Raw genomic sequence first — 64,311 nt, 5'->3', positions numbered from 1 at the left:
CCCGCTGCTCATGAGAGTATGTCTCATTGTACTTGATATGAGTGTATATCGCTCGATTGGGGGTTAGAATTTGAGACCTCTCAACTTAGTACTGATATTTCTCACCCACTAAATCCCTTTTTTATTAACTTCAGGGAAATTTAAATTTGAACCTGTTAAATATTGCAAGGTTGGTTGGCTACTTCAGCTTATATCAGGAAATTTCTGCTTGTATGGGTCATATTATGGTTGTATCATAGGACACAAATGTTAAATTTTGATCCTGACTTCAGAGAAATTTAAATTTGGACCAGCCAAAATATTAGAACGCTTAGCTTCTGGCTCCCTTAGCCTTTACCAGAAAGTTTTTCTGTGCTCTGTAATTAATTGGGTACTCGATGCCAAATTGAAAAGATGCTTGTCCTTTCAGAAACAATCCCTTCTGTTTTTTTGAGTGAAGGTACGGGAAATACCGCAGCATAAAAAAGCTAAACTGCTGATTTACCAAAGATACATCAAATTGATTGAAAATTTTGAAAATGATCATATTGCTTTTGTGAAGAAAAAATTTGCTTCAAGGAACACAAAATCAGTCATACCAAATTGATACCCCAACTGCCTCCTTGATAAATTTTTTTAAACCAATTTTATAGCCTACATCGTACCAAAGTATTCAAGCCAAATATATGTTTTCCTAACACTTTGGTTATTGGAAAATGAAATCATTTGCGTTAACAATTTTTTGGTTAATTCATCTTTATGTTATCGAGTCAACCTTTTCTATGTTTGAGTGTTTAAGCTAATGTTTGTTCAACTTTTGAGAATTGTTCTTTTTTGGAAATTATTATCCGATGCTTGTCCTTATGATGTACTGACCAGCTGAGAGCAGGACGAAAATTCACTTCATTTAATTTGACAAAATTTGAAAATCAAATAAAACAAATCATTTTGTCCTCTATGTACTACAGAATTAAAATTGTTAATTTTAAAAAGTTATTATTTTTGTAAATTTTTATTCAAGTATAATCCAATTTAGAATAATGTTTATTACTTCATGTTCAAAAAATCTTGATAAAATCAGTTTTCAATCAGTAATTCGTAGTTTATTTTTCCATCATATTGAAAATACACATTGTACATACAGAATGAGGTAAAAGGGAAAAGAATGGGCGCTCCCGAAGTATGCGAACCAAGATGGCGGACATCGGAACGTAACATGGGTAACAGGTTAGGGTTAGGCGATAATTTTTTTCCAATTTTCCTTATTTTAGTCCTATTATCAGTTCGAAGACTAGCCAAGAGCCTCCCGTAGTATTTATAGCTAAAATTATGGTCTAACCCTAACCTAGTACACATATTACATTCCGATGTCCGCCATCTTGGTTCGCATACTTCGGGAGCCCCAAAGAATGCATTTCATGTTGAAAGGGGACGCAATAAACCAGTATTGGTATTCAAGCAGCGACACCAGTGGTGGATTCAAATTTTTTTTTCAGCTGGTTCCATCACACAAATGTCATATTTTTAGTCGGTTCTGTAACAAAAAGTCATTTTATTTCAGTAATGCTAACCAGTTCGCTGATCTCATAAAATTCCGTGAGACGGTTCTATAGAACCGGTGCAAACCGGCTGAATCCCACTACTGAGCGACACCTATTGACCTCTGGAAACATATAGTTCAATCGTGGCCCATTTGCTTTGCACAAAAATTTTGTGGCCCACCAACTTTTTCGTGCTGGGGAAAAACTTCACGAAAAACATAGAATTCTTTCTACGAAAGACACTTTCACTATAATAATAATTAGATGAAAATTACGACCCCGTAACAAAAAACAGCATCGTCCATTGCTACTACCATCAAATTTAATTACCTTTATCAACAACTCTTAGCAATTTTAAATAAGTGTTTGGCCCAGCTGGAAATGCTCTTGTGGGCCATGGCCCATTGTTTGAAAACCAGTGGTCTAGTCCAATCTATCATTTTGTTTTAAATTTTTTATTCCCACTCTTGTAAAATATTCTGAATAAACCACTTTCTATGCTGTCATAAAAAATATTGTTTATTCTCTTATCGAACTGCCATTTTTGTTCTCCCCCCCTCCCACTTTTAAAAAATATTCTCTTTTCAAATTTTGATGAAATCAGCATCTTTGCTGGCTGTTTTAATTTTTAATCTGTATTGAGATTTTCTCGTTTTTTTTCCTATTTTATTCCTCTTAGTATTCTCAGTTTTATTTTTTTTAAATTGCTTTTTTTGAATTATCCTCAAGATAGTGTTTTCTTGATTTTTTTTGTGTTTTTGTCAAAAAAGTTGGCTTTTTTTTTTGAATACTTTTGCTGTGAATGAAAACAGTTCATTTAAAACAGCTAGGCTAACATTGATACAATAATAAGAAGCACAATGTAACAATCATTATAACGTTATTTTCATTGTTATTTCGAAGGAAAATATATATATATTCGTAAGAACGATAGTAAAATTTCAGTAGAAACCGGATCCTACCTGCAGGCCATTATTGCTCACCCTTGCTTTACAGCCTATTATAACACTACAATTTTTTGGTTCTCCCGTAAGTATTGAACCAAGACTGCGGACACCGGAATGAAGTATGTGTACCAGGTTAGGTCATAATTTTAGGATTAAATACTACGGGAGTCACTTGGCTAGTCCCCAAACTTGTAATAGAACTAAAATAAGGAAAATTGGAATAAAATTATGGCCTAACCTGCTGCACAAACTATGTTCCGGTGTTCTCCATCTTGGTTCACATACATCAAGAGTACCGATATTTGTCTCGGCAGATATATTTATGTGTGCAACTTTCCTCGAGAGGAATTATGTATCTGTCATTAAATCTGAGGTCTGTAAGACTTTGACTAAATAACGATCATGATTTATCTTTCAAATTCTTGCATTTTTGTTCAATTTTTTGGTTGAGAGAAAAGTGTTTATATTGCAGGTTAGTGATATAGCGATAATCCATACACAAGGATAAATTTATTAAATATGGGAAATTCCCCTTCTTTGAGGTTTAATATGACTTCACAATGTCCTACTACTACACTTTCATTATTATTATATTGTTTTTGGTATCATGGAAAATTCTTCCCCCCAGTGGAAATTCATTTCTTAAATTTTCAGATTTTTATTATTATAGTTTCAGTTTAGTAAAAGTGTTCATTGCAGGTTAGAGCCATAGGAATTTTCTATACACAATATTTTCACGGGGATTTCCCCTCCTTTCTACTCAGTGTTGTAGATTTGCTACTAGATTAATCATGATGAGTGGCGAATGAATTGCATTGTTTTTTCTGTGAATTTCTGCGTTTTTTTTAGGTATTTTCTTCATTTTTGCTTTGTATTTGGGAATAAAAATTGTACAAATGATAAATTTTAGAGGTGTGTTCTATAGGAAGGCGGGGAGGTCCTTAAACTTATGGAGTTACTAAATAGGTCGAATATATTTCACGGAGCCCCACAATAAATATCGATGATCTAGTACAGGGGTCGGGAACCCATGGGTCGCGAGCCATATATGGCTTTTTTGGTGACGCCATATGGCTCCCAGAAAAATCTGATATTTTAAGGCTAAGCTTACTATTATTACGAGATTTCAAGCTTTTATAGCCAAATTAGCCAATACGTTTTAAAATGCTAACGAGATGCCTGAAGGAAAGAAAGGTGATGAGTACCGTAGGTTTCAACTTGTGCTTTATGTGAGCGTGATGACCTGATTAAGTGAAGAAATTCTATATGGCCCGCTCAGAAATACAATTGAAAATATGTACATTTGATGGCTTTCTTGACCATAAAGTTCCCCAACCACTGATCTTGTAAGTTCCAATAGATAAAGCCATAATCCAATTACCTACAGCCTTGTTGCCATATTCAGACTCAACCCTTTTATTAATGCTGTTATTGCTTCTTTGGACAGTTACAAAATTCGCAAAGTTAGTATTTTAATAAGTAGCATAGCCCCATCGCATATTTAGGGCGATTGTCGAAAACGACATTCTAAAATTTGAATAATAAAATCAAAAATTTATCATACCTTCCACCATGGGGTTTCATGTAGTTTCAAAATTCCAAGTTTTAAGGCAAAGATTTCCCCCATGGTCAAACTCAACCTGTTATAATCGACCAATATTTGTCTCTGCATACATTCATTTATTCTAGGCGAGAGTGGTTCAAACCCTGGCACGTGGGAACTCGCGTCAAGCAACTTCTTATCTGGAGAGACGTTTTGTTCCACCATTTTAATAAAAACACACTTGCCCTTTTTAAGCGTGGGCCATGTGACAGCAGTGGCGAAACGCAGATCTGAAACAGCGACCAAAAGTAAAAAAAAATAAACTGTTTTGTTATTTTGTTTGTGTTCTATATATCTTTCTTAAAATAAAAAACATCCATGCAACGTATTAATAGGTTTAAGAAACTCTCATTATTATATCTAATAGATAAAGTAACTAATCTCGCAGTATTTTGATCACTTTTGGGTTTTCCCGACTGTGGCTCGCAAGCCCCCCCCCCCCCCCCGAAACATTTTGCGGCCCTTGAATGTCGCAACCTTGGACCACCCTGTATTGGGCAGTTAGCGCATCGTTTAAGCATCAGAAACACGCTCATCGCCGTAGGGTGGTTCACGTAGCCACTGGTTGGATACGGCTTCCTCCGCATCAAGTCTGTAAGGAATATTAGTAATTTGAACAAAATGATGATTCAGATAGATCTAAACTAGTCAAAAAACCTTTTTCTAATTCGAAAAAATCCATTACCTAAAGTGTTCGCACTAATTAGGCTAAAACTCAAATTGTCCCTTTAGCAAAAGTATAACTCATTTAATACATCACTGTGAATTTGTTTACGATAACTTCTAAATAAGTCGTACAGTATTGTAGCAGTGAGGAGTGAAGTGAAGAGGATATCTTATCCTTCACTGCTGGAGGCAGTGAAGTAGAGACGTTATCGTAATACATTATATCTTACAAGTCCATGCATCAGTTAAATAACTGGCCAACTATTCTCTGTCTGACATGGACCGGAAACCAGGTGAAAACCATGGTTCATTAGGCGATGTTATTGGCTTTCCTTTTCCCTCTTGAAATTAATCGAAATACTGCTCAAAACTATGAATACCAGCTTAAAACGCAGCATTTTTTTTGTAATTTTTCAAATAAAATTTCACACTTGTCCCTTTGATACGTAAACCCCAAGAAAATCTCATATCTGGCGATACAGAAAAACAGTCATCCTCACTCAGTAAGTTTTTAATGCAAAACACCACCAAGATAAAAAGACATGTAAAGAAAATTAGCCAGGTTCGTTGGTGTAATTAATAATAATTAATTCCAACCTCAAATTGGCAATAAATCGACAGTGACAATCTTTTTTTAGCATAAGGGCAGCATTTGATAAAAACATACAAAAAAAGTGAATTTGTTTTCTATTTGGCAGTTGACTTGAAAGAGTCTGGCAATCTCTACTACAGGGGTTCCCACCAAAAATTGGGTCGCCTGGGAGTTTTCTTGGGTCGCTTGGGAAAAGTTATTGCTTTTATTTTCTAGTTTATTTGAATTGAAGTGTAGCTTACTGGTAATTTTATATGTCGAAAGGGTGCTCCAGAAGTATGTGCACCAAGATGGCGCACAATCTGAAACATACGAGTATGTATGTGTACCGGGTAAGGTTTCAGGTATATGCGCCATCTTGGTGCACATACTTCGGAGCTTACATACTTCGGAGTATCACAGCGAAAAAGCTGCTGTTTTGCTTAAATTTATGTGAAAATGGTTATTTCACATTACTCGGTTAATTTTGTGACCATATAAGACATAAGCATTACATACCGCCTACTGCGCCTAGTATTTGAGCATATTCTTGGGTTGCGAGATTTTACAAAAAATTTTTTTCAGAAAATTTGGCTTACTTGAAAAAAAGGGGTGGAGCTCTGCTCTACTGCGTGCGAATTTAGATTTTAGAAAATGTCCAGTCTCTGGTGCACTGGATGGATATCCATGACTGCAAATGCTATTGACGATAACACTCAAAAATACAAAAAAAAATAATAAAAAATAAACACATTAATTAATACACATAATTATCGGCAGTTTTTGATCTATTTTCACCACTTATATTCGATACAGGGCAGTGAACACGATTTTTACTTCAGTCAAGAAAAGTTTACATTAAAAATAGGGCACTCCACGAGTGTATGTGCCAATATGGAGGTAACTAATTTTATTCGGCTACTTTACATCAAGTCGTGTAAAGCGACTGAAGTCTATGGGCAGGGGGTATATTCACCTGGCTAACACAGACAGTCCCCGAATTCGTAATAGAACTAAAATAAGGAAAATCGGAAAAAAATTATGGCCTAACCCTAACCTGGTACACATACTACGGGAGCACCCAATATGCATACTGATTGAGAAATAAAGAGGTCCCAATTAGGCAAAAAGAGGTATTTAACGAAATAGAGCCATGCTCTTTAGTAAGATTTGACTTTTTAACTAACAAGAAGTAAGGAATTGGCAGCATTGTAACTCTTGCATTAGGATAGGATTATCCTGACCAGATATGCCTCAATGATTCTATGAGAGGCAGAGTTGGAATTTTAATAACGCCGAAGAAACCTAAAATTGGTTCGGAAAGAAATATAAAATGATGTCAAAACAGCTACGAGGCAGTATCTTGGAAAGTAAAATTCTGAAATAACAAAGGATTTGAATATTTTTAGTGATTAGGCTTTAACAAAATCACCAACCATCTGCCAGAGGTAAGATTAAATGGAATTTTCAGCATTGCCAAATTTAGAGTGAGGTTGTTGGCATGAAGATTCAATACCTCGTTTGCACTCCTAAACATTAAGCCATCGTTGTGTGTTCAATTATAATGTAAACACATGGGCGCTCCAAAAGTATGTGCACCAAGATGGCAAACATCGGGGATGTAGTATGTGTACCAGGTTAAGGTTAGATTATAATTTTAATTTAATTTTTCCTTTTTTAGTTAAATTACGAGTTCGTTGACTAGCCAAGTGACTCCCGTAGTATTTGTATCTAAAATTATGGCCTAACCTTAACCTGGTACACATGCGACGTTTCGGTGTCTGCCATTTTGGCGCACATACTTCTGGAGTACCAACACATGCCATCATGCAAGAGAGTTCAAAAACCTTCCGTGCTCTAAACCACGGATCAATAAAACCTCCGAATCTAATATTTTCACATCTCTTTCCTTCAACATACTCGACTTTCGCCAATTTTTTTCACTCCCACATTCTGCACAGGATTTTGAGGGGTACATCTCCCATGTAATTGCCCTATGTCGACAATTCGAGCACTCGAAGAATTTCTTTTTCGCGTTTTTCCAGTTTAAATGATGTTTCAGCTCTTTACACCTCTCGTGTGGCCCCCAGAACGTATACGAACATTCAACACACGTCACGACTTTGGACGAAATCTCGTACGTTTCAGACATCTTTTTTTCCATCATTTCTTTCCGTATAAGGGGGGTAAAATATTTTTCCTCCTCCTCAAGCTGAGAGTTCTCAATTTCACGAGAAAACGACGATTTGCTGTTCAAAATTTTATTAAATTCTTCTTTACTCAAATTTCCATATTTTGAGTGTTTTGGGGACAATTTTTGAGGCTGATTTTCCTTTTTTTCACCCAGATTCAATTCCACTTTTTGCAAAATTTTATTTTTCATATTGTCACTGTTTTGTACGTTTTTAATCTGCTTTAAAACTCCTTTATTTGGGTCAGATTTTTGTATCGCCACATTCCCAGTATCATTCCGTAATTTTGCTATCGCTTTTTTCTTTGCTAAACTGGCATTATTTTTTGATGAACTCGAATTTTTGGGGCTTCCCCACTCCCCAAAAAGATCAATTTCACCATTACAAGACCCATCGCCTAATTTGGGGCCATTTGCCCCCAATTTTGGAGAGGAAATTTTCGCTAACTCCAATTTTTTCATGCGCACCATATCAGCTGTCATTTTTTTGATATCTGCTGGAGAGACAAAACTATTGTTGCCAGTTATTTTTGTTCTGGAATTCGCTGCGTTGCTTTTAAGCTGTGATAACAGTGATCCTGTTTTTTTCACCGGCTGTGTTGTAACGTTTAAAGTTGTCTTCGACTTTGATTTAATAAGATTTCCTCGTTCTTTAAGGAATTCGGCTGCAGTTTGGGGTTTCGATTCCGCTGCCTTTTTCTTGAATTCCTCTTCTTTCTTTAAATTGTTCAAATGATTCAAATATTGTCGAGATCCTGCCGCCATGTCACCTAGGAAATAAATAATGAGGCGTTTCAACTCAGAAGGTCATCGGAGAGGGGTGCAAAGTTTTAATCGTAGAATGTTTTAATAAACTAATTTGAAATAAATAACCATTATTAAGACAAATTGTCCACTAACGATCTAGGATACGATTATTCAAACTTTGCCATGGGCGCCATTTCACATAATTTCATATTTACTTTATTACATTGTGGTCGCTTGAAGCTTCTCTATCAGCATTCTTCTTACTTTTGACTTAAAAAACCAGGTAAATCTAAGCATGTCAGTGACAGCTTGTAATTCTTGTATTAGTACTTTTTCTAGTGTTGTTGAGAATTTGCATGTAACTCATCTCTCAGTAATTATTTAATTTATGTGAGTGCTCAGGACCTTGCTTTAATAATGTGCGATATAAGTATACCTGATGTTAGCATCTCCGCAAATGCTGGTGAGCATCCCGAGACTGAGTGATCTTCCTCGATTCCACTGAGTGCTTTCATAACCTTTGACCTCTCCATTAATTCTCTCTTTCCTTCGGCTGCAAGGTCAGCATGGTTGGACAAAAATTTTGTCAATTTCACTTTTGGTTCTTTCGGTTTTGTAGAATTTGCAACGGAATTCGGGGTAGCGCTGTACACTTTCCCTCCGTAAAAAAACTGATCATTTTTTACTTTATTCCACATGCTATCTTTAAATTTTTTCGCTACGGGGGCAGCAACGGAGCCTTGCAGTTCACTACGTCGTGCGCTTGATTTCTTATATTTGCTCTTCATGTGAAAAACACAGACGTCTGATACTTGTTTGTTAATGAACGCTAAACATTTTCCAGCGGGTTGTTTATTTCTCCATTTTGTTGCCATGCACCATCCCAAGTCAGACGCTAAACCAATATGCATTGTCCGATCTGCAACATCCACAGTCAAAGCAGGCGTATCGTCAAACGAATTTTTGGGGTCGTCTTTCTTAGGGGGCATAATCGTTGGGTTCAGAAGTCCAATCACACTCCCTACAGCCATCTGTTTCGTTAATTTTTCGTGTACGGCACCGAAAAGAAAAAATGAAACCGTTTTTGTGCAGTCATCTAAATCAGTTAAATTCCAGATACTAAATGGTTTTCCATTTTTCGCGGTCTGCCGCTCAAGTTGCTTAGCAACAACTCCAATCGTTACCCAATCAGTGTCCTCGGATAACTTCATGGTTGAACGGATAAGGCTCAATTTTAAATAACGTTTTCCCGTCATGCGTTGTTGCATTTCTACACCAGGAACGAAACATTTTTTCAATCGAATTCGAGAAAATCGTTCAATTTCAACAACAACTGGTTCTTTTGCAGCTGCAGGTTTTTGTTTCTGGGGAGGAGTCGATTTGGCCCCAAATTGTGGGCCCAAAAGGTTACCCAAGGGCCCCATCGGTGTTCTGGGGCTTGATACACTACCCCTCAAGCTTTCGGTGAAGGGGTGGCCCATTGGGCCAGGTGCTTGAGTGGTATTTGCGACTCGTCTTTTTTTCTGAGGGGGTAAATCAGTCTCAAACTGGTTATTTTCAACCTGACGTTTCGAGCTAGAACCGTAAAAAGATGACGTAACATTTTTAGTTTTTTCAGAATCAAGTTTTCTTGAAATATTAGAATTCAGAGATGCACTGGCTGTATTTGTAACACTGGCTGTATTTGCAAATGGTGCGTCCGCAAATGCAGCCAGGAACAATGATTTTGGCAGACTTTTTGAATCTGTTACATTTTCTTTATTATCTGGAGATGATTTTTGGCTAGTTTCGGTGAGTTCCTCAGGTGAACAATTCTCATTTTTCTTGCGTCCAGGTGAATTTCCTTTCTTTTGTTTCATCTTTTCCTTGATTTCTTTCATTTTCTTTTCCAGTTCCAAATATTCATCCTCAAGAGTGCTGAAAATATAAAAAATCTGCAGTTTGAATCCTGCTCAACAGACATATGAAGTGACATATCGATTAAAACTTAGTAGCTCTAAATCATAGATTCTACGTTCTCAGTAATTAATCTTCAGTGATTTCAGGATCGAATTGAATACTTTTTCGAAGCGAATTTCGAAAGATTGGTAATTTTAAGTGAATTTACTGCGTATTCACTATTCACACATGACGAGAAACATGTTTGATCAATAAATTGCATTATGCTCTAACAAAATAAATCTTTGGTGAATGAAAAAAAACAAGATAGCAGTGATTTAAAACCCAATCCTGACATGGACCGATAACCAGACAAGAGGATGTAGTTCGCCATATAATTACGCTGTCATATCGGTCCCCCCCCCCCCAGGATAAATATGCAAATCCCATCCCATTCTTTAGTTCAGCGTTTCCCAAACTGTGTTCTGCGGAACACTAGTGTTCCGCGAGCGTCTTCGAAGTGTTCCGTGAAAAAAGAATCAAAAATACGTCTAAAATGGTCGCCATGGCAATCTATGGAACGTGGAGTTGCACTGACCGGCGATATTGCGTCATCGTCCGCCTAAAGTGGACCAATTAGGTTGGGGTAGTAGAATTTTTGATAACCGTCGCTATTCTTCCTTCATCTTTGACTGGTTTTACTTTAAAATAATTTCTTATTTGGCCAAACTCTATTCAATAGATAAATGAACTGCAACAAGTACTTCTATCTCCATTAGAGGCAAACACTATGTAATGGAAAGTACACGACATAGAATGGTAAAATGAATGAATTGATTTATATACACAGTATTTAAATTAATCAACAATAAAACATTCATAATAATCAATATGCAAAATATTTAGTCATTTTTTAGGTATGTTTAACACAATTGTGTTAGTTCTCGCGGCGCATTTGGCAACTCGCCACTAGATTGAGTAGCGGTTACATTACACCGTTTATCTTTATCAATTTTATCCTTTCAACTTTTAGTGTTCCGCGAGGCGAGATGAAAAGTGCAAGTGTTCCGTGAACGAAAAAGTTTGGGAAACGCTGCTTTAGGTAACTGTATCCATCAACAGTAACCCAACAATACCTGGTCTCAGCTTCTTCATCTTCATCCATAAGAGCAAGTAAATCTCCAACGTCATCATCAATGTCTTCCATGATTTCATTAATTAGCTAATTAATCTGTGTAAAATTAGGAATTATAATTATTGAATTAGAGGTAAGATTGTATAAAACTAACAGTGCTTGAAAATCTTATTTTTAAGGCATACATCCACCTTTACCCTGGAATAAGACAATTCTATTTTTGCTTGATAATGTCGGAATTTAAAATTAAACCAAATAATCGGTGAATGCATTGATAAACATGAATCATCCCATAAACAAAATACTTTAAAAAATGAGTGTCAGTATTCATAACCCTAAAGACGAATGGGATTCATAAACAAATACTGGTGCTCCCGAAGTATGCAAACCAAGATGGCGGACATCGGAACGTAACATGGGTAACAGGTTAGGGTTAGGCGATAATTTTTTTCCAATTTCCTTATTTTAGTCCTATTATCAGTTTGAAGACTAGCTAAGAGCCTCCCGTAGTATTTAGACCGCCATCACATCGACTGTAACTACAATAGCACAGTATCCATTCTGCTCAGCTCTTTGAATTAAAGTTTTTACAACATCCCTATCATTCACAACATACAACTGAAACCATCTTAAACATTTCGGAACTTTTTCAGCAATTTGTTCAATCGTGCATGACGACCAAGTACCCATGACAAAACCGGTACCAACGCTTTCCGCGGCTCTTGCAGTGTCAATTTCGCCGTTTTTAGATGCCATTTTGTGAAGACCAAACGGGGCTATACACACAGGGAAAGCAATTTTACTTCCAAGTATAAAACTACTAGTATCAATTTGTGAAACATCCCTCAGAACTTTCGGTTGAAAACGCCATGATTTGAAAGCCAAACAATTCTCTTTTAAAGTTTGTTCATTAGTTGCACCAAAGCTAATAAATTCAGAAACTTTTTTTGATAATTTTTTTGCAGCCAGTCGTTCAAAATCTTCAACACAAATGCATTTATCTATATTCATGATTTATTTATTAATGCTTTTCGTTTTTGCAACGCCTATGCGATGTTACCAGTCGACTAAAATACAGAAAATCCTGCTAGACTGGGAAGTTTATATTTTCAATGGAAAACTTTAAAATTAAACTCTACAATAAATTTTGAAAATATTTTTTATTGCCATTACCGGTACTCAATTACTGTACTACTGAAGTCATAGATACCGGTAGATAAGATAAGTTTATTTCGACTCCATAATCAGCAAAGAGGCGATAAAACGGTTGATAAAAACAAATAAATAGAAAACTGATTATAAAATCAGGAGAGTAAACAAAACCTTGGATAAGGTTTAAAACGTACAGAATAGAGGATGGAAGGTATCGCCAAGAAGAAGTGGTACGTGTTCACTCACCTAAAACTATTGAATCAAATCATTCACACTCGCACACACACAACCATAGGGCATTAATAAACTCAGTAAAAAGAGAGAAGCTTTAGATAAATTATATGGTAACCAGAAAAAATAAATAAACACGTAAAAAAGAAATTAGAATAAAAGATAAGAAATATGATAAATAATAAGAATTGTTTGCCACACTATTTTAATAGAGAGAGAGAGAGAGAGAGATTTATTAATTTGTCAACCAAAAAAATTGCCGTCATCAATACAGTAAAAAAGTAGCAACAATAAAATTGTTTTGGTATGGACAGGAGGGAGCGATACGACCATGCGGTCATCGAGGTCAACTCCCACCTATTTCGCTTGTATGAATAAGATTCAAATTTTAAGATGACTTAATGAAAAAGTTAGACCAGTAATATTTTTACAAACTTTAGGAACAAAAAATAATATAAATGTAAACAAATTATACCTAATAATGAATTGGGACTCAAAATAAACACGATATAACCTGAACGGGTAAGAATAATAAGGTGAAGAATGAAGTCAACATGAGATATAGTTGGAAACTTAGTTGCACTAGTAATATCAGTCGGCTTTAAACTATAATAAATAATTCTTTATGTAAACATTTTAAATATATGTATAAAGAAAAAAATATATATACAGCGGATCAAGCGCTTCAAACAACATGGCGAAAATTTGCAACCAAGCTAAGAAGTTATTGAAACTTAGTAATATAACAACTTCTTTATCATTGGAATTAAAATAAAAATTTTGTAAAAAAAAATGCTAATCCTGTAATCAAGTTTATGCCTCTCAGCCTCTGGAAACAAAATAACTAATCCCATACCCGACATAAACTGGTAACCGGACGAGAGGCTGTAGTCTTACATATGAATAAATTCTACTATTGCCTTCCTTTTCCTGGAATAAATATAAAATCCTACCCAGTAATTAATTTTCCATGAATCCACAATCCCGCTGTCGAACTAGGAGGGGAATCACCTATTCTTCCCGCCCAATCATTCAAGCGTGCTAGTGTATGTTAGTCGTTGTGTATGGCTTATCACAGTTTGGTGCAGGAATCTTCTTCAGATACTGATAATCATTTCGTAGTACATGGAATATTGCAACGACACCGGTAAACAAATATATTGATAAAAAGTTCTGTTGGAATAATCAGATATACAATGAACGTTTCCGCGACCTTTGACCCTGTAAAAATTCTCCCCATAAGTTACTAAAGCAAATTTTTTATTCTTATTTTTTTTTATATTGTTTTGGAGAGTGGAAGTTTGTACCAATTGCCATTGTTACGTAATTGCTGACCTATTGCTGATTGGTCATTGTTACCGTAATAAACAAGGAAATCAATGCATAGGAGACATCCATATTTCCGCAATTGACGGGCTCTAAAGACTACCAAAGTCATCGTGTCAGTGATACTTTGTTTTATTTCATTTGGCTTTTAACCACACAAAGTTTCATTTAGATAAATTGACAAAATATTTGAAGTAGAAAACTCCCAATTATCTAAATGTTTGTCACTGACCAGTGATGCTAGTAATTGGTACAGCAACAAGAGAGCTACGCTCAAATATATGGACACGTCACAAGGTGCCGCTATTTTTATTCGGACACATAAAAAACGAATCTCTTGAAGTCCACAAAAATTTTTGAAATAAGTAAAAGTAATAACCTTCTGGCGAAAAAATCAATCTTTAACCACTGAAAATTTCAAAGCGATTTTATCATGACGAAGGAGAAGAATATTAATAAGAACAACAACATAATATTGAAACGATCGTTATGTCCACTGACGTGTCCAATAAACAAGGGAATCGATGCTCTGGGAAACATCCAAGACGACTTAATGATGCGTAATATGTAATTAGTCATTTGGCGAATGTGGAGCGTGTATTCTCTCAGATAATTATCATCTCCTGCGTTCTCAGCAATCGTACACGTTCAAGCGAATATGAAATCGGAGAATTCCACGAATTCATTTAAACCAGAGGTTCTCAACCTGTTACTGACCGTGTACCACTTTACTGTTTTTACTCTGGCCGCGTACCAGCGCCTCACACGCTATGGGAGTATTTTATAATGTGACATAACATCCTTTGGGGCGTAAAACGCAAACGGACGAGGGCGATTTCTAAAAAGGACTGGTAGACCTATGAATGGATCAGCGAACAATAGCATGCATAGCATAAGATTCTTCCTCATATGGCGGCTCATATTCTGACATCTGCATGTGCATGTTTTTTGTTGGGTTCCTGATATCCCACATGCATGATCTTTTTTCCTATTTGGGTGGTGTGATTCTTTGTGAGGGTTGTAGAAGCTATAATTTAACTCCTGTACCTATTATTGTAATTAGGTGACAAGTCAAGCTATATTTGGATTCTCTCCTCCATTTTAATTTGCTGTAGTAGCCTATTATATGCTGTGTCCTGCGTGTATACAACTATTTTATCCTTGGTCAAAGTTATGCTGTGGACACGCAAATGTGTGATGTTAACGGTTAATAGCCAACATGAATGGTTAGTGTGGTGTCTCAACCACAATCCCATCCTTCTCAGGTCTTTCAACTAGCAATCTAATGATAGTTGATTAATATTAATCGATATTTACAGAAATCAATAACTTCATCTGTAGCGTGGTTTTCTATTGTCTCCTTATTTGCAATCATTGAATATCGTACTCGCAGAAATATTTTTCGTTTATCAGCACCATCGTGATCAGCACCATCGTGATTGACACCATCGTGGTCAATTTGAAGACTAGCTAATTCAACATAAAAAGGGTATACATCAACAAAACTTGCCAACTGATGAATCATCCGTGATAAATCTGAACTGGCCCCAGTGATGAACAACCTCAATTAAATTTCCTTGGCTATAATCCCTGACTTTGAAAAACCTACTCGAACCTTTAATAACTAATATATTCCCGAAACCGATTTTCCTACCTTTCGGCCTGAATAATTAATCTTAACTCATTTTTCTTTCTTTTCATGTCTCGGTGATTGTGTGTGTGCGTGCGTGCCTTCATTAATTTGGGATAACCTTTAACGACCTTCGGAAATCGATGAAAGCGTAAAGTAAAAACAAGAGAGCTACGCCCAAATATATGGACACGTCTGTTCGCAGTACAGTACGGTTTACCGTACCGTCAGATCACAGTCTACAAATATATTCACACCAAGCGAAGCAGTACAGTCGGACACAAAATGACGTTCGATGTCCGCAAAACGATCAAACAAAACAAAATCTCACAAAGCTAACAGAAATATTTGAAAAAAACTTGAGCTACGCTCAAATATATGGACACGTCACAAGGTGCCGCTATTTTTTATTCTGACACATAAAAAACGAATCTCTTGAAGTCCACAAAAATTTTTGAAATAAGTAAAAGTAATAGCCTTCTGGAGAAAAATTTCATCTTTAACCACTAAATTTCAAAGCAATTGGTCCATTAATCAAAGAGAAAAGCTACTTTTTAGATTTTCCACTAGGTGTCCAAAAAGTGTAAAAGAACAACAACATAATATTGAAATGATCGCTGTGTCCACTACGTGTCCAAAAACGCTTCGCTTCGTTGATTGTACGTTTTTTTTTTAATCTTATCATACTTAATTTTTATTTAAGCGAGTACATATCATTTCTTCTTATCAGTTGTGTCTGTTTTACTAATTTAACCATTTCTTGAATATGCTGCCAAATTTCTGAATGTGGCATCGTATAAGATTTAAATGTGATGCCAACTTCAACGATGCCAATGGTATGAACTCCAATACTTCAATTCACTGTGAACGCGAAAATCTTACAATTGCAACTTTTCTTCAATTTTGAAACCTCATCTAGAAATTTGGCGATTTACCCAAAATTCTGTCATGTTTTTTTGCCTTCATTTGCGTACCATAACAGAAAAAAAATGAAATGGGGTATGTCAAACATTATATACAGTATTCTTATTTCCCCCAATTTTGCAGACCGAAGTGGCGTCCCTTTTAATATTCACACAAACCGCTCACGATCATGAATGCTCTAACCCTGACATGAGTAAACTATGGCCCGCGGGACAAACGGCCCATTGATTTCATATGGCCCGCCTGATGCTGCTATAAATTTCTGATTTTAACCAATTCTGCATGCACTACATAATTGTTGTTTTTGAAATCTCAATTTTTTTTCACAATTGATACAGCCAAACTAAAACTAAATTATTATTTTCCAACCAAAAAATAGCTCAAGGAATTTGTTGAGACTACGATTAAATTTAGCTTTGACACTTTTGCAACACAGTTCATAAAATCAATTTTTTACGTCACATTCACATGACCCGACAGTTCGGATGAGCAATATGTTTGGTACCTGGTCTGAAAGCCTTGCTCACCTCTGATCAACCTCTCCAAAAACAACCCGCTATTCTTTGTATGACGTGGCGTTTAAAATAAATTATATATCGTGCAGCTTTTTTGAAAAACCTTTTTAAATTCAAATTCTGTACGTTTTAAACGTCGCTTAAAATAATTAAGGTTTCGTTTGCTCTCCTGATTCTGTAAACAGTTCTATTTTATTTATTTATCAATTCTTTTATCGTCTGACTGATTATGGAGTCGAAATAACCTGAAGTTGTAGTAAGCTAACATGCTCTTACTTCGATCCTGCCCTTCAGCGAATATTTAATTAAGTTTACGCCGAAATCTCCTCGCACTTCTCTGCGGGAACAGATTGCATTTCCGTTCTTATCTCTTTGGTTGCAGTTTCGCCATCTGCTTACCGATACGGGAATGCGCTAATTATGTCTGAAGAAGTCTGACCTTGGTCAGACGAAACGTTACAGAAATATATTTGTGTTAGTGTGAAGTAAGACTCTTGAATCACTTAGGATAGTTATCTTTAATCTTGCTACAGCATCCTTGCACTATATTCATACGGATCCGCCGACACAAAAGCATAGAAGAAGGATAAGTAGTTAGTCTCGCAGAAACCAAATCATTAGCACAGAGAAATTCATGATTATAAAACAAAGTCAACACTAATCTAAGTATTCAAGAGTCTTGCTGTATACCATGTTTCCCGAAAATAAGACCTATCCTGAATTTCAAACATGATATTAATATAAGCACTCCCCCCAAAATAAGACCTAGTCGATTTTCATGTTTTGTATAATTGAAAAAAATCTTGTAATTCTCTATTTTGTAATTTTTTTTTTTTTAAATGAAAATAAAAGACATCGCACAAAAATATGCCCTAGTGCGGGGGTGGGCAACCTTTTTCGGCTCACGTGCCAAAATCGGCTAAATTAAACAACAAAATTCTTTCGCGTGCCGACCAAAATTAAAAACAATGCTTTGCTACTTTCAAAGCAAAAATAACATGTACAGACAAATTCACTATTTGGGAAAATATCAGTCAGCCAAAGAGACTTGGTTACTTTTTTTTATTCTATATCAGTGAGACTACTGCTGCTGCATTGCCGCTGATATAGATTTTATATATATTGGGTTTATGTTTTGTACCTTTCAATAAAATACACGAACTACTGGTTTCATCCTTCAGGCTACTTCTGTTACGAGACTTAATAAAGTTCATAACTGAGAACAGAGATGTACAAGCATATGTAGATGAAAACATAGAGAGTTTATACCAATGATGCGCCAGTCGCCTTCAAACTATCTATTCTTTTTAGTATACATGTGGTACACAATAAAATATGTGTTAGCGCAACATTTTTGAGTTTCCGATTTGCGTAAATAAATATGAAACATGCGCAGGATCAACCCAAGGGGGAATCTCATCAATAGTTCAATACCTCTTTTAAATTGAGTTTATTACGTGCAATTCTTTCTCTAAGAAGGGGCCAATGGAAGGCATGGAGCGGATGGAAGGCATATATATATATATATTATGTGTTTTTTGGGTTGGCGAAAAAAATAAATTCTCTCTCTTTATTTGGTTAATTCCCCTATCCTGTTCCTGATCGGATTATTTCTGTATGTAATGTATATAGTTTTATATAAATATATATATATACTGAGAGTTTATATTGTAGGGTGACCATACGTTCTCGTTTTGGAGGATTTGTCCTCCTTTTTCGTTAAAAAAATTTGCGTTTTCCGAGGACGCTCTAAATTGTCAAAATGTCCTCCTTTTTCACCGGATTAAATATTAAAAATTCTTTTATATTGGTTACAGTTGCTTTGTTAAGAAAATTTCAAAGTTAGTAGAGACTTGTAAGTATCATTATACATATAACAAGCAATGCATTGAGATGTGATAGCATGTACACGGGTTTACTTTAATTAATTCCCACTTCTTATGCTTCCTCGTTCATGAATTAAAATCGTTTTGTTCTGCAATGAGGTTTTAGGTCATTTCACCTCGTATTTCGCAATCTCTGAAAAGTATGTTTTTGGCAGAAAATTAAGCCAGTAGACCCAGTTTCACGATATTAAAAAAATAACGCAGCAAAGTTGACAATGATCAAAGGAACTGCCAACTACTCGTGGTCTAAGGACAAACAAATTGTAGTTGTTATTGGACACGTTTAGTGGCCATAACGATCGTTTCAAAATTTTGTTGTTATTGTTATTTGTCTCCGTCTCCATTTTTAAAAAATCGCTTTTCTCTTCGAATACTGGACCAATTGCTTTGATATTTTCAGTGGTTAAAGATAAAATTTTTCTCCAGAAGGCTATTACTTTTTTTTGCGCTATGACGTCATCAAAATTATTGTCACTGGGTGGCGCTACGTTTCCATATATTTGAGCATAGCTCTCTTGTTTTTTAATAAAGACGAAAATGCATCATTTCATTGTCGCCACTTTGTCTATTGTCACTTCTGTATTCAATACCAAAAAAATTTAGTAGATATATTATAATGTATATCTCATGCACAGATGAAATGTGATTCTACCAAATAATGTGTCCTCCTTTTAGGGTCTGGAAATATGGTCACCCCATTATATTGTAACAGAACCCGTCTCAATTTATTTATTTAAGTATTTGCCTTGTAACTGTTTCGGATGACCGTATATGGTCGTATCATAATCACCCAGTCATATATCAAAAAGTGCATTACTTGTTGGTATGGTCTTATTTGTTATTGTATCATTATGTTTTCTTGTTAACGAAAAAATAAATTATTTTTTTCTCTTTGTGTTGTTCAATGAGTTGTTGAAAAAACCCGCTAGTATCGCTGCGGAGTTGCCACAAAATATAATAAACAAACGAACAAAGTACTTTCGAAGAAAAAATAACAACAAACTAACTAGAAATCGATGTTCATATATAAAGCTAGTTTTCTTCAACGAAATATATCAGTATCGTAGGCTTTCGCCAGACTGGTCTCGCATTTTCGTCCGCTTCAGAGCAGATCTTGTTGTATGGTTATACTTATCCTGTGTGAAAGTAAGCCCATAAGGCAAATAAAATATTGGAGTATTGTCTATAACTGCAATAATGTTAACATGGTTTGAGAATATTTGAATAGATATTTGTTTAAATTGTTGAATTCGTAGTCTTAAGTGGCTGGAGAGGCCATGACCTTGTTATTGCGGTACCGGTAACGCGAACAAAACGGCGACGACGAAAGTTGTTAATTGTTACTGCTGACAACGGGTGTGTAACAACTTCACAGACTGATTTTTATATTTAGATTGGGTAAGGGAAAGTTGATATCAGTTATGATATGGGATTAATTATCAAGTTGGGGTTTTTCCAATGCATTGACTGGATACTGTTATAACAGTATAATGGGCCTAATAAGTAATATTTGTATAATTGGTAATATAGGTACCGGTACCGGTAATATTTGTATTGTACATATCGTCCTTGTGTCGTATTTCCTTGTCTGGTGTATTTTACTAGAGTTTTATTTGTATAGCCTATTTCATGTCTGTTGTCCTACAGTAGTCCTAAACTGCTGTTATAATTGTTAGTACTGTAGTAGGGCAGCAGTAGGGGTGCATGTCGCACATGTGTGTCTTAGGCAAGTAAGGTCTTGAACATGTATTCCCATCGCTGTTTTACTGTTTATTCATTATGCAGATACTGTTACATTTTTAAGGCAAATAAACATACATACATACATTTATTCATCACCATGTGATAATAAAAAACACATAGGCCTATACAAACAGAAGCAAGAGGTTATCTACCTGTGACATCCAATGACTTATTGCTGCTATTAAAAGATAACAATAAACAATAAGAACAATACAAAATTGCATTCAGGCATTATTCAATTGTTGAAAGGAGGGCATTGTCTTTATATTTTGAATGGTACAAGGCTGTCTGGCTGTTGTTCGAATTAAGCACAACTAGTGACAAAATTTATTATTATACGAGAGCAAGTTATCAAGAATTTGGGCAAAATAATTTTTTTTATTATTTTCAAGTCCTAAATTAGTAACACAGAATTTAAAATAGTATATTCAAAAATTTCTATTTCAAATAGGCCTAACTTCAACTGCTGGAACAATTGTGATATTGTTTCAATATCCTACATGTTTAATGTGTTACAGTGCTTCAAAAATGCTTGTAAAGTTGAAGGTTTTCGCTAGCTGGGATATTTGTATTCTAAATCTGATTTAGCATTTTCAAGTTTTCTCTAAATCAGGAGTGTGCAACCTGCAGCTCACGGGCCAAATACGGCCCACAAAGAAATTGTGCAGCCCACGGAGACGTACCAATTTTGGATGGGGTACGGCTCCCGAAACTAGTTTTCGTACTTGTGATTAATTCCAATCTCTTTGTGTTGCAAAGGCATGCACATCTTTGCTATAAATCAAATAAGCATTTTGACTTACATTTACGATTTTTTTATAGAGCATTGCTTTATATATATTAAAGTTTTAAAATAGACATAGAAATACGATATTCTGACGACATTTATCATCATACAATACAACAAAAACTAAGAAGTGAATAATCATCGGAGACTGCAGAGATGGGGACGTTAGTAAGTCGCCAACATGAAGATTTGAAGAAACCTCTTATGAAGCTGGGATTTGATATTCTGTTCTTTATTGCATGTAAGAATTTCGATTCTCAATTTTCTTTTTTGTATCAGCATACTTCTTTATTCTAGATACAATGTTTGGGGCTCCCGAAGTATGCGAACCAAGATGGCGGACATCGGAATGTAATATGTGTACTTGGTTAGGGTTAGGCCATAATTTTAGCTCTAAATACTACGGGAGGCTCTTGGCTAATCTTCGAACTGATAATAGGACTAAAATAATGAAAATTGGAAAAAAATTATCGCCTAACCCTAACCTGTTACTTCCGATGTCCGCCATCTTGGTTCGCATACTTCGGGAGCACCAAATTTTTATTCTTTTGTAACCTCTACTTTTGAACGTTTTTATTTGTTGAAGTTGAAAGTTACTGAAAAATGGAATGATGGGGGTTTTGAATCGGTACCGGGTTAGGGTTAGGCCATAGTTCTATTCTGATTTTCCTCATTTTAGTTCTATTATGAGTTTGGGGACTGTCTGTGTTAGCTAAGTAAATATACCCTCTGCCCATAGATTTCAGTCCCTTTACACAACTTGATGTAAAATAGGCGAACAAAATTAGTTACCTCCATATTGGTACACACACTTCTGAAGCGCCTCATATTCACTCAGCCAGAAAAGGCTTCAGTCTGGTTTGCTTTTTATTATGTTCATCTGCATAAATATAAAATCCACCAATCCTTTGTCTATTTTTATTTTTTTCCAGTGGTCATCCCGATTTCCATTTTCAACTTGACCGATCTAACGCCGCCGAATGTTCGGGGCTTTTTCTGTTCTGACAACAGCATCCGGTATCCGTTTAGAAAGAGCACCGTGCCCTCATTAACTCTATTTCTAATTGGAATTCCAGTTGTAATTGCCGTGGTAAGTCTGCATGTTTGTGTTTGTCAAGAATTTATAAAATAAATTTCAAACAAAAGGATGAATCAAACCGCTTAATTGTTCTTTTCTTGTCATTGTTGTAAACTGCTTGTCTGAGGAAGTCTGATTTTGGTCAGATGAAACGTTACAGAAATGCATTTGGGTTAGTGTGCAGCAAGACTCTTGAATTGCATAAAAAGATTAATGTTGAAATTAAAAAAAAAATTATTTGAATAAATTACAAGGAAATGGAGTGCTCTTTCCGCTATTTTTCTGATCAAATGTTTGAAACCATATTCATGAAAGTATTTTAATATAGAGTTGGAGAAGTGCATAAGTCAAAAATATATGTTTTCTTCATTTTCTCAAAACGGTATTTTTTCAAGTTTTTGTCCTTTTGGTAAAGTCCTCGAAGTAGTATGAATGTATATTTGTCTAGTAAACAAATATATAAGCAGGAAATGGCTATATAATAGTTTGGAGATAGGATGATAAGACCATGTCAGCCTAAAATACATGTCATTATGAACAGGTAGATATTGGTAATTGGTTAGTAAGTTTGAAGGCCTTCTGGGATAATGTTTGACCTCACTATGTTGATATCAAAAGTTAAAAAGATTTATATTCTAAAACTCTGGTCCATGATGTAGTAGATAGGATAGGTCAGGGCTACTCAACTGGCCGACTGTGGTCCGAACCTGGACTTCTCGAGTATCCGATTAAGACCGCATTTTATTTTGGAGCATTTGTCCAAGTTTGGATTTGATAGTTTTCATTAAAACAATTTTATTAAATTTGGAGGATTTTTTAATTCGCTCATATTTGAACTTGGTATAGGTTAGTAGCTCTGGGCTAGGCAATGCAGACCGACCTAAGCGATTCTGGTTTTCCAAAAAATAGAAACTTGTGTACCAGTGGCTTTTCCAGAGTCAGAAGCTCGTGATATTTAAACTGTGGCACCGTCATAGTCAGGTACTAATATTCACATTGTCAGTAGTGAATAACCAGTATTGAGAAATTACTTCTCTCAGGGACGAAGTTTTGTTTTCACTTGTGTCGTGGCACTTGTTAAGCGTTTCTAAGTCTTTGGTTAATTATTAATAAGTTCTTGAAGACTTATTGGGGTATTTCCGTATGTAATGTAGATTTAGGTTATTTTCGTGTATAACAGTGTTTTAATACTAAATTTAAATCTGATTATCATGCAGAATGTAACCGTAATCTATAGTGGCGTACACTACACAATCACGAATCTACTGGTATATTGCACTCCTTTGGTAGCACACAAGGCTATTCTTCTAAAAAGCAACGGAAAGTTATGTTTACCTGTTGAATATGCCTAAAATATATTGAATTTTCAAATCAAGGAATAACGTTTCAAGATATAGTTGTATCCAAATTATTGAATGATTTAGAATTAAAAAATATTTTGCTAATTCGGTGAAGCAGTTTGCGGTATACAGGATGTTAAAAAAGTTAGGCAAACTTTTTCGTTATGGCAACCATGGCGTCAGTCGTGCAATGTTTAAATGACATTTCATTGTAATTCAATACTGTTAAAAGGTGTCAGTTGTTGGATGTTTTAAGTATCATTTCATCTTAACTTCTGTTAATTTTACGTTACTTTTTCAACACCCTATATTTAGTAAATTTTATGCAAAGAAATGCGTAATTCATTTCAGGTCATTCTTGTATGTTTTACTTAATCGCCTCCTGAATAATGTCCAAGGGTCATCTATATATAGCGTAACTTTTCGTGTGAAAGATATGTATCGTGTTCGGCTCATTGACAACACTTGACGTTATATTTCATTAATTACGATGATATGTAGATGAATTTAAATTCAAATTATTGCTTCAAAATGTATTTGAAAGGGTAGATTCTCGATTTAGGAATAATTAAAATTAAGAACGGATATTTAGATTACGGTAGTTACCGGTATATTAGATACAATAAATCCTTGATTGAATTCTTTGCCGTCTTAGAGTAGTTCAAGTTATCGCTCATCGGTAATAGCTTACTCCACCATTAAGTTCGTGCATCTGTAAACATATCATTAACTAATCTCATACCCAACATGGACTTGTAACCGGACGAGAGGCCGTAGTTCACTATATGATTAGGCCGTCTTATCACCTTTCATCTCCACCAAAAAATATACATGGCCATAGTATTCATTTTTTCAATATTGGATTATTCTGCTTTTGTCATTTCCGTCTGCGTCTGCAAATACTGTCTAAGGTTCATCTATATATAGCGTATTTTTACGTGTAAAAGCGTTGTTCTACGTCTGCTTGTTGGCAACAATGGCCGTGATAATTTATTAAGTACATTAGGAAGTAGTCTTGTGTTTCTTTCCAGTTAATGATCAATTTATCTTCTGTAAATTCAAGTTATAAATAGGGAGTGGCCGTGTCATTGTCACAAAATTTAACAAGTTGCAAATAAAATGTAATAAATTAAGTTGACACTACCAAATCAGTTCTAGTAGCCTACTTCTCAAATTTTTTTTTAGTAAAGTTAAAATAGTAATGGCCATTGGGAATTATTAGTATCACAAAGTTTTCTGCTATAAATTATAAACTGTTATAAATTATTTGTGATTTCGGGTAATCCGAATAAAGTTGTGTTATACCTCAAATTTTAAATGGACCTCATTTGCAAAAAATTGCAATATATTGTTCTAGGTAAGGTGTTTTAAGCAATTAGTTTAAAAATTTTGGAACAGGTAATTAGAGGTCATCACCCCCACGGTAATGTAATTAAAACATTACAATAATGGCTGTTTCCGGAAAGTACCGTAATCTTTCTTGGCGTACTTCCCAACGCCTATGTTTCATGTTTTTTAAACCTCATTTTGGCAACTTTCCATTACCCATTATATTATTATCATATTGATATTAACAAGCTTGAGTTTTTTGACCTATTGAACACAAAGTGGAAATATTCATTGTTATGTCATTACCGGTATGTTGTTGTTATTATTCTTTTTCTTATTACCTTGTAAAAAAATCGTTTTTGTCATTCCCTAATGAACCAATTGCTTTGAAATTTTCGCCAGAAGGCGTTTCTCATTTTCTGTGAAATCGGATATTCCATTTAAATTGTGCTGTTTAACTTTAAATTATGGGAACACGTATATATGATATTGTGAATTGTGATGGCTGTCTTCCATGTTTTCTATGACATCGTGACGACTGGTACTGTCAGTCTACTGTGACAGATTGCAAAACCGTACTGCGTCATTTTTCCTAAATTTTCTAAATGACAAATATCAAATTTAATCAATTTTACATGAAAAGTAGCCTACCCAGTTTTACTTTGCGAAAATATCTGGTAAAAGAATTCTTGGAATGTTATAAACGTGATGCACACCTCCAGACTTAAAAACAATTAAGCGACGTTATTTTAACAATAATTATAAAATAACAATTGGGTGATTAGAGTGTCTGTTTGGCATTCACTGTACGTTTCCTGTACGTCCCATAATTAAAGTTGTTAAGAAACACTGAATGTCAAAATAAATAAAAGACTTTAATAACTTTAAATTTAAAAAAGGTTCACATTAAGATGAACAGTGGGGAATTCTTTTTTGTTCAGATAAAAATAAATATGCTTGCCTGTTATATCAACGTAACAATTGGCGGTATGTAGAACACAAAACAAAAAAAAACAAATTAATAAACTATTTTACTAAGTTCGGCGGACCATATTGATTGCGGTCGCAATTACCGGTAGTCTGTGGGCTGTATTTTGAGAACCGCTGCTTTGAGTGGTTTTCCATATTTTTGATTCCACGGATAAATGAAATAATGTATTTTCTCGTCAACTGATATAAAATGCTCATAATTTCGCGTTTCAAATGAATATTATACTGAATTCTTCCCGAAATTTTATACCCGAAATATCTAAATAAAATTTGGGCACTGTGTTGTGCTGTTTGTATGTATACAGTATATAGCATTTGAATAATTGATTTTCATTGCGCACTACAGTGTCACAATTGACATGTTCATATACACGCTTATTTCATAATCCTCTCTTACATAGTCTACCACAGTGGTTCCCAAACTTTTTAGAGTTGGGACCCACTATTTTTTACCACAGCTTATGGTGGCCCATTTAACTTTAATAAATTAAGAAAACATTGATGGAGGAAACGAAATGTATTTTTTCAAATTAAATTTTCAGCGAAGCTAGTAAGAAGGATGAGCTTGTTTCTTGCTACTTTCCATAATAGACTTGACATTTCTTTCAATTTCAAATAGTTTTAGAATAGGAACGTTTATTTCGAAAATTGTTTTTAAATTTGATTTGCCACCGATCCTAATAACTAGTATAATTAATCAAAGCTTTCTACATCTTTCCACCATCCACTAAGATTCCTTTTGCGACCCACAGTTTGGGAACCGCTGGTCTACCACATAGGATTCACATATACCGACCCCAAAAAACGGGCCCAAAGTGGTGAATTTTTAAAAATTTGCATGTAAGTCGACCGTACAAATTGATAATCTATGATAACCAAGCACTGACATCCTTGTCATAGCATACCAATCGCTACCGAAATTTTAGTTAAATCAGAGTTATGCGCATGCAAGCTGAAATGTAAGTGCGATCAGAGTTTTGCGTGTATAAGCCGACACCCGAGTTTAGCAACACTTTGTTTTAAATTCAAACTTGTCTTATATGAGAGGATATACGTTGTGTGGTTCCATTACATTTGAACCCACGTACATTTGAACCCATGACAATTGCACCTGGATGCTATTGCACCTATGGAATTTTTTTTGTTTCACGGATAGTTAAACCCATACTAACCGTAACCCATGGGTTTTAGCACCCGCATATAGATTGAACCTGTGGATATACGCATTGGGCAAATGTACATGGGTTCAAATGTACGGTCACCACGTTGTGTACTCATACATCGGCATTTCTATGGTATACATGCCGGCAGGCCGGCTCAAAATTTAAAAGTTGTTTTTTTACTGAATATAATGATCAGTCAGTTGATAGTTAATTCCCATGGGAGGTGTTCTTAGTCACAAAGTGGTTGTTGGCACAAATTAATGAAGTCCAAATATGATGGCTCCCTGGGGGTTGGACATGTGAGACGTCTTTCCGCACTTTTTGGACAGGAAGGAATGTGGCTTTTGATCCGTCAATTAACTCAGAAATGGATTGAGTGTCTGGTGCTCAGTGCCATCAAATGTGGATACTTTTATATATCCTAAATATTTACAATAATTGATCGATTCATTTTAAACATTTCAAACCGAGTTCGCTACTATTTCTGAATATCTTTTTGAATAGTTTTTTTGATAAACAATATCTGATATTTTCGTAATTCAACACATAACACAAAAACTCAATTTAGTGATACATATTGTTTGAAATAAACATTAATTTGATTAATATGAGTAACATAATGTTCTTATTTATCTTCATAATACCATCTCGTTCAAGCATCCTTGTGGCAACTGACACATATGGATCAGCAATAGAAAGTAAAACAAGGTGAAAGGACTTGCAGTTCAGTATACAATACCCTAGTATGCTACACCCCAATTTTGATTAATAGTCTGTTTTCTATAGTTTGAAATATAAATACAAGTGTTTTATGTCTGACCATCAGTTTTTGAATGGTTTGAAGTTGGAATATATTCAAATTATCAACTTTATCAAAGTATGCACTTTTAAATAGCACTGATATTGAAAAGTGAGTTTTTCAATGAATTTCAATGATGATTGGCTCTCTAGAGATACTTGTGAATGCCACATCTTTTCGCACTGTGAGACAGAACGAGTATACAGTGTTTGATCTCATATAACAATTAATGATGATTGTGTCAAAATCATCATTTTCCCTTCAACTCCTCAACACATACTATTTCTATTTTGGCAGAGTTTATGGGACAGTACTTTAAGTTTACAGAAAAAATAATTCCATTTATTGTACTTGACTCCATAAGATGTTAATATTTTGGATAGCAATATTTTTGTGAAAGGCAATTCTTTAAATGAATGAATGAAATCCAAGAATGATTGTGTCTCTAGAGACTTGTGAATGCCACATGCCACATCTTTTCACACTGTAGGACAGGACTAGAATATGGCGGTTGATCGGTCAATTACCGTTGAAATTGATATGGCGTTCAATCAATGTGCTTGAATTAAATGTGTGTTCAGTGATGCATTGGTAGTTTATTGATACGTAGCAGAATTCAAGAAATAATGTTGTTAACGAAATATCTTATCACATTTTATTCATGCTACATGTCTTTTTTACTACTAGTTGGATAGCCTATCTACACTTCAAGATTTACGCAACTTTTCGTAACTTTTATAAAATGATTTTGCCAAATGATCAAAATTTAATTTGATTTGTCTTGACTTTTGAGCATATATAGTAATATTGAGCAATTTAGTATATTGAATATAATTATGGTAATTTTGAATATATTCCAATAACATTTTCTTTTGTACGTCCATGATCGATATCTAGTGGATGCAACTGGTATTACCGCAACTCTTTGGAACTACCGGTGGCACTTTCCTGTCATTGTTTTTTGCAATTTGACGTCAAATCATTATAAATGTCATCTGGCACGTCAGTTAGAAGAAACTTGGTTTTTAATTACTTCCTGAGCGTCAATGTTATACTTGATTCTAGTTTGGGCCATAGATAATGGAAACTGGATTTTTGTTGTGTGAGAATTTTTTATCTTGTGATATTTTCATGACCATATTGACTCAAACCGTCTTGAACTCTGTGGGCGTGATTGCATATTTAATTGTGGGAGTGATAATTAAATAAGTTTACATCATAATAAAAGATCTTTGTTACGTAAATCCCTCAATTATAAGTAAAGGAGACTCATCTTTGAGCAAAGTTATGAGCACTTACTCAGAAGTAAAAGAGACTTGTCTGAGCAAAGTTACGGTTACTCATTCAGAAGTACAAAATACTGATTTCTGATCAAAGTTACAGGCAGGCACTCACGCAGAAATAAAAGAAACGAATCTCTGAAATAATGCCTCGATCTACTGATATCTTATAGAATTAGAAAGTGGTTAAATTTTATTTTACAGTCATCCTATGATTAATTACTTTTATGTACGCTCGTTGCATCATAAGACGTGCATCATATCTTCACGAGTCGTTGTGTTGCAAAATATGATGAGTCATGATATCACAAATAGATTTAAATAATCACAAGTTCTATGATGACACAATCGGCTTTTTTTAATCGTTTATTCTGATTAATTGCCATCAATGCAACCATATTTGCAAAACTATTTATAGGTAAAATTATCCCAACACCACACATTATACTATACAACATTTTTCTTATTTTTATGTAAGTTTGCTCAAAACAAAATTGTAAGGTCTAAATGAAACTGGGAATTGTACTCATAGATGGATCTGTAAATAATGAAATAAAATAAAATCTAACAAGTATTTTTATTTGTGATTAGTTTCACTCCCCATCAAAAAAGTGCTCCCTTGTTGGTCTCGCCTGCCCCCCCCCCCCATTTGAGAGCTAAAGTATCGAACCCAATTTGTTACACCATGGGTAACCATTTATTATTTTTCTTTTCAGACCTGCTTCATAGAATGCATTTATTACAAGCGAAGTCAGATTATAAAACGAGGGCTTTTCCATCCTCTGGTAATTGCACTGTATAGAGTATTCGGTAAGTTGCTAGGATTTAATTATTTATCCCTATTTGTGTAGTAATCACATGGCGAACTACAGGTCCCTGTTTATTTACTGGTACATAATAGGAAATAACTTATTTAGGGTTCTCAGACTTTTATTCCCTCATTACTTATCGATCTTTAGATCGGTAAGTATGTTAATAGGTATTTGTCTGTTTGTCTGTTAGACGCACGCGATATCTCACGAACGCGTGGTTGATTCTGCATTCACCATATCTCGGACCAGAAGCCTATGGATTTTGGATAAATTATATCGTATAACTAGCGAGTTATTAATTAATTAGTGATGGGGCATGCGGTGTCACTATGCGGTCATGAATCGAAACTGCAGTTTCGATCGATAAGTCTTCGGTCTCCGACCGATATTCTCGTTTACATCTTATCAAATTTCAAAAGCAAATGCGAATATCAATATGGTTAATTATTTTTTTTAGCAACAAAATCATGACTTTAACAATATTTTAAAAGAATTTGGACACAGAATAACAAATTCTACATGAAAGCAAGCAGCCTATAAAAAAATCTTTCTTTAAATTCAGGTTATTTCATCGTCGGCGCCACAATCAACCAGATTCTAACTGACACCACAAAAATTACTGTCGGGAGATTGCGACCCATGTTTCTTGATGTCTGTCTGCCCAGTGTAGCATGTAATTCCTCCATAGAACACATGTATATCTTGGACTACGAATGCACGAGGACTTCGTACCCAGGGCACAGCGCGAAAGAATTAGAAGAAATGAAATCTGATATCAGGTACGGAGGGTTCTAGTACGGGAGGAGAGACGAAGAAGTTATTTTTGCGAGGGCAACATTGACACAGTTACTTTCCAATTTGTTATGCTACTGTCAATTTTAATGGTGGCCGATATCGTAAAAACGGAAATGAAAATATAACATTAAAATTATTTTAACAATTCATAAGAGTGTAAGATAAATCCAAATTTTTCATGCAGTTACAAAAATTTTCATGACTATTTTCAAGAGCTGAGCACAAATATACTTTGACGGGACATAGCTTGGCTATCTTTGAGCTAAGATATTTGTACTGAATGAACTGCAAGCCCTTTATCTTGTTTTCTTCCTACTTTGGATCAATGCCCTTGACACAATTATGCTTGGAAGAGATATTATCATAAAGATAATTTGGACCTCCTGAAGTATGCGCACCAAGATGGCGCACAACCTGAACTCAGGTTGTGTACCAGGTTAGGGTTCAGGTTATGCGACATCTTGGTGTGCATACTTCAGGAGTACCGATAATTTAGAATAAAACTGATTATATTTGTTAGTTATCGGTAGGTAGTATGCTCAAAGCATGATCCTGAGTTAGCAATGTTGGAGAGATTGTCATTAAATTCTTGTTGAGACATAACTCTGTATTTTTTCAGAAAATCATTCCCATCTGGTCACGCATCATTCGCCATGTATTGTGCTGTTTTTGCAGTGGTGAGTATGATCTTATATACATTCTGTTCTTTTTCTTACATATTAATGAGTCTTATTGGACAAGCTTAAAAACTTAAGTTAAAGTCATAAAACTTGTGAATTATTTCTAAAATAAAGAATTTTGAATAAGGAAACCATAAAATCTCAATTCTTTCTTGCTAGTGGGAATGTTTAAAACTGAGTTCACTATTCTGAATGTATTCAAAATCAATGTTTCTAAATTTGGAATATATATATTGAGTTATGCTTAACAGGGAAAACAAAGCAGTCAATGTATATTTAATCAGTGTTTGGATATTAATAGGAACAGTTTTTGATTGGCTTCATAATCTTTACAATTTCAAGAAACTAAGTTAAGTTTATTACTTATCGATTTTAATCGGTGAGTATGTTGATAGGTATTTGTCTGTTTGTCTGTCTGTTAGATGCACGCGATATCTCACGAAAGCGAGATTGGATCTGCTGCAGATTTCACATGTGCCTTCATCATTTCTCCTACCAGAAGCCTATTGATTTTGGGCGAATTATGTCGTATAATTAGCGAGTTATAAGTTAATTAGTGATAGGACACAAGGTGTCACTATGGAGTAAGAGCGCTGTTTTGGAGATCCCCTAACTCTCGATCGATAAGTCTACGGTCTCTGACGGATATTCTCGTATCAGTATTAGGAAGGGTATTTTATTCAATTAGCGCTGGACTAGAAGGTGGTTTTCAACCTTTTTCTTTCATGGCCCATTTTCGTTGCATAAAATTTTGGTGGCCCATTAACTTTTTCATGCAAGGTAAAAACTACATAAAAAACTTATTTTTAAAATAAATACTTTTACCTCAATAATTAGAATGAAAAACAGTGTCATCATTCATTGCTACTACAATATAAAATTAACCATAGTGACACAAATAAAACTAAATTTTTGAATAGCATAGCAATTTTTATTGGCTTGAGGCCCACCTGAAAATATCTTTGTGGCCCAGTAGTGGGCCATGGCCCACTGGTTGAGAACCGCTTCTAGCCCTCGAAGTGAATTTCCAACAATTTTCTTTCAGTTTCACAAGAATGAGACGAAATACAAACAGTCCCTTACTTGACAAACAATTTTTGGACCTCCTGAAGTATGCGCACCAAGATGGCGCACAACCTGAACTCAGGTTGTGTACCAGGTTAGGGTTCAGGTTATGCGACATCTTGGTGTGCATACTTCAGGAGAACCAAATTTTTAATGTTTGACTGAAGTTCTCAAGATATATATTAAAGGTCTTATTTTATTTCACAGTTTTACCTTGAATTACGGATGAAATACAAGATCTTACGAATGTTCAAGATTGGTCTCCAAGCTTTTGCTTTAGCCGGTGCAATTTATACATGCTGTACCAGATTCCTCGACAACAAACATCATGCAACGGACATCGTGTTTGGAGCAATCTATGGGACAACGATGGGACTTTTTGCTGTAAGTAATGAATTTCAATTTTCATTTTCGGGTGACGTGGTAGACTCGTGGTTGAAGCGTTGGAGTTACAGCATTGGCATCACAGATTACAGGTTTCTGGTTGAAATCTTTTCTTATCCAGGATTCAATCAAATCATTAATTAAAATTAGAAGCGGGAGATTGTTCATAGTAACGGTGGAAGCCCTGATAGGGCCGGTAACGGTGCGAAATTAAGATACCGGTATAATGGAATTGTTACGAATATACATGTGCTTGAACTGGGATAATGAACAATTGGCGGTATCTAAAACAAAAACAGGTAAAAACATTAAATGTTTAACTATTTCACTAAAGTTTAGCGGGTCTCATTAAATTGTTATGGGCCGCAGATTGGGAACCACTGTTCTAAAGTTCACATTAATTCTTTTGGTGCTCTCGAAGTATGCGAACCAAGATGACGGACATCGGAACGTAACATGGGTAACAGGTTAGGGTTAGAGATAATTTTTTTCCAATTTTCCTTATTTTAGTCATATTATCAGTTCGAAGACTAGCCAAGAGCCTCCCGTAGTATTTATACCCAAAATTATGGCCTAACCCTAACCTAGTACACATATTACATTCCGATGTCCGCCATCTTGGTTCGCATACTTCGGGAGCCCCATTCTTTTTCATTAATCTGTAGGCAATGCTGAACCTGAAAGATTCTTTTAATTAAAGATAGCTTCTTCTTATAATTAGATATCAGTGGCTCATTGTATATCGACTGTAATGGATACTCCTGTAGTATTTAAACCAAAATGGCGGACATCGGATCGTAGTATGTTCACCAGGTTAGGTTTAGGCCATAATTTCAGGTACAAATACTACGGGAGTCACTTGCCTAGTCCCTGAATACGCAATAGAACTAATTGGAATAAAATTATGGCCTAATTTTAACCTGATACACAAATCACGTTCCAGTGTCTGCCATCTTGGTTCACATGCTTCAGGAATGCCCTGAAATGTTCTCATTTTGGACATACCAGTGTGGAGTGAAATATATATTAATTTGATAAATTATTGTTGAATAAATAGAAACTACAAATATCAACCAATTCTGCTGATGACCTCTTTCTTTTGTAATCATGTGACCTATAACCTTCACTATTACATCATAAACAAATTTATTTTAATGAAAACAAACAATTTGACCTTCATCTTGATGATATGACCTTCAAATGTTGGAGGTCAATCATGTAACATTGATTTGTTTTCTCAATAATATAAAATCTTAAATTTTTTTGTGTCTTTTCTAAAATTTCTGCCGATTACTTTCGAATTTCTTTGCTGAACATGGTTTGACCTAGGATGTAACCCAGAGGTGGTCACGGTTTTTAGATCAGACCAAAAATTTTGCCCACCTAGATTAGCGGGTCATGTAAGTGTGACGTAAAAAATAAATTACGTTTATGAACAATATTTACAGTGTTACAAAAGCAAAAGTGGAAAACAATAAGCCTTGCGTCGAAACAAAAATTAATCGCAATCTCAACAAATTTCTTGAACTATTTTGAACTATGGCATCTAAACTTGGTTTTAGTTTGGTTGTGGCAGCATCAGGCGGGCCAGATTGAATTCCCGACGGGCTGGAGTTTGCCAATGTCAGATATAACCAGTATTTGAAAATATGCTCTTCAGGGCGTTGCCGAGGCATTTCTGAAATTTCTAATTCTCTTATTTTCTAATTAAGTTCATAGTTCATAGTTATTTTCTAATTAAGACCATAACATATCAGGTCATGAAAACGTGTCTTTCCAAAAACTTTTAAAATCCAAAAATTGTTTCAGGCTACGAAAAATGTATGTGACAGTGTTGAAATAGGTTTTTAAAATAGAATCGAAGAATATAAACGCCTATATTGAGTTGTTTTGAAAGTCTTGTATTAGACTTTCACAAATTGTAATCAGTAATCTTCCATCTGATCATAGTCAGACATCTGAAGCACGACCTTTGACATTTTAAAATATTATCTGCCTTTTTGAAGTCAATTCAGTAAGGTTAATAATGTTAAATGAGTTGAAAAAGTTTTGATATCCAATAAATAGCGCCATTTTGTACAATACATGGTCTGCATGTACTTTTGTCATGTCACAATATTTCCTGTATCTGATATTGTGACTCCATAAGGATTTTTATTTGGCAGACAACATAGGTATTGTCAGATGTTTCTGAAATAATATTTTTTATAACATCATTGAATAATTTTTTTAAATCAGAGTTGAAAGAAAATTCCTAATTTATTCAAAAATTGAATTTACTGTTTAGCATGAGTACCATAGTTAAAGAGTCTTGTCGCATATTGACACAAAAATATATTTCGGACCTCCTGAAGTATGCGCACCAAGATGGCGCACAACCTGAACTCAGGTTGTGTACCAGGGTTGCGTTCAGGTTGTGCGACATCCTGGTGCACATACTTCAGGAGCATTCGCATGATCTAAGTCAGACTTATTAAGACGAACAAAGATATATTTAAATTAATCCCAGTGAATGGGCATCTGACCATAATATGTGAATGAAGTTTAATATTATATATCTTCTAAGCTCTTTGCACTAAAAAATGAAAATTTATCGAACGCGAGAGTCGTGGGACATAATAATATTATCTACTTACAGTAATGACATAGTACATTTGTATCAAAATGTCATAATTGACTCGACCTGAGGTCCAGAGACGTATAAATTTTTATCTGCTTATTGTGATGCCATAATAGATTTTTGGGGTGATGATTGTGACCTCAAAATGACGTCAATACAATCGTGTCTCCCCTAATACAACTCACTAATAGATTGCTTCACGGGTCAATGACTTCCCATTGCCAGTTTTAAAAAGGTCGCTATAAATAACTCTGGGGTTTAGTCAGTCAGATTTTGATTGAAATTTTCTTTTTATTTAAAGTTCAAAATTCTTGCCTTGCCATTCTGTGTAGTTCGTACGAATGAGGTTTTATTTTTGTATGTTTTAAACCAGTGGTTTTTAGTTAAATTCTTCCCTTCGTTCATTTTATACCTCTTTATTCCCCCGTTATCGTTACTAAGTATAAAAAGTACTTTATTCATTACTTATCGATGTCTATAAGTATGTTGATAGGTATTTGTCTGTTAGATGCACGCGATATCTCACGAAGGCGAGGTTGAATCTGCTCCAAATTTTGCATGTGCATTTATCATATCTCGGACCAGAAGCCTATTGGTTTTGAATGAATTATATCGTATAATTAGCGAGTTATTAATTAATTAGTGATGGGTCACACAGTGTCACTATGGAGTAAGGGCGGATGACTCGAAACCGCAGTTTCTGTTTTGGGGGATCCCCTAACTTTCGATCGAGTTAGTCTTCGGTCTCCAACTGATATTCTCTTTCTGTCTTTAATGGATCCTCATCTACTGGTATGTTAAAGTTGCCCTCCGCTTTTGCACAATAAGTCGTTTCTAATAAGTGTGTAATTAAGTATCAGAGCCCAAGAATATTGGTAATACCACAGCAAAATTAAAGCAAAATTTCTCATTATGACAAGATATCTTCCTGGGGTGAATATCTCCATGTTTGGAAAACAGTTTGTACCATCTTTCTGTCTTTCCTTTCCCCCCAGTTAAATGTGAAATTTGTGATCGAACCCTTAATTGATATCTTTGAATATAAGACGCTCTTGAATTTACTCAGTCAAATTTTGATTAAAATTTTCTTGTTAAAGTTCAAAGTATAAATTTCTGCGTGAAGAGTTTGAAAATTAGGCCAATGACCTGACGTTTTTAAATCGTGTTTCTGACTTTTCTCTCCTGAGCTGAAAGTGATATCTTTGAATATTAGACATTTTAATGTTTACTTGGCCATGTTTTGATCAAAATTTTCTTTTTGAGTCCAAAATTCTCCTTTTTTGTGGAGTTATTTAAAAACGGAAAATTCCAATCCGTCAAAAAATATGGTACATACAAAGGCATGGAAACGTATAATTTGCGCCTCATTCAAAGCGAGAAATATATTCTCAAATTACTTGCACGAAACTTTATATCCAAAATGAATTCAGTTGTGAAATCGGGCGGGAATTTGTTGTTTTTTGTCTCACTTCGATTTTAAAACATGGAGGTCAACTATATTTAGAATATGCTCAATTTTAAATCCGACATTTCATTTTAGACATCTGTGATTTTAACCTATTGTTATTACTTCAAGCATGGATTTGTTGTATTTTGTCTCACTGTGATTTCAAAGTTCCCTATTCAGGGTCAATGCATCACTAACTTTCTAGAACAGTCACATTTTATTTGTCCATACAGTGTGTAATAAATTAAGTTCACAAAATACCAAGATATATTCTATGAAAATATTGGTTGTTTATGCGGAATTGAACACTTTGTTTTTTTTCTAGTTTGTCCCTAGCTCCATGGAATTGCGGAAGTGGGTTCTACGCTGTTATATTCTCATGGCAGTGACGGCGTAACAGTACCATGTTAGAAAAAAAACAATGAGATTGCTTTCTTGTGAACTTAGGCCTCATTTCATTTCGATTTCACAGCATGAAAATAACTTCCCATTGTGTGGGATTTAGTCAAGGTAGCCTCAATAAACATGGGGGTTTCGGAATTAGAAAAAAATTGTAAACAAAAGAATGAAAATGCAAACATTTGCAAGACTGAAAAGGAAACCGTACCCAGGGTATAATAAATAGGTGAACAGGAAATATGGGGCATTGGGGCGTAGCCATTAGGTCAAGGGTCAGAACCCCCTTTTAAAATATTTTTTTTATCTTAATTATATATAGCAATTTTCGTAGCTTGAAACGCATCATAGACTCTGTAGACTTTTGAAAATCCGCATTTTCCGTTTTATGGTCTAACCTGGCAAGTAGATATTTCAGAACCCCCCCCCCCCCCCTTGAAAATTCATGGCTTCACCCGTGATCAAAAGTATAATTGCTTGAGAATTCTCGCTTGAATCCTTCAATATCCACTGACCTATTTTTACCTGGCGGAATAAATTGATCTGATACCATTCAATTTTATATTTTTATTTGAAATATGATGCCGTAAATTATATGGTCAATTTAACTCAGCTCCCGTCACCTGGCCTATCGGGTATCATAATTATTTGTCCAGCTTAAATTTTCTAACGACATTTTAGCGTCGTTGCGGTAAAATATAGCAAGAAAGAATTTTGATATTAGAATGGTTTTGGTGCTGTTTATATTCAATATAAATTCAATTAAATTTGGAATACTTTCATTTTTAATCTCAGTGTGACCAAATTTCCTTCATTTAATTTCTAAAAACTGTAAAAAGTGAAAAAAAAAACTTATTTGTTCAGTCATTGTTTATAAATTAGGCCTCTGATTTGAAGTCCAACATGTTAATGATTACGTCATGACAACTAAATTTGAATTTTCCATCATTTTTTTAATGGCTCTAGTAATTGACAGATATCTTGGCGCCAAAAATGATTTTCTCCGAGCGTCATCAGTCTTGGAGTTGTTGACCCCACTCGACCTTTGCCAATATGGCAATAGGATTTTATGAATTTAATTGGCCGTTACAAACATGAACTCTGACGAACTTATTCTCCAGTAATTTATAAGCAGCGAGTGAGGCAAATTGTTGAACATTTGTTTCTGCATAAAAATTCTGGTATGTGTGTGTGTGGGGGGGGGGTTCTTTTTGAAAACTAACCATATGAATATGAAACTCAACTCAATTTTGAATTGAAAGTGTTAAATATTTGTTTCTAAATGGAAGTTGAAAGTTATGCTGATTGAGTTACCAGAGTTGTTGATAAATTTACTTTCACTATAATTAATTTTGATTGTAGTAAATATTAATAATTAATAATTATTAAAATAAAAGTGTCTATTTTTGCGGGAAGAATTTTTTTGTAGTTTTTCCCTTACATGAAAAAGTTAATGTGCCGCAGAATATTTGACAACGAAGATCGGACACAAAAGAAAAAGGTTGAGAACCACTGCTCTAATTTAATGCTACATGATTGACTCTTTCCCAAAGCTGGGGGTACAGCCACTCACAAGAGGGTTGTTCACAGATTTTACCTCCCAAAATATCTGATCTCATTGCAATTTATATTTAAAACACCAAAATCCTAATCATTCTGCTTCAACAATTTTTGATATTTTGAGTTCGTGTCACACGCAGATTACCTCCATCACAAATATCATGGCTTCTTTCACCTCAGCTTCAAGTCAATAGAGCAGTATCTCAGGAATATCTGAAACAAAAAAAAATTTGAAGGATTGGAGTTGATCAGACATACATGAGACCCAACTTTGAGTAATGTTACGGCCGACCACTCAAATACCAGTTGACGCGATACTAAGTGGAGTTCAAGTCGACAGAAAAACAAATTATAACTTATTGCAATTTATATTTAAAGCCACAAAATCGCTTTTATTCTGCGTCACTAATTTTTGATATTTTGGGTTCGAGTTACGCCCTATTTAATTATGTCTTGCTTTCAACACTGGAATGCAGAATCTTTCCTAAAAAGGAATCTTTCCTATGATTGCCGAAAGTTTATTTAGATGCATTCAGAGTTTTTTCAAAATCGATACAGTAAATTCTCGATTGAAAGGATAATTTGGGACTTTTCTTTGTTTGGGAAATTAGCAATTTTTTTTTTATTTGAGGACAGTCCGTCTTCCTCCATGGATATGATAGGGAAACCCCAAAGAATGCCGAATCAACCCTCAGCAAAGATTTATGCCCCCAAGTCTCCCGACCCCCGGTCTTGAAAAAAAAAAATTCTGAAAATTGTACTTTTTACGTTTTTAACCAGGGTGTACAAAATGTATTTATTATTCAAAATCAGTTAGATTCGATATAGTAGATTGTTCTAGAATAGAGGTATCTTCCCGTGGATATCAAAAATGAATTGAATATTTGAATACATTAGATATTTTTTAAAATTCGATTTAGCAAATGCTAAATTTTGTTTGAAAATTATTATTTTGGGCGATTATTACCTCACAGTACAACTTGTAACGTCCCGATTCCATTCTGAAGTCGAATTCATTGAATATACAGGGTGTCCAAAAAATTTTGCCCGATTATATATAGTATTAACGATTGAAAATTCCAATGTCTTTGGTTAATATTAGTTCCTTTTGTGGTGTAGTTCTCATAAAATGAAATTTATTTAAACTTACAATTTTTATTACTATAAAATCCGGCGAATTTTTTTAATTGTTATTGCTGTTTAGAAAATTTTTGGAATCCCGTGTATTGATAGATAATTTGGTTATGACTATTTTCGCTTCTGATTTTCAAATATTCCTTTAATACGTCATCACACGCCTTAAATCCCATCAATCCCAGTAAATATCACACCACAGACAAACTTCCCCGCATAATTAACCTAACCCATAGTCTGACATAACACGCCTAGTTTACTATCAACATGAAAAGATATTTTTGAACCATAGAAATGTCAGGTGTAGTTGTTCTCAACGAGTTCGGTTCCGTATGAATTATTTAGTCTTATTGTGGTTTCAGTGATGTGTTTTCGGTTCAAATTCAAATTTTTGAAGCTTGAAAAGGTAACATATCACTTAGTCTTGCAACTAACGTGCCAATGGATGTTTCCCCGACCCTTGACCCCAGGAAAATTTGCAACATTTTGGATGCTTATGTTTTGGAGAGTTGCTTTTACCTTTACTTTTAATAAAAAATATTCCATCATGTGCCACTTACGGGTACTAATAGATAATTTCAGCCAAGTCTATCGCAGATTTTCCGGGACTGAGTTTTGATTATTGCAACTAAACTAAAGCTCTTCGGAAGACTAATTTTCGGAAACGCTACTAAAAACTGACAAAAAATACGCAAAACCACGAAAACGATGGCAATGTTTACAACCATGCTTGAATATCCATATTAGTGCATGAAGTGTTTATTGTTATGTCATCGTTTACTTTTTTCTGATTGGTCATTGTTACAGAAATAAACAAGGAAATCGATGCTTGGGAAAAACATCCATCACATTATTAATCACAATTTGACCATATTCAGGTCATGTTACAAAACTTTTAGTCTCGGATTCAAATTTTTAGTTCTTGGAAATGTAAGATGTCGCTAGTCTTGTTGTGAAATTATTACTGGGGATATTGCAGCGAAAAATACATTTTTCTGCAATTGACGGGCCAATCACAATTTTGCCATATTCAAGTAATGTTACAAAATTATTTAGTCAATCTTAACTTTTCTGTGTCGATGGCCATAAGATTGTCTCTTCTCTGTAAATTTTCAACTGGATAAAAAAAATAAAAATTTTCACAAAAATTGTATTTTAAAAATAATCAAAGCCCAGTTATGACTGATAAAATCTTCAAAACATGATATGCCATGTAATAGCTTTTTAACGACCACCAATTTTCCACCTCATTCATAACCACAAATTAGTGTCAATTTTATTGTTTTTTTACGCAAAGATCTGATAAGCGTCATCGATTGCAAATTAATGGAATACAGAAGTAAAGATTAAATAAAGAATTTAACATTTGACTAAATATTTTATATAGCTCTTAGATGAGTCTTCTTTACTCCTGAGTGAGTGACTGTAACTTTGCTCAGAGATGAGTCTTCTTTTCTTCTGAGTGAGTGTCCGTAATTTTGCTCAGAGATGAGTCCTAATTAGTTGTAGGGGGGGCCACCATGCCAGGCGCGACACTGATTTTACTTTTCCCTCGACGAGAAAATTTCCTGTTCTTCCTAGTTTCTTTGCTTGATAAGGTTATTTCACAGAGTGTTTTCACGTTATTGTGCATGAATTGTTCAAACATCATGAAATTTGGGTTCTACCAATCAAAATAACGCAATAAATACCACTGGATTGGTAAACAGGGGGGCGATGAGTGCTAAAAGTCTCTGTAAGGGGGCCGCAAGCCAGAAAAGGTTGGGAACCACTGCTCTAGGCAATCTAATTTGAATCAATTCAAGTTATTTTTGTGTTTACCCAGGACGTCAGCTGTTGTAAACAGCAAACATACTTAAGTTGCATATCCAACCACTTACATACAGAACCACTTACAGCTTTTCTTGAAATCTTTCAAACCCCCGTTATCAGACACTTACCAACACTTGAATATATAAATGAGTGTCTGGCATTTATTGATTGACATCTGCTTATTGGTGCGCTGTGTAGAAAGAGCAACAGGGAAAATTTTTAAATGTGGTCGAGTCCAACAAAGAACACATAGGAGCCCATTCACTCAAAAAGTCATTTTCCAATTGAAATTATTATATTTATTCATAAATTCAAGAATTAAAATATTGAATGCTGTTTGAAAACGATCTAAATTTCCATCCGATCTAGACATTCCTGTGGTTATGGAATCTTAAGTGCCAATTGTGAAATGGTGAATTTACAAGAGATAGGATCTATTTCTGGTTTGCATCACTTCCTTCAAAAAAAAAATTGTTTTTTAAAACAATAACAGCAATTATTTCACAGAAAACATGAACAAATAAATTTACAATTTCCTTAAATAACTTGCAAGTTGTCTGTATAGGTGACCGTACATTTGAACCCATGCGTATATCCACGGGTTCAATCTATATGCGGGTGCTAAAACCCATGGGTTAGGGTTAGTATGGGTTTAACTATCCGTGAAACAAAAAAAATTCCAAAGGTGCAATAGCATGCAGGTGCAATCGTCATGGGTTCAAATGTACGTGGGTTCAAATGTAATGGAACCGTCTGTATACAACACATAAAAATCAATGAAATTTTGTTATCAGACATTTTCCAATCAATATCCAGTTTTACAGATGGTTACAGATTGTAAAAAGGGAATGAAATAAGAAAATAAACGTTCAATTTGAAGTAATGTATGGACTAGGTACTTCTATGTAGAGCAGGGGTGGGCACGGTTTTTAAACCAGGGGGCCTAAAATTCTGCCCACTTAGACTGGTGGGCCATGAAGTGTGTAAAAGTTTCATTTTGTGGATAATATTTACAGTGTTACAAAGCAAAACGGGAAACGATATGTCTTGTGCCAAAACTAAATTTAACCACATCTCAACAAATTCCTTAAGCTATTTTAGCTGAAACATAAAAATTTGATTTCAGTTCGGTTGGCAAGCCAGATTGAATTTCCCAACGGGTCAGATTTGGCCCGCGGGATGTGCTTTGCCCATGTCTGATGCAGAGATTAGTTTTGGAATGACAAAAATTTTTCTTGTTCTTTTATTGTATTGAAAATTTAATTTTGCGACCTGTGCCGTATAGTATTCAAGCACATTCTTGGATCACAAGATTTTACAAACTTTTTTTTTTTCAATTTTGGCCCCGCGGGCCATGCTTTGCCCATGTCTGATGTAGAGGTTAGTTTTGGAATAACCAAAATTTTTCTTGTTCTTTTATTGTATTGAAAATTTAATTTTGCGACCTGTGCCGTTTAGTATTCAAGCACATTCTTGGATCACAAGATTTTAAAAACTTTTTTTTTTCAATTTTGATCGCTTAAAAAAAGGTTAGATACCGCTGCTCCCAACTATTAAACACCATGTCTACAAAAATTTATTTAATGATTATTTTGGAGACACTGGCTTTTGTGAACATAATTTAATTTGTTTTGTCTGACGAAAGCCAGACAATTGTCAAGTGTTTTATCAGCGGCTGGAACCGTGGGAAAATCAGAATTCAGTTTTGTTTGCATTTCCTGTCAGATAATGGCTGTCATTGTTTTAATTGGCATACTTTATTTTGAAAACTCTGCGATATATAATATGGAATAGTGAATGTAAGATAAAAACAAATCGGTCATTGAAATTAAATTTTGAGAAATCATACCAGGGATGGTAAAAGCGAATAATTTATTATTCTCACCTGAGATGGCAAAAAATAAACGAGAATATCGGTCGGAGACCGAAGACTTATTGATCGAAAATGCGGTTTCGATTCATGACTCTATAGTGACACCACGTGTCCCATCACTAATTAATTAATAACTCGCTATTTATACGACATAATTCATTCAAAATCAATAGGCTTCTGGTCCGAGATATTATGAATGCACATGCAAAATTTGGAGCAGATTCAACCTCGCCTTCGTGAGATATCGCGTTCATCTAACAGACAAATACCTATCAACATACTGATCTTAAGTTCGATAAATAATAATTCACTTTTCTGAATACACTCTAATTAATTGTTTCAATATTGATTTTATTCTAAATCAGACCATGTTCAACCAATATTACAATGCCATTTTTACTTTTTTTCATGTATTGTGTGTATAAAGCAGGGATGGGCAATATTTTTAGACCAGGGGCCAAAATTTTGCTCATATAGACTGACGGGCCATGTGAGTGTGAAGTAAAAAGTTTTATGAACAATATTTACAGTGTTACAAAAGGAAATAGGCCCCGTGCCAAAACTAAATTTAATTGCAATCACAACAAATTACTTGAGAAATTTTTCACCTAAACGATCAAAGTTTGGTTTTAGTTTGGTTATGGCAGCATCGGGTGGGCCAGATTAGAGTAAAAACGAGTCGGATTTGGCCCGCGTGTCGTAATTGGCCCATGACAGATATAAAGTGTATATATATTTTTTTTTTTTACTTTTGGGTGAGCGAACCATACTACTTCTTTTATCAATACCTTTCCATCTAAAATCTGTACGTTTCAAACCTTACTCTAGGTTTTGTTCGCTTTCCCGATTCTATAATCAGTTACTTTTACTTTTATTTTTATCTATTATTATTGTCGTCTATTGCTGATTATGGAGTCGAAATAAACTTATATTCCCAGTCTGGTGAAAAATAACAGAATGCTCCACACAGCCGAGCCAAAAATGTCAGGATAAACAGTTAATAGGGGGTGATTATGAACCATTTTGAGTCTATTTGTTTAGATTCAACCTAATCTTGTAGTTCTGGGGATTGATTTCAAATAAGCACAAGAAAAGCTTTTTCGTTATTATTATCTTAACTTTTAACCTTGTAATTTGCACTTAATGGGTTTCTGATACTTATATTTATCCATTGTTTTGAATATCAACGCAGAAAAATGTTATTTTAAAGCAAGGTCACTTCTCAAGGTCATTCCTCGCTCGAAAAGAAAGTCTCAAATTACTGGCGACATACGTTTTTCTTCACAATTCACGGAAAATATTAAATTTCATGATTTCGAAATAATTATTTTCAGAAGTTTTCTATGATTTGGACAAGATGACACAAACCTTGCCGAATTTAGGTCAACTTTTTAATTTGATTTATTTCACAGCATTTTCTCTTCATCCTCTACTGTTATGCAGGGTATCCATAAAGTCCCCAAATTCAAATTGCAAAGGGAATTTATCGATATCATATATTGTATTGTTCTTGCTCTCACAGATGTAATAAATGAGGCAAAAACACTTTAACAATTACTGATTAAAAACAATAAACCTGGTTAAGATATATTGAGAATTGACTTCATAACAAAATTGTAAAGGGGCTTTATGGACAGACACCCTGTATAGAGAGCATTTGTTATTGGTAAAACCAGAATCTTTCGAGTTTAGCATCGCCTATCTAATTTATTACACCATGGGTGAGGTTTGGATCCAGAGATGTTTAATCTGCGATGCCAATGTTCGCTTTCCTGATTCTGTAATTAGTTTTATTCAATTTGTTTTTATATTTGTTTTATCGTCTTTCATGCTGATTATGGAGCGAAAATATTTATACCTATAGTTAGCCAACGCTCTAACCCCAAAGCCAGTCGTTTTTGAGTGTTCTCAATTTTTGATAATTACTTTGAGCAATCACTCCTAAGCACAAGAAATATTGTAGCAAGATAATTACCCCGATCCTAAAACCTTCTTCCTTAGATTTACCACTTTTCAAAGTCTTTGAAACCCCTACATAAAAAACGAAATTGTGGACAGTCTGATGGCAAGGAAAGTTCAAGTAATGGTGAAACAGACAGACTCCGCCCTTTATCAGCACCTAGTGATGAATCTGACCCCGATAATTCAGCCACCAGGTGCCGCTATTACTCTATTTGCATGTGGTGATTGTGGTAGCACAGTAGTGGTGGCGACTTGTTCTTCATGCTGTCTTGTCCTATAATTATGCACTTTTCACACTCATTGTTACGGTTGGTTGCACTTGTCACAGTTTGTTGCACTTGTCATGGATGATTACACTTGCTTTGCTTGGTTGCACTTGAAAAATAATGTGCATAAATTCCTATGCACTCACAATATTAAAACTACTGTTGTCTACTGCAGACACCGCTTATACTCAAACTCTTTCCTTATTGAAAAGCAGTGAACCATGACTAGACAGAATATTTTAATTTTAATCTGGGTTAGTGAATTGCTGCCAGGACACAAACTCATGAGGTGGAATTACATCATCGCACACCTTTTTATCAATCTACATATCACAATGCACTAATTTTCTTTCTGATGTTCTGAATGATAGGACATGGTCTGGCACATGATTAGCCGTCTTCTCATATTTCCTCTCTCTCTGGATATTTTGAAAATCCTATCGTAACATACCTTGAGTGGAATAACACAAATTTACACTTGAATGGTTTTTGAATTCTGGTTTAACCGTGTGTGAAGAGTTTTTTTAGCAATCTAGTTAAACTAATTATTAACAAGAGAGCAATGCTCAAATATATGGACACCAGCTTGTCCTGATGCTTTCTTCTTGTTATCTTTGTGTCAGGCGTGTTTATATAGAGGCGGTATATATTATTCAGCAGCATTTATTGAGTTTGACTTCCTGATCAACTTAAAAAGCCAGATTAAAACACAAATTTAACAGCTTAGCACAAAAGAAGAATACCCGTCATAGCATGTCCACACAGAATATATCCTCAAGGTCATCTCAGTGACCTTCGGCCCAACATGATCACTTACCATGACCCTTCGTCTGCAAAAACTTCAATATTCAGCCTCGAGCTGTGTCGCTATACCCAGGATGCACATTCTTCCTAAATAATGTAGATAACTTTCCAATCAGCTTCAAGAATTGCAATAATTTTCATGCAAAATTATTGTATGGTGTGCATTACCTAATTATGTAGCATCGTTAAAAAACATAGATTTTCAATTGTTCATATTTATACCCATATTCATAAAGCTCGTTTGCATCTATGGCTAACGCTAGAGAATTAAAAAATTCAGGATTAAACTCATTTCTTGAGAAAATATTGTATGGTGTACATTAGCTAAGTTCATGGCATCTTTTCAAAAATAATAATGTGTTCACAATGAAAAATTCACATTCGCGTTTATTTATTGAGGTATGTTTAAATTTTTGGCATATTCGATAGATATATACAATCTTCATTGACTGCAATTGTAATAATTTCTCATGAAATTATTGCATGGTGTGCATAGGCTAAGTTCATGGCATCTTTTTTTTTAAATAAAAGTTCATTCACATTTACAGCCATATTTATTAGTAGTTTCCTTTCGTAGAAAATGCTTCTCATTAAAAATTAAGAATTTTGATCAGCTGTTTTAAAATTATTTTTCGGTGTGCTATGAGTAGCCAACTAATGATTAGGCTTTGACTAGCATAGGGGTGTGCAACAGGCAGCCCACTGGCCACCATCCATCTTGCCAAGCTATTTAGTGTGGCCTTGGTTAACACACAGACTTTTCCCTTCAGATATAAAATCCTTACCCGACTGTTTATGTTTAAAAAGGCGCTCACGCGGGTAAAAATACATATTGTTGTTTTGCTCTTGTCGCTGTGTTAAATTTTTGGCCATTTTGCCGAGTGCATTTAATTACAGTGAATCTGCGCAATTGCCTTTTCCATTGTGCAAATTTTTTAATTCTCCGTTTACATGGAAAAACTATCTTTTTGTATGGTCCAGCTAGGTGTCTGAAGTTAGTTTCGTGTATGGCCCACCAACTAAAAATGTTGCACACCCCTCGACTAGTATGTTCTAAGGTTCGTGTCCAAATACTTTATCGAATTTAATTTTTGAATTGAGGATTTGTCATAGAAAAAAAATGAAAAAAAAATTAGTTGTAATGCAGTAACAGAACAGGAAAGGGGTAGGACAAAGACTTAAGTAAATAGGTGATGCATTAATTACTTAACATGATAGTGCTAAATCATAACTTATGACAAATTTCAAATTCAAATCTTTTACTTCCTTGTGTATTACCTGTGACCTTATTATTTCTACAGATTTATCTCTACTACAGAAGCTTGACTTATCCAGAACGTAAATGTTGTCGTCATTCTAGCAACTCGACATCGCCAACTAGTGTTGGTAGCAATTCAGTGATGCAAAGCCCTCATATTAAGCAACCAGAAAGCAACGGGACCGCAGCCAATGATATCACCTTGAAAATGGAAGATGACACTTCTCCACTATGACAATGATGTAACAGAAGGAAGATGACGTGACCATGGTGTTGTCATAAACAGACGGTCACTCCTTATAGCAGTGCATAATCTGATTCCTCTAATGTCCATTAAGCCCTCTTTTCAAGAAATTTCTGTACTATTCCGCAATTTTTCCATCTTTAATTCTGTTAATCTTAGGTTAAGGATTGTATTTTTATAACGATGGTTTTCAACCAGGATTCCGCCAGTACAGTCCGAACTTCGAGTCTATATTATTATAGGCCTGTTATTTGAACATAATCGGAGCTCCAGAAGTATGTGCACCAAGATGGCGCACAACCTGAACATAGTATGTGTACCAGGTTAGGGTTCAGGTTGTGCGCCATCTTGGTGCACATACTTCGGGAGCGCCACATAATAGAATACATATTAGGTTTGCCACTATTATTAAATTTACTACCCTTTAAAAATCATTTTATTTTGTCAGTACGAGGTTTGCTTTTACTTATATAGTCAATACAATACTGCTTATTGCAGCATTGCACAGGAATTCTTCTCGACAAACAGGTTGAAAACCACTGTTCTGCCACCTAACCTGATCAGAATAGTATGAAATCTGATTTTTCCGTGTTATTCAATGATATCAAATAATAATGCTTAGACGATTCTGATAAGTTTATGTATTACATGGCGACACGCTCCAGTAAATGCCGCGGTAAGCCATCTAATCCGATAATTTAGCCATCTTTCACAATCAACCTAACATACTTGCTATTAAAGAAGCTTCCTGTTTGAGCTTTAACCCCCCAAATGTTTTATTTTTTATATTCAATTATTTTTTATGTTGTGCGGCAGATTTTAATTATGTATATTTAAATTTTGACTCTGAGCACTACCTAGTTTATCTATGAAATTGTAAAATGAGCTAGAAACAGCCATCAGTTACATAAACCACCCTACGATAATGAGGAGTTTTTACAATCCTTCGTGCACATAATTCCCCCCCCCCCCCACAGGATTCTAATTTGCAAACCCATTTAGGGTGATCATTAATTAGATGGCGAGTGTATTCCAACACTTCGCACAATGTTATTGTGTTGCGTACTCTCCAATTTTCTATCAGTTCCATTTCTAGTCGAGTCCTCACTTTAGTAGCCCGACATAGAAAGTATCCCAGCGCCCGCCCCTCTTATTTTTCATACAATATATTGTTATCAACTACTTTTATATTTTTAATTTTAGAACTATTTTTCTGTAGTTTAGAACGTACATAGTTTCAGTATTACAGTAGAATTTTAGAGTTCAACTTTTTTCAACTAATTTTAAGTACTTTTACGTTGTGTTATTAATTATAAGTTATTGCAACCTTTTTGTGATGAACAAGATTCAAAGCAACAAATACTTATTTACTTATTATACTTGTATTTTCGACAAATTGCAATGAACAAAATATAGTAAATGCGATCAATAGAAATCAAGTAATGTTAGTTTATCGCTACCACTCCTACCATGTTTTTCACAATACAACAATATATTTACACATTTCGATATTTTTTTTTGCGTTGCATTTTTCTTTTTGAGTCAAATCATGTTTAATATTAAATTTCCATCATAACTTTAGTAATAGCTAAAATGGACAATTTGGTTACTACGGTAGTGTTTCTACACAAGGTTAGGGTTGGACCATAATTTTTTTCTGATTTTCCATATTTTAGTTCTATTACGAGTTCGGGGATTGTCTGTGTAATCCAAATCAATATACCATACCCCCTGCCTAATAGGCTTCAGTCCCTTCACAGAACTTGATGTGAAGTAGGTGAACGAAATTAGTTACCTCCATATTGGTACACATACTTCTGGAGCGCCCAATTTTGTGCTCCATGCTACTCCTTAGTACTCCAAAAACTCCTGTTTTAAAATTGCAGGTAAAAATTATGGTCCATAACTACTCCCCAGGGCTTTTAGAAACCTAAATTTTAAAATATCAGTTCTGAAAAAAACGAATTATGGGTCCTTCATAGCCTAATTTGTAGCTTTTAGCTTCTTATATAGCTTAGTTTCTATTGTGTTCATTTGTACAAAAAAGTCATATGTTTTATAATAAAAAAAAAATAGTGTACTTTCGAAATTTTTTAGCGGGTTGGTTGTTCCCAAACTGTGGTTGATTAACCTGAAAAAAGAAAAAATTTGACAATTTTTTGGGGGGGGAATCTCTGTTATTGAACGGTACGTGGGAACTGTGGGTAGGCATGCATGCCACTGATCAAAGAAGACATGATTAGTAAAACAATATGGCTAAGGAAGTGGAAACTGTTAGATTAAGAAACGATAGGAAATGGAATGTTAAAATTGCGGGAAAATCAGTCTTGAAAAAAGATATTGGATCATTTTTGGTTTGCCTGCGAAGGCATTAGCATTTTTGATGCAATGACAGCTGTGAAGTAGAATTCTCTATAATACTTAGTTGGAACAAAATATCAATACACGCTTATGATGGTTTGGGATGCCGTTTGTTCTCGACTTTGCCTGGTTTCAATATTGCCGAGGAAGAGAATGGATATTTTATATTTATAAAATAGGTGATTGGGCTTTTATCAATTCCATTTAGGGCAATGGAGAAAAAGTACTAAGTGCTATTGAACTCCTGCGTTATGATCAGCGACTAACATACCGGTTATGTTCGCCGTTATGACGAATAGGCTCAATGAAACAGCCAGCCCGGGGTTCAAAATGGGCGTAGGGCATCTTAACAAATTGGTTTACGTATCAATAGGAGTTGAAACTTACAAAATAAATGGGTCGGCGATCAATGCCTTGCATTTAGCAGTTGAAATATATTTGGCGAACTGACAGGAAGGTTGGCGAGGAATGCAAATGAATACTAAATCTATAAGCAATTATGTGGGTGCGTTTTGTGCAAGTAAACACCAATCAAGTCTGCGCTTACGAAAACAAATAACTGGTTAACTTATATCCATCTACTTATGAATAACACGTTTTTATTTAAAAAAAAATTCATCCTCTGTAATGTCTTGCAAGTCATTAGATTCATGAATTTTAATATAACTGAATTGTTTATCTTGCAAATTTCGTGCCGTCGACTTGGTCTTACTTAAGGGGGGGCTTATATTAGAATCATTTGTAAAATTCAGGCTCGGCCCTATTTCCAGGCTATGGTCTTATTTTCGAGAAAACAAAATAGTTGCATTTTCTGTCCCAAAATTTCTTAGCCACTACTTACATCCCAATTAAGAAAAAACGACAAAACCTGCTGCCAAATTTTATTTCAATATTAATTGAGCAGTATACCTCAAATGGAGATGATCACAGCATAGAAATCAGCAGTCTATGATGATGAGCTTCAGCTCCCAACTCTAGGTTGAAAAATTTCGACTCTTTTAACTTCATTGGAAACATGCAAAACTCCACGGCCTCAGAACACAAACAACAGGAAATAAGCAATTAAGGCCTATACAGACACTTCGTTATGACAATGAATAAAAATAGTCGAAGTTTAACACGGGGCCGTATAGTAGGAAAGCTGAGATTGACTGAAATCTTCATAATATTTTGCGATCGACTGATTGTTTATAAGTTCACCTAAAAAAAGTACGAGAACTAGATTTAAGTATTCGTTGGAGATACATACAGCCCAGCGGCTGATAATACCTAAAATAAACTAGTCGCTGAAAAATGCAATTTGACGCACTAAAACACATTTCTCATAAGACCAAATTTTAGGAATTCTTTGCTTATTTTTTATTATTATCTCTTGGATTTCAAATAATCATTTGAAAGTGAAAGATAAATTCTCTACAAATGGAATTTTCTTCTGCTGGTGTCCATCTCCTTGCGTTTATGAATCCATTCGTATTCGCCAAATTTAGAATCGAAAGTCCCAACTTGCAGAGAACGTAGTTTCAATGTAAAACGAGGCCCGAGCTCCTGAAGGCCGACACGCTTTTCGTTCCGGAAAATGTAACGATGTTGCCGTACAAATACATAGTCTCTTTGATTGTGAAAGGTCACGACCCTACGACCTTTAAACTCAGGGTCATGAGGAAATAATGCAGCAAACATACGACCCACACGATGTCCCAAACGAGTTCCGAAGTTGTTTAGAATAATTTCAGGTTTGTGTGATGACGGCGCATCACTTCGTCGAATCTCATCCCGCAATTTTACGTTTGAAACTTTGAAATGAGCAGTCGGTCCGTCAGGAAGGTGACACAAGACTAGTCCGTTCGGAGTTTTCCTGTCCTCATTAACGACGATTAAATCTGTGAAATCTTTAGCAATGCATTGCGGAATGATTTTCTTCAGAGCTAGTCTCTTCCTGTGAATGGAATTGATTGATTGATTTAATTTCAAAATATAAGTTATTGTTTCTTTATGGTATTTATAGCAGGGATGTGCAACTTGGGGCCCACAAAAAAAATGGTACGATCCGCGGAAAGTGCCAGCCAGGTGCGCGGTCGCAAAACGAGTTTTTGATTTTTACGTGCAAGTAATTCCTTTGTGTTTCACGGCTTATACCTGAGCTCGTGCAAATTGACCAATGCATGTCATCAGATCAATAAACAAAAGTTGTGTGCCTAAAACTACTAGGAAGCTTATGTTAACTAAAGGAACGACCCGCGATCTCACCCAGTTATTTCTATCTGGCATTCCTGTATTATTGAAGGTTGCACAGCCAGTCTTTATAGTGTCAGTTACTCTCAGCATTTTACTGGTTGCCCATAGCTTCTCCCAGATATCATATTCCTCAATTTCTGTGCGACTTTGAGAAGCACTGGCCCAGTCATTGAAGATCTTTGACTCAAAACCCTATACTTTGTATAATGACACTTAATAATGTCTTTCGATTCGAACAACGCCAAATAAAAGCAGACACTGATAGATAACAAAATTTGGTGCTACAGAAGTATGCACACCAAGATGTCGCACACCCTGAATCCTAACCGGTATACACGTAATATGTTCAGGTTGTGCGCCATCTTGATGCGCATACTTCTGGAGGTTTCAAATTTTTTAAAGAATCTCAAGCAAGCATTTTCATCTATCTGTATTGGTTCAGTTGAAGAAAGGGTTATTTGATAGCAAGCCATGCCCAGCACCTCACTCAGCTTAAAATAAATATGAAAAGCTAAGCCTGCTTGCAAGAAGCTTTGTTCAGAGTGAATATTGCACTGTAGAAACGAAAAAAACAGACAAACCTGTAATAAATGTGAGAATTTGGAATGAACTGTTGGACCTCTCTGATAAATTTCATGACACGATATCGAGGTCGTTCCGACGTTGTGATCAAAACTTTAGGCGTCTTCTCTCGGTCGAAATACGAAGCCATTTCATCAATTGATTCATCGAATAGAACTTCTTGGTCTAGGGGGCTGACCTGTGGGTATAGGAATTGATAATTAGAAAAAAAATTTCAAGATAGCAAGAGTATTCTTGCGGCGAAATATATGATTTTTATCAATGCTCTTTGCATCAGTGTAAGTATGTTGATAGATATTTGTCTGTTGGACACTTTCGTATGTTACTCGATATCTCACGAAAGCGAAGTTGAATCTCCTCCAATTTGCATGTGCTTCCATCATATCTCGGACCAAAAGCATATTGATTTTGGATGAATTATGTCGTGTAGTTAGCGAGTTATTAATTAATTAGTGACGGTGTTACGTTGTAAACGTACGTTTGTCGTATATTTTGCCACTGTATGCAGTGCATCGTGCTCTGCCTTGTATCCAATCATTGTAGACCCATTATTACCCTTTGTATGTAGCGTAAATTAGTATTATTATCTATTGTCTGGTTTAGCGTTTTCCTTTCGGTCATTTGCATCAGGGTATCGTCGTGTAAAGAGTCGCAGATATTTGTCTGTTTTGTGGACTGTTTATCTGTTATATATTGTAATTGTATTAGCCTCCCGGATCGGAAAACGTTTGGTGAGAAATTTGCCTTTTGTTGTTGTTATATGCTTTGACTTATGTTAATCAATTGTGTTTTATTCATTTAAGAAAACCGCTGTTCTTTGCCAAGAATATAAAGAAGTGATTTATGCACGTGTCTTGTTTGTGGACAAAGGGGCTGAGAGTGGCGCGTTCGATACGTTTTCATTGTGTCTCGTCGATATTGATTCCGAGCTATCAAAAGACGTGACAACGGTGTCACTATGAAGTAAGAGCGCGTGAATCGATCGATAAGTCTTCGGTCTACGACCGATATTCTCGTTTGCAACATCAGGTGGTGTTTAACATCACTTGACTACTCAGCATTTCAGATATGACATGGCAAGATTCGTGGCAGGAGCTGCCATGAAGTGGTAAGAACTGCGCTTCCAAGATAGGATTGATATTCAACCTTGAAAGAGGAAGGTTAATAAGAGGGTACAAATATCGATGCGTAAGGGAAGCCAGAGTTACTTCAGATGTACCTGTTTCTTTGGAAGAAAAGTAAATAAAAAAAATTAGTAATGATAGCTGGCTAATTTTATCTGCTCCATGACAGTTGTAACAACATGAGCCAGTGAAACTAAAAGCCAACTAGAATTAGGAATTGATAATTAGAAAAAATTTATTCAAGATGTGATTGATATTCAACTTTAAATAAAAAAAACTGTTATAAAAATGTTTCAAATATGGGCTCGCAAGGATAGCCAGAGTTAATTCAAATGTATCAGTGTTTCTTCGAAATAAAAGGGCATAAAAATAACAATTACCTCTATTGCGAAATATTAATATTGATAGCTGGCTATATTTTATTCGCTACCTAAATCAACCTAAATGGTGAAAACTGAAAGCCAACCAGAATGAATGTGCATCGTCACCAATTTGAGACTAAAATCCAGCAATATATTCCCACATAATCAGTCAACAAAAAATTCAAAGTTGGTTCTTTGTATATGGTACTACTGACATGAGGTAGGTCTGGCCCGGTACTATAATCATAACACAGCGGAAGACCGATAGCATCTCTCTTGCACAATAGCTTAGCACAGTGGCCCCCAATCTTAAATGTCTTGTGGCTTCCTTCTAGGGGCTTTTGGCACTCATGGCCGGTTCATCATCCCGATTGTATTTATATATTTATTGTGATTGGTAGATTCCAAATCCCATTATGTTCAAACAATCCATGCTCAACAAAGTGAAAATATCTTGTGAGATAACCTTATCAAGCAATGAAACTAGGAAGACAGGGTATCCTTTTTATAAAGTGAAAAGTAAAATCAGTTTTGCACCTGGCATTGTGGTCGCCTATACAGGGCCATGTAAGCGAAACGTACAAAAAAATTTACCACATGACACATACCATAGTCTCATCTTTCACTCTCATATTTTCAATAGTTTTCGACAACATTTTTGGCGGAGCGTCCTCCCCCAATTCTTTCTGTTCTTGCTGCCTTTTCTTCCGTTGTTTGATTTTTTCTTTCCTTTGAGCCGCTTTGAATTTACGGAATTCTTCAGATCTGAAAGTGTCAAATTATAATGAGTTTAAATGACCCTGTTTCACTTTCAGATCAGTGGCTCAAATGGTGGGGCGTAGACATTTTTTTGAGGGGGCGTGAAGCTAGTGAAAAATAGATTTAATATTGCCAGTCCTCTTTTGGAAATTTACTTGACATTCATGTATTTCCTTCGCCTTACTGTTATTTGTAGCTTATCATTAGCTAGTTGTTTTTGTGGTGAGGCGGAAGATTTGACAAATTCTAAAAAGAGGGAGCGACTTAAAAAGTTTGAGAACCACTGCTTTAGATTGATTCATATTAGGCAATGTGACTCTATTTATCAAAGACTAGTAGTGACTGGAGTCTATAAAGGGGAGAAGTCCATGAAATCTGGGTCAAGCCGATTACGTCCGGTTACAAGCACGTGCAGGAATGTGATTAGTTGTCCAATTTAAGATTAATAGATTTGATGGTAAAGAAAGCAATAACCTGGTAACCCAATATCAAAAACTCAATAATACAATACAGTTTATTTCGGCATTCTGAAAACACAAAAACTTGAACACAAAACGAACAAAACACATAACAGAAATGCCTGGAAAAAAAGCAAAACTTATAAAGTTTATAACGCTCAATGCACTGACTCGTTTACCAAAAGTAACACAAATAATTTATTTATAAATAATAAAAAGACTCGACGAGCAGCAGTAAAAGGCTCCTAGGGCGTTTCATGTGGAAAAGTGAGTCAAACATACAAGTTGAAAATAATGACAATAAACTTATCAGAACAAAGTTCTTAAAATTTTTTTTCATCAAAATTCGTTTTTAATTTACCTTTTCTGTTTGTTTCCAATTTTCGACAACATGGCGGCCGCTCGTTGAGACATTTCATCAAGTTTAGGATTCGTTGGGGCCGAAGATTCAGTAACAACGCTGGCAACATCACTGAATACCCCACCCGACGTGATACTGATTTGATCATCTTCCAAATTAACGGCTTCTTCCATTTTAACTATTCCTACTTCCGATTTAAACTGAGGAACAGAACACTGCAACAAGCAACCCGACAAAAAACGACAGACAGACAATACACGCGTGTTGCCCTTACATATAGAAGTGTACGGAGTCGTTTTTTAGTGAATGAGAGATTTTATTTTAAAAATTTAAGTTCCAGTTTTTTTTTTGCAAATCAATTTTTTAGCTAATTTTCCCTAAATCTGACCGAATTGTGATTTTTCAAGTCACATTAATTTTCTTGAGGACCGAACCACGATCTTTGAGTTCGCGCGTATCGTTATCCTTACCATGTGCTATTAAAATATCGTAATATTAGGAATGAATGAAAAAGATTACAGTAATATTAAAATATAAAGTAACGATTACAAGTATGTATAATGTATATCGGCACTCGCGTTTTCGAACCGGATTTATTTTAGAGTTACAAGGATCGGAGCTGTACGTGGCGGCCACAGAGATATATAAATATAGAGTGTGCTTCTCTCTCGTTTTCGCGGGATCATTTGAAGCCTCTCTCGTTTTGACGATATGCTTCCAACTTTTCCGATGGGCGCAATGCATTTCTTACGGGATTTGACAGAAATTAATTATTTGCGTCGATTTTTTTTGCATATTCGCATGTTCTTGATTCGTTTCTCAATATATATCAAACGCTAATATACCCCAGCCCACCATACGGTCTAATTTTGGCAGTTATATGAATATGCGTAAGTCGTGGTTAATAATATGGCCAACGTATCAGTCAAAAGCGAACAAAAACGATCACAGAACATCAGCCAAGATGGCTTATCAAAATCGATTCCCCATTTGCCTATATTTGGCCATATTTTATCGCCGTAAGTATTTTGCGTGGCCTGGTGCCGTAGTGGCCTACCCGAGATATACATATAAATAGTCCAAAGGGCGCTCCAGAAGTATGTGTACCAATATGGAGGTAACTAATATTGTTCGCCTAGTTTACATCAAGTTGTGTAAAGGGACTGAAGGTCATATTCACTTGGGTAACACACACAGTACCCGAACTCGTAATATAACTAAAATAAGAAAAGTCGGAATAAATTATGGCCTAACCCCAACCTGGTACACTGACTACGGCAGTATCAACTAAACTTCTCTTCGTCGCATACTGAAGACTTAAATGAAATCTTCCCCGTGGGGGTTATTGCATTTTTATGATACCAGGCAAAAACCATTGTTTCCACTTATATCTATTATGCAATCGCCTGAGCAACCAATTTTTTTCAAGAACGAGATCCACATCAGGCTCTAAAAATACAACTGGAATACAATTGTATTTGAATACCCACAAAGTGTCGCATATACATCCATATGCGGCGCATTGGGTATAGGCCGCGAGCCGAGGCCCTGAAAAACGTCTAGAAAATGAGTTTCGTAGCGCACATCAGGTAACTACCTGAAAATGATTTAAAAATGTTCCCTAAAAATTTAGTAACAAATATTGCCTTGTTCCCACTTCCAAAAGTTGCACGTTTTACCGAGAAAACGCTTTTACTACAAGAAATATGTGCTCCGATCTGTCCTATATTCTCTACATTTTCGGCAATGAACAATGACTTCTGCATGACGTAACAATTGAATCGAATCAGCTGTAAGCGAGCGGATGAATATTAGTTATTACTGCTCGACCTTGCGTTGAGTTGGGCAGCCTTTCCATAGCCCTGTTTAGTTATTATTGGACACGTTTAGTGGCCATAACGATCGTTTCAATATTATGTTGTTGTTGTTGTTGTTCTTGTTCTTTGACACGTTTTTAAAAAGTCGCTTTTCTCTTCGAATACTGGACCAATTGCTTTGGAATTTTCAGTGGTTAAAGATTAATTTTTTCGCTAGAAGGCTATTACTTTTATTTATTTCAAAATTTTGCGTGAATTCTATGAAATTTGATATTTCGTCTAAAATTTTGCTGTATTATTTTTTATCCATGGGAACACGGATTTTAGTCAGTGTCATGACTGGCTGTACGTTTTGATTCTTGCAAAATTCTTGCTACTGGGAATTCAGAACTTTTTTGAGGGTACCGGTAGCGTCAAAGGTACCATTAAGGACTGATTCGCTCTGGTCTAACGTGTCCATATATTTGTGCGTAGCTCTCTTGTTAGTTAAGTTATGCTAAGACGTTGTTGAAAAATGTATAAGTAAGTTATTAACGCTTGTAGATCCTTACCACGGATATGGGCCGTGAGACGAAGCCTTGAAAACGCCCAGAAAATGAGTTTCGTAGCGCACATCTGGTAACTTAATAAATTCTTCAGTTTTGTGTGAAAATGAACATACTGAACGCATTACAGCTTGTTCCACAATCCTGGTGCGAAATTGAATATAAGAGGTTCCCGGAAATTCAATAACCATAAGTTTACAACACATACATAAAAACTATGCAATTCGAGAGCCCTACATAACATAAACGTATTCCTGTAATGTTTTGCCTGACCAAAATCGGACTTCCTCAGTCAATCATAATTTATTAGGTAGATTACAAAAAATATGGCATACATGTAACTAACAACAAAAAATACTTTAATTTTGTGACAGGAGTCGCGAGTGACCTCGAAAGCAGCGACACCAACAACGCTGATTCACATTAGCGAATAAATTTTATGTAATAACCACAAGCAGTTTACAACAAGAACAGCATAAAAAGCTACATCCATTTTATAGAAGCTATCAAACGTATTCATTTTTAGGCAATGAAGTGACAAATTAACATCGTGAGCACGAAAACACAAATAAATCAGGTATTTCACGAAAAGTCAAGAAAATTAAATGAATGTACATAACATAGTGAACAGAAATATTACAATTAGTCTTTTTTTAGTTTATGTGGTTATGTATTTGAACAAAGGCGATATTAATTCTAGAAACAGGACTACGACACTAACGAATGTCAGAAAAAAAACAAATAAATGATACTTATTAAATCAACTGCAATCTTAATTCACTTTCTTCTGAATTGTTTTCGAAATCCACTATCTCGAAAATCGACTTTTCCTCTATAAGTGTACTGTGATTTTTGCAGTCAATAAAAAAACAATCTGAGCAATTTAAGTTGATTTTGGCACACTTGCATAAATTATTTTGACTATTTATCTTACACTTGCAGTTTGCCAACTCAAGAACTGATTTGAGGGCCACATGCTACTTCAGTGAATCATTGTTTGGTGCCCTGGACGTGCCCTGGTATCATTTACATTCTTCATATCCTCTTCATACAGTGAACAAACAAATTCCTCAGCTTTATTTATTAATGCCTCGTTAACCTCAAAAGATCTTCATAGTTGAGAAAAAAATGAATTGAAAACCTCAATGAAGTCTCCAACATGAGTTTGATGGGCAGTTCCAATTGCAGAAAAGTGCTAAAGTATTTCAATATGAATAGCCCATCTAAGCTGTTTGCAACTATTATGATTCTCATATACATTTACGCTTCAAGACTTCTTGTTTAATCTATTTTATAGCACTGATAACAGCAGGGATTAGAGCCTGCGTTAGGTCGGATTGGTGGAACATTGCCGTTTTCTTTTGTAGTACAGTATCTAAAATGAGGAAGAAAATCATATTTGGAACAACATGAGTGTAAAAATCCACTAAATATTAACTAATACCTTGAATACATAATGCATTTTATCTGATGTACTCAATGAGCGTATATATGCTCATTGCATGTACTACAGTCCAGCAGTGTTTGCATACCATTACTAGACTATATCTACACTAAATTTTGATATATCACAATCTGAAATGCCCTATGACAGTATGAGTATGGACTATAGACTATATTTAAAACATCAACTGTCTGTCTACAACTTGATTTCTCACCTCTCAATCGTTTCCAATGCTAATTTCTTTCCACTTGCTTACCAGGTTCTTGTCGACTCTATGAATTTAGATTTAGACCAACCGACATTAGTAAAATTGATTATTTTCTTCTCTTTCACACAACCGTGCATTACAGCAACAGCCATGAATTTATATTTCCAAATATGCTGTGGCCTATATAGTAGTATAAGTCTGCTGAATAGTCAAGAAGAGTCATTAAATTAATCATAAACATTTCATGCAAGCCAGAAAATATCGTTGTTTGAGACATATTATTCTAGGTCTAGCCTTCCTTGGAGTTACCGCACCGTACCTATTTAACAACGTCTTATGAGCTAGTGCTCAACTAAAATCGCTATTTATGGTAAGGATATACAAGTGTTTAATATCTTACTTATACTTTTTAACACCTCCTTAGAATAACTGAACTAATAATAACTGAAAAAAACTATGGAAGGGCTACTCAACGCAAAAGCGAGAAGTAGTAGTACATCTAATATTCATCCGACCACTGAGGATCCACCTACAGCTGTCTAATTTGATTGTTACGTCATGCAGAGGTCTGCGTTCATTGGCCCATGATACGGGAAAAGCAGAGAAAATGGGACAGATGGTAACGCATAATATTGTAGTAAAAGCGTCTTTCCTGTAAAACGTGCAACTTTTGGAAGTGGGAACAAGGCAATATTTGTTACTAAATTTCTAAGGAACATTTTAAAATCATTTTCAGGTAGTTACCTTATGTGCGCTACGAAACTGAAAGATAAATGGCCCTGGCTCGCGGCCTAGTAGTAAAATTAGACGAAAACTGGCCAAAACCATATGCAACACGAAGAAACTTTGGAAGCATAAATGTCAAGATGGCGGCAATCAAATGATCCCGCGGCGAGACAACGCAAAACGAGAGAGAAGATCTTTTCATATATTTTCAGTTCAGTTGTGCCAGAACGGTGCCACTAACAATATTAGCGAAACGTCCACGAAATCATGCTGTAAAATTCAGGATTTCATAAAACAGTGTTTTTACTATACGGGTTGTCTCTTCCTGATAAAGATGCGCGTGATACACGTTGTTTTGTAGCATCTGTCGCCACACATATCGCTAAATTGTAACGACAAAAAAAGCAATTTAATGCAATAATTATAGGAGGAAGGGAAGCCCAAAAAAAAACTTGAGCCTATTCATCCATACTTATTTTTGATCCCCAATATTTTTTGGCAATAGAGAATTATAGAGATTGAACAATGTACTTATACTCGACAAATTGTCGATTTATTGTGTGTGTGTGTGAGTGGGGGCACTTTTTATGGCATCGTGACATTCGGGCAGCAGGATTTCACTAACGTGATATATCGCACCGGTTATATATCAGATGCAATGTGATACCGGTATACGTGCTATTTTAAAATGTAAGATTTTGGGCGTTATTAAATTAATGTCTGATGTTGATAGACAAGATCTTCTCAATGAAGGAATAGCGGATAACCTACTCATAAAGTCTATGATGATTTGAAAATATTTGGTTTACATAGGTGGTAAACATAAGCATAAATTGTTGTATTTTCTATATGATATGTTTATTTGGGTGTCTGATGAATAATTTTTTATGTTAGAGTTGAATAATAACATTTACTTGGACAAAAAAAAAAGCGAGTATTTTTTTTATGTTTATGTGTGTTTTTCATTCTATTTTCATAAACCTATATTTAAATTGTTTTGTAACTTGAAAATATTTCATTTGTATAACAAAACTGGAAGCCGAAGCTCCTAAAATAGCACAAAACGAAAATGACATGTGAAATTGTTTTACTAAAAAAAGTCGTCTATTGGTCAAGGGCAGTAGCAGAGTAGGGCGCGATGAAATTTGTGATTGACGCGGTTAGTATGAGTTGAATCAAGTCACTAAATTTTCCACTTACATAAAAAATACTGTACTTTATTTATTCAACCTTCAATGTATCTTTTAGTAGTGATATTGGCAGAGTTTCGAGACGCAGCTCTTACCACTTCATGGCAGCTCCTGCCACGAACGAACCGCGGCAGCTCTTGCAAATTTTAATTGATCATGTGGAATTATATCTACTTAAACCCCAACCCTAACCCCAAATCCATCAAAACTGTATCCATAAGAAAAACGTTCCAACTTATCCAATATTTGTCACCATAAGGGACAGCCCTATCTTTACAGCTCACCTATCTTTACGGCTCACCTGCCGTGGTTACGGCAGCAAAATTTTACCTGCCATTGGTTTTCAATTTGCTGCCGCGGTAACGGCAGCTCCACATTGGTTTGTGGCAGCTTAAAAGTCAGTCGCCATAGGTTTGGTCGTAGCAGCCATGGTACGGTATGGAAATACCGCCATGGTTTTTCGGCAGCTGCAGACGCCACAGAATACTTAAAACTGCACTTGAGAGTTTCTGCAGTAAATATGAGTGTATGATTAAGTATTACAGTAATAATGAAGAACTGAAAAATATCAGTTATCCTGTAGCAAATACGAAAAATCATTTTACTGATCTGATCAACAAGACATCCCTGCTGGCAAGCAGAACACTAAACTTATTATTTTTTCTTATTACTTTTCGATTTTAATCGGTAAGTATGTTGATAGGTATTTGTCTGTCTGTCTGTATGTCTGTTTGTCTGTTAAATGCATGCGATATCTCACGAAAGCGATTGAATCTGCTCCAGATTTTGCGTGTGCATTCATCTTATTTCGGACCAGAAGCCTATTGATTTTGGGGGAATTATGTCGTATAATTAACGAGTTATCAATCAATTATTGATGAAGTGATCTAGATTTTTGTTAAGCGAGAGAATTTTGAGACCCGCCGAGTGTGTGTGTGCAGTGCGCAAGTTACAAGAGCGGATGAATCTAAACTGCAGTTTCTGTTTTGGGGGATCCCCTAACTATCGATCGATAAGTCTTCGGTTTCCAACCGATATTCTCGTATTATTCTTGTCGAATCTTCCTGATACACAATTTTTGTTTTAAAATTATTACTGTTCCCCATCATTGTTATAGATAGCTACTAACAGAGAACATTTTAACCCTTCATCTCTACCCTCAGACCCTGTTTCATTTCAATATACCATTTTTGTTTCTGCAAAATTCATGCTCTTGCATTTATATTTTGGCGCGGCGGTGTGGCTCAACGGACTAAGCGTTAGGAATACGCTCGCCACCGCACCTCTAATTACTCTGCGTGGGTTCGCAGGTTCGAATCCCATGCAGGGATGGTTATGTGCGAGAGGATTGCTGGACTCCTCGCCGCCGTAGGGTAATTCACGTAACCGCTGGTCGGTTACGGCTTCCTCCACCATCAAGTCCATGCTTCCGAAAACAAACAATACAGTAAAACTAATCCCATACCCGACTTGAAATGCTAACCGGACGAGAGGCCGTGGTTCGCCATATGGATAAGCCGTCTTATCGGCTTTCCTCTCCCCCGGGATAAATATGTAAATCCTATCCATATAACAAATATGTGAACCTTTTTTCTT

At 35.3% G+C, this 64,311-nt stretch overlaps 3 protein-coding genes and 1 pseudogene across 4 annotated transcripts; 1 reads left to right on the top strand and 3 right to left on the bottom strand.

Moving 5' to 3' along the window:
- Positions 1–5,231: 5,231 nt before the first annotated feature.
- Positions 5,232–11,710, bottom strand: LOC120334727 (protein MCM10 homolog). The gene is made up of 3 exons (XM_039402222.2): positions 11,260–11,710; positions 8,682–10,162; positions 5,232–8,268 (listed from the first exon to the last, which is right to left on the bottom strand). Exons 1-3 carry the CDS (start codon positions 11,328–11,330, stop codon positions 7,133–7,135), a joined length of 2,688 nt encoding a protein of 895 aa, XP_039258156.2. The 5' UTR covers positions 11,331–11,710; the 3' UTR covers positions 5,232–7,132.
- Positions 11,711–11,771: 61 nt separating this feature from the next.
- On the bottom strand, positions 11,772–12,269 carry LOC120335068 (2-Hydroxyacid oxidase 1 pseudogene; annotated as a pseudogene).
- A 9,206-nt stretch (positions 12,270–21,475) lies between these two features.
- LOC120334738 (phospholipid phosphatase 2-like) lies at positions 21,476–50,623 on the top strand. 2 transcript variants are annotated; one of them, XM_078113474.1, is made up of 8 exons: positions 21,476–21,693; positions 22,385–22,542; positions 30,148–30,241; positions 30,806–31,022; positions 31,658–31,715; positions 32,991–33,167; positions 46,011–46,165; positions 48,343–48,511. In XM_078113474.1, exons 1-8 carry the CDS (start codon positions 21,609–21,611, stop codon positions 48,365–48,367), a joined length of 969 nt encoding a protein of 322 aa, XP_077969600.1. In that variant the 5' UTR covers positions 21,476–21,608; the 3' UTR covers positions 48,368–48,511. The 2 variants fall into 2 exon arrangements, with proteins under 2 accessions (XP_077969600.1, XP_077969598.1); XM_078113472.1 differs by lacking the exon at positions 46,011–46,165 and having other exon boundaries at positions 48,343–50,623.
- Positions 50,624–51,771: 1,148 nt separating this feature from the next.
- Positions 51,772–57,048, bottom strand: LOC120334732 (ribosome production factor 1-like). The gene is made up of 4 exons (XM_039402226.2): positions 56,786–57,048; positions 55,816–55,972; positions 53,721–53,899; positions 51,772–52,840 (listed from the first exon to the last, which is right to left on the bottom strand). The coding sequence occupies exons 1-4, from the start codon at positions 56,956–56,958 to the stop codon at positions 52,318–52,320; spliced, it is 1,032 nt and encodes a 343-aa protein (XP_039258160.2). The 5' UTR covers positions 56,959–57,048; the 3' UTR covers positions 51,772–52,317.
- Between the last annotated feature and the right edge of the window lie 7,263 nt (positions 57,049–64,311).

The sequence above is a fragment of the Styela clava genome, chromosome 1, assembly GCF_964204865.1.
Source record: "Styela clava chromosome 1, kaStyClav1.hap1.2, whole genome shotgun sequence".
Lineage (NCBI taxonomy): Eukaryota > Metazoa > Chordata > Ascidiacea > Stolidobranchia > Styelidae > Styela > Styela clava.
This window is presented reverse-complemented; position numbering and strand designations above follow the sequence as displayed.

What these genes read in the sequence shown, in the direction of transcription:
- LOC120334732 (XM_039402226.2), bottom strand. Translation starts at nt 56,958, where the DNA reads ATGGAAGAAGCCGTTAATTTGGAAGATGATCAAATCAGTATCACGTCG. An exon ending in ATTGGAAACAAACAGAAAAG is followed by an intron (nt 55,973 to 56,785) that starts GTAAATTAAAAA and finishes TGACACTTTCAG; the next exon opens with ATCTGAAGAATTCCGTAAAT. An exon ending in GAGTGAAAGATGAGACTATG is followed by an intron (nt 53,900 to 55,815) that starts GTATGTGTCATG and finishes CTATACCCACAG; the next exon opens with GTCAGCCCCCTAGACCAAGA.
- LOC120334727 (XM_039402222.2), bottom strand. Translation starts at nt 11,330, where the DNA reads ATGGAAGACATTGATGATGACGTTGGAGATTTACTTGCTCTTATGGAT. An exon ending in GATGAAGAAGCTGAGACCAG is followed by an intron (nt 10,163 to 11,259) that starts GTATTGTTGGGT and finishes TTATATTTTCAG; the next exon opens with CACTCTTGAGGATGAATATT. An exon ending in TGCGGAGATGCTAACATCAG is followed by an intron (nt 8,269 to 8,681) that starts GTATACTTATAT and finishes TTTATTTCCTAG; the next exon opens with GTGACATGGCGGCAGGATCT.
- LOC120334738 (XM_078113472.1), top strand. Translation starts at nt 21,609, where the DNA reads ATGGGGACGTTAGTAAGTCGCCAACATGAAGATTTGAAGAAACCTCTT. An exon ending in TATTCTGTTCTTTATTGCAT is followed by an intron (nt 21,694 to 22,384) that starts GTAAGAATTTCG and finishes ATTTTTTTCCAG; the next exon opens with TGGTCATCCCGATTTCCATT. An exon ending in GAAATGAAATCTGATATCAG is followed by an intron (nt 31,023 to 31,657) that starts GTACGGAGGGTT and finishes GTATTTTTTCAG; the next exon opens with AAAATCATTCCCATCTGGTC.